The 72,089-nt window shown below is 43.0% G+C and overlaps 1 long non-coding RNA gene across 1 annotated transcript; it reads left to right on the forward strand.

The window, feature by feature from the left end:
* Nucleotides 1-5,783: 5,783 nt before the first annotated feature.
* On the forward strand, nucleotides 5,784-14,072 carry LOC142148272 (uncharacterized). The gene is made up of 6 exons (XR_012690844.1): nucleotides 5,784-5,854; nucleotides 6,039-6,137; nucleotides 6,263-7,060; nucleotides 7,271-7,360; nucleotides 13,385-13,731; nucleotides 13,944-14,072. It is a non-coding gene; the product is annotated as an uncharacterized LOC142148272 (long non-coding RNA).
* The last annotated feature ends 58,017 nt before the right edge of the window (nucleotides 14,073-72,089 follow it).

Here is a 72,089-nt window from a genome sequence, read left to right on the forward strand (position 1 = left end):
GGAGAGTAGGGGGACAGAGGCAGAAGATAAGGTAGGAAGTTAAGTGGGAGACAGAAAGGCTTTAAGAAAAAGGTGGGTTTTTAGGGCCCGTTTGAAGCTGGACAGATTAGGGGAAGTTCTGATGGAGGGAGGGAGCTTGTTCCAGTGGAGGGGGGCAGCGCGGGCGAAGTCTTGGATACACGCGTGGGAGGAGGTTATAAGGGGGGAAGAGAGGCGACGGTCAGAGGCAGAACGGAGAGGGCGGGATGGAGCATGAATAGAGAGGAGGGTGGAGATGTAGGGCGCAGTGGAGTTGGCGAGGGCCTTGTAGGCGAGTGTGAGGAGCTTAAAGAGGATTCTGAAGGGGAATGGGAGCCAGTGAAGGGCTAGGTAGAGGGGGGAGACAAAAGAGGAGCGGCGAGAGAGGAAAATAAGCCTAGCTGCAGCGTTAAGGACGGATCGAAGGGGATCGAGATGAGAGTGGGGGAGGCCAGTGAGGAGGAGGTTGCAGTAGTCCAGGCGGGAGATGATCAGAGAGTGGATAAGGCATTTGGTGGCATCTTGGGAGAGGAAGGGCCGGATGCGAGCGATGTTGCGCAGCTGGAAGCGGCAGGATTTAGCAAGAGAGAGGATGTGGGGGCCAAAGGAGAGAGAGGAGTCGAGGATGACACCAAGGCAGCGAAGTTGGGGGACAGGGGAGATAGAGGTGTTGTCGACAGTGATGGAGAGGTCAGAAGGGGATGGGGTATGAGAGGGAGGAAAAACTATGAGCTCAGTTTTGGCAAGGTTAAGTTTGAGGAATCGAGAGGACATCCAGGAGGAGATGGCAGAGAGGCAAGCAGACACCCTAGAGAGGAGGGAGGGAGAGAGATCAGGAGAGGAGAGGTATAGTTGAGTGTCGTCAGCGTAAAGGTGGTAGCTGAAGCCGAAGGAGCTGATGAGTTCACCCAGGGAGGAGGTGTATAGAGAGAAAAGTAAGGGTCCCAGAACAGAGCCCTGAGGGACCCCGACTGGAAGGGTGGATGGGGGGGAGAGAGACCCAGAGGTGGTGACAGAGAAGGAACGGTGAGTAAGGTAAGAGGTGAACCAGGACAGGACTGGGCCGGAGAGGCCGAAAGACTGGAGGGTGTGAAGGAGGAGGGGGTGGTCAACAGTGTCAAAGGCTGCAGAGAGGTCAAGGAGGATGAGAAGGGAGAAGTGGCCCCTGGCTTTTGCAGAGAGGAGGTCATTGGTGACTTTATCCAGGGCAGTTTCAGTGGAGTGGAGGGGGCGGAAACCAGACTGGAGAGGATCAAGGAGGGAGTATTCAGAAAGGTAGGAGGTGAGACGGCTGCAGACGAGCCTCTCGAGAATTTTGGAGGCAAAAGGGAGAAGAGATATGGGGCGGTAGTTCGAGAGAGAAGTGGGGTCGAGATTAGGTTTCTTAAGAATGGGGGATATGAGAGCATGTTTGAAGGAGGAGGGGAAGATGCCAGTGGAGAGGGAGAGATTAAAGAGGTGAGCGAGGTGGGAGCAGGTGGTGGGGGAAAGGGAGCGAAGAAGGTGGGAGGGGATGGGATCCAGGGGGCAGGTAGTGGGGGGGAGGATAAAATGAGAGAGTGGACTTCCTCGCCGGTGGTGGGACGGAAGGAGTGGAGGGGAAGGTGGTTGGGGGGGAGGACAGAAGAGTGGGAGGGGTGGAAGAGAGAGTGGAGGAGGAGATTTCAAGTCGGATGGCCTCGATTTTAGAGGAGAAGAAGGAGGCGAAATCAGAGGCAGTCAGGGAGGAGGGGGTGGGGGGAGGGGGCCAAGAGAGTGCTGAAGGTGGCAAAGAGGTGGCGGGGGTTAGAGGACTGGGAAGAGATGAGGGATTTAAAGAAAGATTGTTTAGCGAGTGAGAGGGCAGAGCTGTAGGATGAAAGGATGAATTTAAAGTGGAGGAAGTCAGCCAGGGAGCGGGATTTTCTCCAGTGACGTTCGGCGGAACGGGAGCATTTTTGGAGGAAGCGGGTAAATTTGGAGTGCCAGGGTTGGGGTTTGGAGCAGCGGGGGTGGACGGAGTGGGCAGGGGCGACCGCGTCCAGAGCGGAGGTGAGGGTGTGATTGTAGAGGGAGACCGCCTGGTTGGGGCAGGCCTGGGAGGAAAGGGGAGAAAGGAGGGTATCGAGAGAGGAGGACAGAGAGGCAGGGTCAAGAGCATCGAGGTTGCGTATGGACAGAGTAGGTTTGGGCAGGGGGAGGGGAGCAGGAGAAGAGGAGAGAGAGAAGGAGAGGAGATGGTGGTCGGATAGAGGAAAGGGAGAGATGGAGAAGTCGGAGAGATTACATAGGTAGGAGAAGACAAGATCAAGGGAGTGACCAAGGCAGTGGGTAGAGGAGGAGGTCCATTGGGTGAGACCAAGGGAGGAAGAGAGGGTGAGCAGTTTGCTGGAAGCAGGGTAGGTGGGGTTGTCGATGGGGATATTAAAGTCACCGAGAATGATCGAGGGGAGATCGGAGGAGAGGTAGTGAGGAAGCCAGCTAGCAAAGTTGTCAAGGAAGAGGGAGGTGGGGCCAGGGGGGCGGTAGATGACAGTGACGCGGAGATGGATGGGGTAGAAGAGGCGGATGGAGTGAGCTTCAAAAGAGGAGAAGGAGAGGGAGGGTTCAGGGGGAATGACACGAAAAGTACAGGTGGAGGAGAGGAGGAGGCCAACTCCACCGCCAGGGCAGGCACCAGGCCTGGCGGAGTGGGTGAAGGAGAGGCCACCATAGGAGAGGGCAGCGGGGGAAGTAGTACCAGAATCGGAGAGCCAGGTTTCAGTAACGGCAAGAAGGTTAAAGGAGTTGGATAGAAAGAGGTCGTGATTAGCAGTCAGCTTGTTGCGGACGGATCTGGCATTCCAGAGGGCACAGAAGAAAGGGGGAGAGGAGAGGGGGGAAATGGGGATGAGGTTAGCAAGATGAGCAGCGCGCGGGGGATGGCGGGGAGGAACGGGAGAGGTAGGGCGGGGGGAGAGTATGGGTATGGAGTGAGAGCGGGGAGGCCTAGTAGGGAGAGAGAGTAACAGAACAGTGAGATAGTGGGGACAGTGAAAAACAGGTAAGAACAAAGGCAGGAAGACAATGAAAAGGTGGAAGATAATAACGAATTAGGGCGTCGAGGGCATGGAACAACAGTACAGTGAGATAATAAGGACAATATAGACAGGTAAGAATGATAGCAGAACAGTAAGATAATAAGGACAGCGGATAACAGGTAAGAATAAGCAGGGAGACAATAGCAAGATGGAGGACAATAACCAATTAGGGCGTGGAAGGCAAAGAATAATAGAAGGAGAGGTAATAAGGACAATGGAAATAGGCAAGAATAATAACAGGTAAAACTAGTTGCTGGTAAATATAAAATCAGGAAAAACAAGATAAAGGCATATAAATAGTAGAATAATAACAGGTAAAAAGTAGAAACTTGTAAATGTACAATCAGGAAAAACAAAATAATGGCATATAAAATAATGTTTTATATGCAGTTGATGCAGTTAAGCCAGGGATTCAGCAGGAGAAGGGTTAATTGACAAGCCGGGTCGGTACACAGTAGATCAGTTGGTGCAGATAAGCCAGGGATTCAGCAGGAGAAGGGCCAACCGACAAGCCGGGTCGGTACACAGTAGATCAGTTGATGCAGATAAGCCAGGGATTCAGCAGAAGAAGGGTTAACTGACAAGCCGGGTCGGTACAAAGTAGATCAGTTGATGTAGATAAGCCAGGGATTTAGCAGGAGAAGGGTTAATTGATAAGCCGGGTCGGTACACAGTAGATCAGTAGATCAGTTGGTGCAGATAAGCCAGGGATTCAGCAGGAGAAGGGTTAATTGATAAGCCGGGTCGGTACACAGTAGATCAGTAGATCAGTTGGTGCAGATAAGCCAGGGATTCAGCAGAAGAAGGGTTAAGTGACAAGCCGGGTCGGTACACAGAAGATCAGTTGATGCAGATAAGCCAGGGATTCAGCAGGAGAAGGGTTAACTGACAAGTCGGGTCGATACACAGTAGATCAGTTGATGCAGGTAAGCCAGGGATTCAGCAGGAGAAGGGTTAATTGACAAGCCGGGTCGGTACACAGTAGATCAGTTGATGTAGATAAGCCAGGGATTCAGCAGGAGAAGGGTTAACTGACAAGCCGGGTCGGTACACAGTAGATCAGTTGGTGCAGATAAGCCAGGGATTCAGCAGGAGAAGGGTTAATTGACAAGCCGGGTCGGTACACAGTAGATCAGTTGATGCAGATAAGCCAGGGATTCAGCAGGAGAAGGGTTAATTGACAAGCCGGGTCGGTACACAGTAGATCAGTTGGTGCAGATAAGCCAGGGATTCAGCAGGAGAAGGGTTAATTGACAAGCCGGGTCGGTACACAGTAGATCAGTTGATACAGATAAGCCAGGGACTCAGCAGGAGAAGGGTTAATTGACAAGCCGGGTCGGTACACAGTAGATCAGTTGATGTAGATAAGCCAGGGATTCAGCAGGAGAGGGGTTAACTGACAAGCCGGGTCGGTACACAGTAGATCAGTTGGTGCAGATAAGCCAGGGATTCAGCAGGAGAAGGGTTAATTGACAAGCCGGGTCGGTACACAGTAGATCAGTTGATACAGATAAGCCAGGGACTCAGCAGGAGAAGGGTTAACTGACAAGCCGGGTCGGTACACAATAGATCAGTTGGTGCAGATAAGCCAGGGACTCAGCAGGAGAAGGGCCAACTGACAAGCCGGGTCGGTACACAGTAGATCAGTTGATGTAGATAAGCCAGGGATTCAGCAGGAGAAGGATTAATTGACAAGCCGGGTCGGTACACAGTAGATCAGTTGATGTAGATAAGCCAGGGATTCAGCAGGAGAAGGGTTAACTGACAAGCCAGGTCGGTACACAGTAGATCAGTTGATGCAGATAAGCCAGTGATTCAGCAGGAGAAGGGTTAACTGACAAGCCGGGTCGGTACACAGTAGATCAGTTGATGCAGATAAGCCAGGGATTCAGCAGGAGAAGGGTTAATTGACAAGCCGGGTCGGTACACAGTAGATCAGTTGATGCAGATAAGCCAGGGATAGATGGTATGGCCTTGTCTTTGGAGTGATGATGACACTCCTTTGTACCCCCACAATAATTTCCCACTGTCTTCACAAGTTTTTAGATGTTTTATAATTGTGGACAGATAATTGTGTGGGAGGAAAGACACAGAGCTGATCTAACGTGCAGCCTTCTCCAACTGCCGCCCGCATGCCAAAAATATATGCATATATCTCCATCTCTCTCTTTTACTATAACTCTCTCTCTTGTTCTATCATTGTCGCTCTTAGGTCTATCAATGTCTCTCTCTCTTTCACTCTCTCTCTTTCACTCTCTCTCTTTCACTCACTCTCTCTCTCTCACTCTCTCTCTCACTCTCTCTCTCTCTCTTTCACTCTCTCTCTTTCTGGCTCTCTTTCACTATCACTCTCTTTCACTGTCACTCTCCCTCTTTTTCTTTTAATATTGCTTTATCTCTCTCTATCCTTCCCTTTCACTATCACACTCTCTCACTCACTATTCCTGTGTGTCACTCTCTATCTTGATCACTAATCCATCATGCAAAAAAATTAATAATAGCATCTAATAGTATTTTAAAATTAACTTACAGCTCACAAGAGAAGAAGAGTGACCGAGGAAGACGTGTCAAAGCCTGTTGTTGTTTTTTTAATGTGTAATTTTTATTTATATATATATATATATATATATATATATATATATATATATATATATATATATATATATTTATTTAATAATTTATTTTATCTAATTTATTATTATGTACAGAAGCCCGAACCGTTGAAGAGATGCGTGGAGAAGGGGGAACATCAATAACCCTTGCTCATAGTCCAGAAGGTGTGAAGATGTGGAAAATTGTGTGTACATAACTATCTAGCAATATACTCACATTTTTTTTAACCTTTCCATAGGAATATACATATTTTTATTGTACACATGTATCATTTTACATACTTAAATTTCACACATGTAATATTTAATTGACAATATTTTTTTTATTTTTTTTTATTGTATGTTTTAGAATCCATCATCCCAAGGAAACAGGTGGTAACACCAGTATCCACCTTTTATTCGCAAGCTGCCATGGAAGAAATAGCATCTCCTGTCGGCTCAGTAACTGGTGAATAATTTTTTTTTTTTTTTACTTTTTTTAACAGAATACATGCATTTCTCAATTAATTTTAAACAGTGAAAATCATTATGTAATATCTGAATAATTGATGTTAAAATATTTTTGTTTTACAGAGCGATAAGAACATGACAGTGAAGCACTGTCATTTTCTCCAGCTGACAGTTTGGTCCACAAAGATGCTGCAAGAAGATTTGAGATGCTACAGCAAGCCTTCCCCAACCTTCAAGTTCCAACCACCGAAGGGGAAGGTCCATCTCAAGCAAGGGTACCCTCCACAGGTACCAGTTTTCCAACACAACTGGTGCACGGTCTGCCAGAACAAGGCACTCGGTTTCAATCCATCACAGACTTTGCCATAAAGATGGAAGGAAGGCAGAAAACATCTCGCCGAAATATGGAAGACAGAGTTCAGAGAATTGGTGACTCGGTAGACCGTTTGACGTCTGTTGCGGAAGAGGTACGAAGCTCCCGTAATACCACCAATTCGTTACTGGAGCGACTTATCACAGTGCACAGTGAAATTTCAGCATCTATTCAAGTAAATAACAACATTCAAGCGCGAATGGCTGTTGCAATGGAGCAGAATACAGCAGTGCATTACCAGATGAATCAGTCCATGGCACAGATGCATATGCAACAACAACAACAGACAATGCATCTGCAAATGCTGTCAATGCATGCCATGAATATCAGTGAAGAGCTGAGACTCCGGCGAGCACAGGGTAATGTTTCAGTCCCATTACCCGATTGGAATATTTCTGGACTTGTTCCTCCAACACCACAGCAGAGGACGTCATCTGTACTCCACACCCCGTGTTGGAAGTAAGAAGACCGGAGTGAGCAAGGAGAAGATTGTTACATGAAGATCCAGAAGAGGAAATCATCAACCCCGTGTCATCAGAGGAAGAAGGGTAAGAAAGTAATTTTTAACCAAAAGCGTATAAGTTATAATAGGCTACTAACATAAAAACATATATATGTCATATGTACAGTAATGTGTACTTTTCAGGATTGAAAATGCATTTTTGGAGAAATGTGACTTGTTACTCGCATTTTTTTTTTATTTGTTTCTTATATGAATGTAAATGTATCTTAATTTCTATGTTTTACGTTAAATCTAGTTAAGCCAGAAGCGTTGTGGATAAAAATGCATAGGAAGCGAAAGCAAGAGGATAACATCACCCAAAATCATTACGTTACAATGTTATTTGGTATTTATATATTTCTCTCAAAGATGTATGCCTGAAATGTGTGAGTCTCTGTCTCTGTGTGTGTGTGTCTCTGTGTGTGTGTGTCTCTGTGTGTGTGTGTCTCTGTGTGTGTGTGTCTCTGTGTGTGTGTGTCTCTGTGTGTGTGTGTCTCTGTGTGTGTGTGTCTCTGTGTGTGTGTGTCTCTGTGTGTTTGTGTCTCTGTGTGTGTGTGTCTCCGTGTGTGTGTGTCTCTGTGTGTGTGTATGTATATCTGTGTGTATATATATATATATATATATATATATATATATATATATATACACAAACAACAGATACCACAAACAAGGGGGCGCGTAACCCAATTCTGTATATAAAGTCACTACACTGAGGTAATCCAATGTACAGGAGGCAGCCAGTTCCAAAACAGATGGTAAGTCTGGAAAATCTAGAAAGGAATAAAGGAAACACGGCGCCACATAGTGTATTACCACAATAGTTTTAAGTAGCAGTGTGAGAGAAAACAAGGTGTGATAAGATAAATGCACACTCAGGAATTTTATACACAGCTCTCCAGCATAAGAATAAGGCCAGAATGGTGATTAGAAATATGCACACGTGAAAACACACTGAATCCAATGCCACAGAGGAATCACCAATAAAAGTATATCTGCGTACCAGATTGTAGAACTTTAAGGTAGATATATATGAAAAACGGTGTCTCCAACGCTGCAGAAATGCTGCCAGTATCATCACTCATCCAAATGGACTGTCTCATTGAAACTGGAACCTCAGCGTCATAGGAGCAATAAAAAAACTCGGAATAGGGGGGCGTGGCTTGGCGGCCATTCGAGTCGGACGTGTTAGGAGTGAGCTCCTGCTCCAATATACATTTATTCCCTCAACATCCAGTGTTGGGGTGCGCTCACAAACCACATTTGGGCGGCAGTGTACCACCGTGCACCTAAGCTGCATTTTGAGCCCTCAAGCACCCGTGGCTCCGTCCTATGCCCGAGTCTCGGGAGTGCGGCCTAGTACTCCTTGTGGCTTCCATATAACTCCCATCCCATCCACAAGACTGAGCACCACCAGCGGGATTGAGCCTAACAGAGGCTTACCTCTCTGGCTGGCATCCAGCTGCTCCGGTCCATCTGTGGGCGAGGTAGTGTCCTTCCCAGCGGGGCAGCCCCGCTAGTGCAGCCGCCTGGCATCTGCATGCGGACGGAGGGGGTTCTTCACTGCACTGCCCCGAGTTTGGAGGCCTGGAGGTGAGGCTGTGGGTTGTCGCTGCGGCGCCGCCGGGAGTTCCAGCGTCTGTCGGCACTCCAGATTCAGCGGGGCAACTTCAGACCTCTGCCTGCCGGCACTTCATCGCCTACTGCAATATACCCAAGGCTGCTGGCGGTGAACATTCTGCAGCCCAGAAACAGATACCACAGCTGCTGAGACTCCAGCCCCGCTGACAGTATGGGGTCTCAAATAAGGTACAAGTTGTCTGCACCAATCTATATTGCCTTTCCGAGGGAGGTTGGTCCAATACAGATAGCAGAGCTGTAATACAGATCTACAGAAAGAAAGAAAGAATCACCTGCTAAATAACAGGCCTCATTCAGTGGAAACACCTCTGCTTAGATTCAACTTGTAATAGATTTGGATAGAGATCTCCTGGTGTAGCAACACTGACACTTGGTGGCGGTCTTTCGTTACTACAATATTCACCCTAAGTCTACAAGTATATAAATTCCTCAAGTATGTTCTGTGGAAGTTAGCTCTCTGGCCAGACAGGGGCGCACTGTAATATTCCTTTAAACAGACCGCGGACTCCGCACCCCAGCCTCACAGTAAGTTCTGTCGGTAGGCTCTCCTGGAGTCTTAGTAGAGTCACCAAAACATCCAGTGAGAAAACTAACAGCGGGACACTAGGGTAGATACTACCCCTCTACTTAACTTTCCCACAACTTACTATGTCCATTTAGCCCACATGGGTTTGTTCCCCGCCCGTCTGCCTCATACTCAACTTTAGCAAACGGTTTCCCAGAAATTCTGCACTCAGCATGAATAAATCTGCGGGTAGAGGCCGCAGAAGCGCACCAGGAGAGATAACTCAGCACTTCTCCCGTCAGGACAAAGCATATACTTCATCTTCTCCTAACTCACCCTCGGAGATCCAGAGCGACCAAGACCCTCCTACCACTGCTTCTCCCTCAACCAAGGTGGACTTTGCTGAATTACGAAATTTAATCGTGGAGCGCACTAACGCCTTTTCCGTTGATCTTCAGAAGGCCATAGGCGATCTCAAAGCAGAAATGGTTGCAATCTCCAAAAGAACCTCGGTTCTGGAAAACAAGATGGAGTCGTCACTTACATTCCAAAATTAAGCCTCAAAAGATATAGATTTTCTGCTAAAGGACAGCGATTTCATGAGGGACAAGCTGGAGGATGTAGAGAACAGGGAACGTCGCAATAATCTCAGATTACGCAACATCCCTGAATCAGTGGAACTGAGGACTATGTGAGTAGGTTCTTCTCTTCTCTGGACCCTGCCTTATCCAATCACCCAATGCAGATCGAACGGGTTCATAGGGCCTTGAGACCACGCCCGAAAGATACCGAACCCCCTTGTGATGTGATATTGAGATTACTATCCTTTAAGACCAAGGAATTTATTACCAAAGCGGTTCGGAATTCTTCTTATACTCTTTACGAAGGATCCCGTATTCAAGTTTTTCAAGATCTTGCCCCTTCAACGATAGCCAAGAGACGCGACCTCAGGGAGGTTACCAGCATCCTTAGAGAAAACGGATACAAATACCGCTGGGGTTTCCCTTTTCGTTTGATAATTGAAGTTGAGGGCCGTCAAGAGTCGATCCCAACACCGAACGAAGGAAAAGACTTACTCCGCAGGCTCCATCTCTCCCGTCTTGACAGGATCGTGGGTAGCGATGCCCAGAGCTCTTCGCAGCAACCCCCTTGATTTGTAAATCTATGTCTCTGTGAGAGGAGACGTGAAGTAATATTGTGCCTTTATTTGCTCTGCTTGTATTTTCTTTTATTCTTCTAACAAATGTCAATATTTTCATGTTGCTCTCATAACTACCGTAGATATTATTGTTTCTGGTTACAAGTTTAGCTTTGGTTTAACCTTATTATGTTATTTATGTATGGGCGGGGGACGTAGCCCCCTCCTAGCAACGCACTCACATTCCTTGGGATTTTCTTAGCAGTTTATTTGGTAGTCTATATTTTACACGCACTCCCGAACTCTGTGCCTTGGTTCTGATAACTGAATAGGCAAACTTTGCCTTGTTTTTTAAGTTAATATAGCGTTTTAGGCACTGTCCTAGTAGGTCTCTCCTCTGCTATTGAGGCCTGAACCTACACCCTTGCCTTTCTTCTTTTATAACTCCTCTTTCCTTTACTCTTCTTTCCCTTCCCTTTCCACTCCCTGTTCCCCACCTCCCAATCCCTCCCCCCTGGTACTTCAGTTTGAGGGATAACATCTTTATTCTTTGTGTTTCTTCTAAGAATATCGATCATGACCCTTACAACACTCTCCCTTAATGTTAAAGGGTTAAACACACCTCAAAAGCGCTCTGTTATTCCATACGTTACGAAAACTTAATGGTGATATAATTTTTTTACAGAAGACCCATTTCAAGGCAGGTGGCCATCCCTCCCTGTCCTCAAGAAGATACCCTGATGCCTATTATTCCTCTCATTCTACAAAGAGGAATGGTGTTGCCATTCTTCTCCGCAGTTCAGTTCCGTTTGTTGTGTCAGCAGTTAAGGACGACCCTGAGGGCCGGTTTCTCTTCCTGACGGGAAAGATGGGTCATCTAGATATAACCTTTGCCAACGTTTACGCGCCAAATACAGGTCAGACAGCTTTTTTCGCACACTTTTTTTCGGAACTACTTCATTTCCGTAAGGGTTTGCTTTTACTCGGGGGTGACTTTAACACTGTTATGTCTCCCCTCCTAGACAGATCCGCTCCTATGCACTCCTCCCCCCCATCTTCACATACAAAACATCTGCAAAAACAAGTGACTGAGGCCGGCCTATTTGATATCTGGCGAGCGTTATATCCCTCATCGAGGGATTACACATTTTACTCTTTTCCCCACCAAACCTACTCCCGGATTGATATGTTTATGGGCTGCTCAAACATCTTCCAACATATAACTAGGGCTGATATAAGTTCCAATACGTGGTCAGACCACTCTATATTATCGTTAACGGTTGACCTTTTTCAGAACCCCTGGGGTAGAACCTCCTGGAAATTGAACGAGACTCTTCTTAAACTCCCCGGGTTTAAAGATCTCATATCTGATTCTATCACGAAATACTTTAAAAATAAATTCAGACCCAGAGATTCAGATCTCCACTATATGGGGAAGCCCACAAGGCAGTCATAAGGGGGGATATCATTCAGTTTGCCTCCCGCAGAAAAAAAGAACATAATGAAACGCTTGATAAACTTACTCTTCAACTTAAAAATTTGGAAACAACACATAAGGAGTCTAACTCCCACTTAGTTTTGAAGGAAATCCAAAAGACTAGAGGCGAAATTCAGTCAATTCTCGCAGAGAGAACGGAAGGCCAGCTCAGATGGCTTAATCAAACATTTTTTTGATGATACTGGCAGCATTTCTGCAGCGTTGGAGACACCATTTTTCATATATATCTACCTTAAAGTTCTACAATCTGGTACGCAGATATACTATGATTGGTGATTTCTCTGTAGAATTGGATTTAGTGTGTTTTCACGTGTGCATATTTCTAATCACCATTATGGCCTTATTCTTATGCTGGAGAGCTGTGTATAAAATTTTTGTTTTTCACATTAGCATCATGCGTTAATTGTCACTCTTTTTGTTAGATTTTGTTATTGTTTTACTGATTGTATTGTACAAGGTACACATCCATGTCAAGAGATTTATATATGTTTATACTTCTGTAAGATTGTTAATTGTTCCATCGGCTGAACTATATAGGGTATGCATCCATGTTAAGAGATTTATCTCTGTACCTCGATTCTGTGGATATTAGCCTTACTAAGGCTTATTTATTGATATGAGACGTTTGATCTTTAAATTGGCCAATGCACAAGCGCTGGCCTTTGTAATATATTGACGATTGTCATCATGAGCCGGCTTAAGGAATGTATTCACTGTTGATATCACGTGTTGGCTTACGGAACAGGCCCACTCTGCGTCATCACATTTGCGTGGGTAGATGCAACATGTGTTGGAGTCCCAATATGGCGCTTTTATGGTATATAAGCGAGCTCTGTAACTGTTCTATTCTACTGATTTTTCTTCCTGATGAAGTCCATTGCTTTCACGGACGAAACGCGTTGAGTTTCTGAGGACTTTTATTATCTGTTTGGTACATGCGGTATTAACGAGGTGGGAGTGCCGTGGAGACCCTTTTACAACTGACTGAATTCTGTCTAGACGTCTCTGAATGCATCCCAGATGAGTACCATAAAGATACCATTACATGCATTTTATATAAGATTTTATGTAAGTGTAATACTTACCTTTTATTATTAAATTCTAATTCATGCAATATTACACTATTCTGAGTTTTTTACTGCTCCTATGACGCTGAGGTTCCAGTTTCAATGAGACAGTCCATTTGGATGAGTGATGATACTGGCAGCATTTCTGCAGCGTTGGAGACACCGTTTTTCATATATATCTACCTTAAAGTTCTACAATCTGGTACGCAGATGTACTATGATTGGTGATTTCTCTGTGGAATTGGATTTAGTGTGTTTTCACGTGTGCATATTTCTAATCACCATTGTGGCCTTATTCTTATGCTGGAGAGCTGTGTATAAAATTCCTGAGTGTGCATTTATCTTATCACACCTTGTTTTCTCTCACACTGCTACTTAAAACTATTGTGGTAATACACTATGTAGTGCTGTGTTTCCTTTATTTCTTTCTATATATATATATATATATATATATATATATATATTATCCTTTTGAAAAATTACTTAATAAATTAAAATTTTAATCTTTTATCATTACAACACAGAAAAATGTGAAATGTGAAGACCTTTCAACATCAGGAATGATCATCAATGTTAAATATTCGGTGAGTTTGTTTCAGTTTAGTCTTTTTTATATTTGTAATGTAACCTTTTTTTTTTTTCTGTATGGAAGGGATAAGATGTGACCAATGGACAATGAAATATAAATTTTATATTCCAGTCCATACTGATCCTTTCTTGTTTTAAAAGTAATGTTTTTATTTTGTATAAAAATACAGGTTTCACATACACTTTTTTCTTTGTAATTTTTTTAGATTGCACCTAACTATCGGCAGGATACAACTTTCACGAATATGGAATCGACAATTGCAGCCATAACTAGAGATTGCAGGTAATAAAGTATTGAACTATTGACTTCTACATACATTGTTAAGGCAGTCAAAAATTTGAATGTATATGTATAGTTTGTCTCCTTATCAAGATTACAACAATAGGATACGTTGTCTCCTTATCAACATTAGCACTATCAATGTTACAGAAGTTAGATGTAAAATGGAATAATAATTTCACTGGTAACCTTGTAAAAAAAATTTTTGCTTGCAGATGTTCGGATGGAATTGGTGGATGTCATTTTAAAGAAACAGCTTGAAAAGCCAAGGGACTGACTGAACTGTTGAAAAATGTCCAAAAATTTTTAATATGTATTTTGTAAAATAAAAATTAACTTTTCAATTTATTGTTTCATTATTTATTAGATAGATACACCTTCATCTAATCAGTTACATACATAATATTTATTTGGTATAGTATTTACATTTAATTTTTTTTTTGGTGTGGTACACGTGTTAACTGTGTAGTACCCCAAACTTTATTTTTATAAATAAATGCTGCACATGACATTAGAGAGAATAGACATTAAATTGTTGCATGTACCAAAAAATTGTTGATACATGTATGAAGGTTGTAATTGGGCATAATCTGATATATACTCAGTAGAGGTTAAATTTGCAAAAAATAATAATCCTTATTTTACAATAAAAAATATCTTAAGTAATCCTTAGGTCAAAAATATTATTATTAAATTAACTTTCAAGGCAAGAGTTGAATGTTTAACACTGCAGATAGAAGTGTGAGATAATTTTCAATGTGATTAAAATAAGTAGAGGGTTTCCTTTCAAAAGGTATTGATACAACAGGGTGTATTATAGCATCTGGTTGTATAAACACATCACTGTATTGACTTTCATTGTGCCATAGCTCGGGCAGCTACAAAAGTCTTAAAAATAGAATTACAATTTATAAACCCAAAAAATAAAAAAGAGTTTTCACCCTTCTATTTGCTTGTAAACGTATTCCTGCCAGTCTACTGCTGGTTTAGTAAAAATCTAGAAAATGTTTTGCATAGGGTTCCCCCTATTTTAACAGAACCAGCACTAGGCAAACCAGCCTGGGTGATAGTCAATATAGAAGGGAGGGGGAACGCAGTTTGGGTCCCACTGCCATAATGACTAAACACCCACATCACATACATCAACATTCTCTCCAGCCACTCCCACATTTGCATCAACTTGCATTTCATCCAAAGCAGTCTCCTCCATACATGCAGCATACATGTACATCCACACTGTGTCCAGGAATGGCTCCATTGAAAATGAGACAATAATTAAAAGGGGTGAATTTGAAACTAAAGTCTTTAACTATTTAAAAAAAAAAATGTAGGGAAAAGGACTGTTTGTGCAGAGGATTAATGGACGTGTGAGAAGCACTATTTTTTATATGATATTAAATTGGGTGTAAGTGATTAATTTATATGTTAATTTAGCTAATTTTACAGACAGACAACACCAAACACAAATACAATACGTGTCCTTAGGAAATCCTGGATAATCCACCAACGAACTGTACTGGAAAATGCTGAGAAAGATTGGTGTGCACAAAAAAAACAGTCACTTCTCCACAGAGCTGCTCACCACCACTGTACACTCAAGTGTTTGGAATGAAAAAAAAAAAAAAGTTTAAATACAATAGGACTGCACCACTAATGGATTTTTTTAAAGGGGGAACTTTGAAATATTTATTAATTATTTACACTGTTATTTTTTAAAAAAAATAGTGCTTTTCAGTTTTCGTGTTATTTTAATGAACTTATACACCTATTTTTTCAGTTTAATTTCTATTTATCATAACTTAAAAATGTTTTTTTCTTTGAGCAGACCAAGGAGGTGCGAGATGAAACAGCAGCTTTGCCTGTTTCACCCACAGCGTTGAAAAAACAATTGAATAGCTTTTTCCACTGAGGCTTCGCATCCAGCCTATACTTTAAACATTGACAAACGTTTGGAGTGCGAGAAGACCGTTTCGGTAATAAAAAAAAAAGATTTGAATTGCGCGAGAAGTTTCCGCGCTCGAAAATAAAAAAAAAATGACTTAACTCGCTCAAACTTCTAAACTCGCTAACAATTGAATACCCCCCTTAGTGTCAGCAACCTGATTTGTAATATTATTATATATTATTGTTATAATACTAAGGGTGTGCACCGGCCACTTTTGGTGCTTTGGGTTTTGGGTTCTGATTAGCTTGAGGATTTGGGTTCTGATTTGTTTTGCCAAAACACCTGACGAAAGGTTTTGGTTCTGATTTCGGGTTTTGGGTTCTGATTTTTTTTTTTAAAAAAAGCATAAAAAGTGCTAAAATCAATTTATTTTGGGTTTTTTTCACTCCTACACTATTATTAAACTCAATAACATTCATTTCCACTAATTTCCAGTCTATTCTGAACACCTCACACCTCACAATATTGGTTTTAGTCCAAAAGGTTGCACCGAGGTAGCTGGATGTCTAAGCTAAGCGACACAAGTGGGCGGCACAAACACGTGGCCCATCTAGGAGTGGGACTGCAGTGGCAGACAGGATGGCAGTTTGAAAAACTAGGCCCCAAAGAGCACATAATGGCCAAAAAACAGGTGCAAGCTGGAATTGTCCTCGGGCCCTCCCACCCACCCTGATGTTGTTGAAATAGGACATGCGCACTTTAACAAACCAATCATTTCAGCGACAGGGCCTACAAAACTGTGGCTGAAATGATTGGTTTGTTTGGACACCCACAAAACGAGCTGGCAAAGAAAAAAAGAGGTGCAAGATGGAATTGTCCTTGGGCCCTCCCACTCACCCTTATGTTGTTGAAATAGGACATGCACACTTTAAGAAACCAATCATTTCAGCGACAGGGCCTACCAAACTACTGTGGCTGAAATTATTGGTTTGTTTGGGCCCCCACACCAAAAAAGCTGTTCATCTCTCCCTGTACAAACTAAACTGGCTCTACTGAGGCAAGATGTCGTCCTCATCCTCATCCTCTGATTCCTCGCCCCCTTCAGTGTGTACTTCCTCATCCTCACACATTATCAATTCGTCCCCGCTGGACTCCACAACCACAGGTCCCTCTGTAGTCTCTGGAGGGCAGTGCTGTTCTTGATTGAGGAATTGATAATTCATTTTTATGAACATCATTTTTTTCAAGGTTTTGCGGAAGCAACCTCCTTCGCCGCTCACTGACCAGGTTCCCCGCTGCACTAAAAACTCTTTCTGAGTACACACTAGAGGGAGGACAACTCAGGTAAGAATATGGACTGTCTGACATGTCTACTTGGATGGTGTCAGCAAAGTAATCCTCCACCATTTTTTCAATTGTGACAGCATCCAATGCAGCGACAGTAGACATGTCTGCAATGGTTGGCAGGTCCTTCAGTCCGGACCAGATGTTCTCAGCATCCCCGCCAGCGAGTCTTTTAGGAAAACTGAGCTTTTTCCTCGCAGCCACAGGTGTTGAAGTAAATGGAGGAGCTGTTGGCATGTCACAGTCCTCTTCAGAGGACAATCTCCTGACCAGCATGTCTTTGCACCTCTGTAGACTTGTGTCCGCCGGAAACAGAGACACAACATACGCTTTAAACCGAGGATCCAGCACGGTGGGCAGAATGTATTCCTCTGACTTTAAAAGAGTGACCACCCTTGGATCCTGGCAAAGCGTACGAAGGGCTTCATCCACAAGAGCTACATGCTTGGTGGAATCGCAATGCTTTAACAGCTCCTCCCTCACTTTCTCCAGCTGCTTCTGCAACAGCCTGATCAGGGGAATCACCTGACTCAAGCTGGCAGTGTCGGAACTGACTTCTCGTGTGGCAAGTTCAAACGGCTGGAGAATCTTGCACAACATGGAAATCAGTCTCCAATGCGCTTGACTAAGGCGCATCCCCACACCTTTTCCTATGTCATAGGTGGCTGTGTAGGCTTGAATGGCCTTTTGCTGCTCCTCCATCCTCTGCAGCATATAGAGGGTGGAGTTCCAGCGCATCACAACCTCTTGTTTGAGGTGATGGCAGGGCAGGTTCAGCCTTTTTTGATGTTGCTCGAGTCTGCGGTAGGCACTGGCAGAATGCCGAAAGTGTCCAGCAATTTTGCGGGCCACCGCAAGCATCTCCTGCACACCCCTGTCACTCTTCAGGTAATGCTGCACCACCAAATTAACGGTGTGGGCAAAACATGGGAAGTGCTGGAAATTGCCCATATGTAATGCCCGCACAATGTTACTGGCGTCGTGTGACACCACAAATCCCCAGGAGAGTCTAAGTGGGGCAAGCCACTGAGAGATTATTTCCCTCAGTTTTTCTAAGAGGTTGTCAGCGTTGTGCCTCTTATTAAAACCGGTGATACACAACGTTGCCTGCCTTGGAACGAGCAGCCGTTGTGGAGATGCTGCTACTGATGCAGCTGCTGCTATTGCTGCGGAAGGCGATGCATCTACCCAGTGGGCTGTCACAGTCATGTAGTCCTTCTTTTGCCCTGAACAGCTTGTCCACATGTCGGTGGTTAGGTGGACAGTGGGTACAACCGCATTTTTCAGAGCACTGATGACACTTTTTTGTACTTCTCTGTACATCCCGGGTAACGCCTGCCTAGTGAAGTGGAATCTCGACGGGATTTGGTACCAGGGACACAATACCTCCATCAACCGTCTAAATCCCACTCCACTGATGGCGGACACCGGACGCACGTCTAACACCAACATAGCTGTTACAGCCGCAGTTATCCGCTTTGCAATAGGATGACTACTGTCGTACTTTATGGTCATGGCAAACGACTGTTGGGCGGTCAACTGTTTGGTGAAAGACGTAGCGTTCTTGCGACTTCCCCTCTGGGAAGATGACCGACTACCAGCAGCAACAGCAGCAGCGGCAGTAGTAGGCATACCGCTGCAGGATTCCTCAGATGAATCCCGTATTGAAGAGGACTCAGTCTGGCTGGTGACATGGCCTGCAGGACTAAATCGGATGGAGATCGTGGAGGAAGTTGACGAGGAGGGTGTTGGTGGTGTGTATCCAACCGGACCAAGGGATTTAGGTGTCCTTGGACTGCTGACGGCCCTAGCCACAGGTCCTGAACTAAACACTGAATTATGAAGGTTCTTCAGGTGACATATAAGGGAGGATGTCCCTAGGTGGCCAAGATCCTTACTTCTGCTTATTTGAGCTTTACATAAGCTACATATGGCCATACATTTGTTGTCCGGATTGGGATAAAAATAACTCCAGACAGAAGAGGTGGATTTTTTGGTCTTCTAACCAGGCATGACAATGGGCTTTTTCATCCCATGGACAACAACTGTTTCCCCCCCTGGTGGCTCATTTATGATAACCACATCAGCATCCTCCTCGTCAAGTTCCTCCTCAGCGCCAGCTACATCAATATCCTCCTCCCGGTGTACAAGATTCACACCTTCATTAGCCAAATCTGTAACTGGACTGTGGGTGATCCTTCCAGCATATGCAGAGGGCGTGCTGCAAATGGTGGAAGGATCCACCTCTTCCCGTACAGTGATGGGAAGCTCAGGCTTCGCAACCATCAACACCCTTGGTCTCGCCTTGGGGATTTGTGATGCCATCTCTTTAGAAGGCAGAGTTGTTTGCTATGTTGTTGATGACAGCTTAAGTCTCTTAAATTTTTTAGAGGGATGGGGAGGAGGAGGGCTTAGATCCTTGGGTGAAGCTGAACCACTAGTCATGAACACGGGCCAGGGCCTAAGCCGTTCCTTGCCACTCCGTGTTGTAAATGGCATATTGGCAAGTTTACGTTTCTCCTCTGATGATTCGAATTTTCTTTTTTTACTAATTGTTGTGAACTTTGACTTTTTGGATTTTACATGCCCTCTACTAGGAGATTGGACATCGCTCTTGGCAGACGACATTGATGGCATTACATCGTCCATGTCATGACTAGTGGCAGCAGCTTCACCATTAGGAGGAAGTGGGTCTTGATCTTTCCCTACTTTATCCTCCAAATTTTTGTACTCCATTATATGCAGCACAAGAGAGCGTACCCCTAAACCACACACACTCGGCAAAGCCTTTACAAATTATCTGCGGCACAGGAGAGTACCACTGGACTGGAGTTATACAGCAGTACCTATTTTTTGGTACAGCAGCAACAGTGAACGTAGTTTGACTTTTAAATAGCAGTACCTAGTATTTTTTGGTACAGCAGCAACAATGAACGTAGTTTAACTTTTAAATAGCAGTACCTAGTATTTTTTGGTACAGCAGCAACAATGAACGTAGTTTAACTTTTAAATAGCAGTACCTAGTATTTTTTTGGTACAGCAGCAACAATGAACGTAGTTTGACTTTTAAATAGCAGTACCTAGTATTTTTTGGTACAGCAGCAACAGTGAACGTAGTTTAACTTTTAAATAGCAGTACCTAGTATTGTTTGGTACAGCAGCAACAATGAACGTAGTTTAACTTTTAAATAGCAGTACCTATTATTGTTTTGTACAGCAGCAACAATGAACGTAGTTTTACTTTTAAATAGCAGTACCAAGTATTTTTTGGTACAGCAGCAACAATGAACGTATTTTAACTTTTAAATAGCAGTACCTAGTAATTTTTGGTACAGCAGCAACAATGAACGTAGTTTGACTTTTAAATAGCAGTACCTAGTATTGTTTGGTACAGCAGCAACAATGAACGTAGTTTAACTTTTAAATAGCAGTACCTATTATTGTTTTGTACAGCAGCAACAATGAACGTAGTTTGACTTTTAAATAGCAGTACCAAGTATTTTTTGGTAGAGCAGCAACAGTGAACGTAGTTTAACTTTTAAATAGCAGTACCTAGTATTGTTTGGTACAGCAGCAACAGTGAACGTAGTTTAACTTTTAAATAGCAGTACCTATTATTGTTTTGTACAGCAGCAACAATGAACGTAGTTTGACTTTTAAATAGCAGTACCAAGTATTTTTTGGTACAGCAGCAACAGTGAACGTAGTTTAACTTTTAAATAGCAGTACCTAGTATTGTTTGGTACAGCAGCAACAGTGAACGTAGTTTAACTTTTAAATAGCAGTACCTAGTATTGTTTGGTACAGCAGCAACAATGAACGTAGTTTGACTTTTAAATAGCAGTGCCTAGTATTTTTTGGTACAGCAGCAACAGTGAACGTAGTTTAACTGTTAAATAGCAGTACCTAGTATTGTTTGGTACAGCAGCAACAATGAACGTAGTTTGACTTTTAAATAGCAGTACCTATTATTGTTTTGTACAGCAGCAACAATGAACGTAGTTTTACTTTTAAATAGCAGTACCAAGTATTTTTTGGTACAGCAGCAACAATGAACGGATTTTAACTTTTAAATAGCAGTACCTAGTATTTTTTGGTACAGCAGCAACAATGAACGTAGTTTGACTTTTAAATAGCAGTACCTAGTATTGTTTGGTACAGCAGCAACAATGAACGTAGTTTTACTTTTAAATAGCAGTACCTAGTATTTTTTGGTAGAGCAGCAACAATGAACGTAGTTTGACTTTTAAATAGCAGTACCTATTATTGTTTTGTACAGCAGCAACAATGAACATATTTTTACTTTTAAATAGCAGTACCAAGTATTTTTTGGTACAGCAGCAACAATGAACGTATTTTAACTTTTAAATAGCAGTACCTAGTATTTTTTGGTACAGCAGCAACAATGATTGTAGTTTGACTTTTAAATAGCAGTACCTAGTATTGTTTGGTACAGCAGCAACAATGAACGTAGTTTTACTTTTAAATAGCAGTACCTAGTATTTTTTGGTACAGCAGCAACAATGAACGTAGTTTGACTTTTAAATAGCAGTACCTATTATTGTTTTGTACAGCAGCAACAATGAACGTAGTTTTACTTTTAAATAGCAGTACCAAGTATTTTTTGGTACAGCAGCAACAATGAACGTATTTTAACTTTTAAATAGCAGTACCTAGTATTTTTTGGTACAGCAGCAACAATGAACGTAGTTTGACTTTTAAATAGCAGTACCTAGTATTGTTTGGTACAGCAGCAACAATGAACGTAGTTTGACTTTTAAATAGCAGTACCTATTATTGTTTTGTACAGCAGCAACAATGAACGTAGTTTGACTTTTAAATAGCAGTACCTAGTATTGTTTGGTACAGCAGCAACAGTGAACGTAGTTTAACTTTTAAATAGCAGTACCTAGTATTGTTTGGTACAGCAGCAACAATGAACGTAGTTTGACTTTTAAATAGCAGTACCTAGTATTTTTTGGTACAGCAGCAACAGTGAACGTAGTTTAACTTTTAAATAGCAGTACCTAGTATTGTTTGGTACAGCAGCAACAGTGAACGTAGTTTAACTTTTAAATAGCAGTACCTATTATTGTTTTGTACAGCAGCAACAATGAACGTAGTTTGACTTTTAAATAGCAGTACCAAGTATTTTTTGGTACAGCAGCAACAGTGAACGTAGTTTAACTTTTAAATAGCAGTACCTAGTATTGTTTGGTACAGCAGCAACAGTGAACGTAGTTTAACTTTTAAATAGCAGTACCTAGTATTGTTTGGTACAGCAGCAACAATGAACGTAGTTTGACTTTTAAATAGCAGTGCCTAGTATTTTTTGGTACAGCAGCAACAGTGAACGTAGTTTAACTGTTAAATAGCAGTACCTAGTATTGTTTGGTACAGCAGCAACAATGAACGTAGTTTGACTTTTAAATAGCAGTACCTATTATTGTTTTGTACAGCAGCAACAATGAACGTAGTTTTACTTTTAAATAGCAGTACCAAGTATTTTTTGGTACAGCAGCAACAATGAACGGATTTTAACTTTTAAATAGCAGTACCAAGTATTTTTTGGTACAGCAGCAACAATGAACGGATTTTAACTTTTAAATAGCAGTACCTAGTATTGTTTGGTACAGCAGCAACAATGAACGTAGTTTTACTTTTAAATAGCAGTACCTAGTATTTTTTGGTAGAGCAGCAACAATGAACGTAGTTTGACTTTTAAATAGCAGTACCTATTATTGTTTTGTACAGCAGCAACAATGAACATATTTTTACTTTTAAATAGCAGTACCAAGTATTTTTTGGTACAGCAGCAACAATGAACGTATTTTAACTTTTAAATAGCAGTACCTAGTATTTTTTGGTACAGGAGCAACAATGATTGTAGTTTGACTTTTAAATAGCAGTACCTAGTATTGTTTGGTACAGCAGCAACAATGAACGTAGTTTTACTTTTAAATAGCAGTACCTAGTATTTTTTGGTACAGCAGCAACAATGAACGTAGTTTGACTTTTAAATAGCAGTACCTATTATTGTTTTGTACAGCAGCAACAATGAACGTAGTTTTACTTTTAAATAGCAGTACCAAGTATTTTTTGGTACAGCAGCAACAATGAACGTATTTTAACTTTTAAATAGCAGTACCTAGTATTTTTTGGTACAGCAGCAACAATGAACGTAGTTTGACTTTTAAATAGCAGTACCTAGTATTGTTTGGTACAGCAGCAACAATGAACGTAGTTTGACTTTTAAATAGCAGTACCTAGTATTGTTTTGTACAGCAGCAACAATGAACGTAGTTTGACTTTTAAATAGCAGTACCTAGTATTGTTTGGTACAGCAGCAACAGTGAACGTAGTTTAACTTTTAAATAGCAGTACCTAGTATTGTTTGGTACAGCAGCAACAATGAACGTAGTTTGACTTTTAAATAGCAGTACCTAGTATTTTTTGGTACAGCAGCAACAGTGAACGTAGTTTAACTTTTAAATAGCAGTACCTAGTATTGTTTGGTACAGCAGCAACAATGAACGTAGTTTGACTTTTAAATAGCAGTACCTAGTATTGTTTGGTACAGCAGCAACAATGAACGTAGTTTTACTTTTAAATAGCAGTACCTAGTATTTTTTGGTACAGCAGCAACAATGAACGTAGTTTGACTTTTAAATAGCAGTACCTATTATTGTTTTGTACAGCAGCAACAATGAACGTATTTTTACTTTTAAATAGCAGTACCAAGTATTTTTTGGTACAGCAGCAACAATGAACGTATTTTAACTTTTAAATAGCAGTACCTAGTATTTTTTGGTACAGCAGCAACAATGAACGTAGTTTGACTTTTAAATAGCAGTACCTAGTATTGTTTGGTACAGCAGCAACAATGAACGTAGTTTAACTTTTAAATAGCAGTACCTATTATTGTTTTGTACAGCAGCAACAATGAACGTAGTTTGACTTTTAAATAGCAGTACCAAGTATTTTTTGGTACAGCAGCAACAGTGAACGTAGTTTAACTTTTAAATAGCAGTACCTAGTATTGTTTGGTACAGCAGCAACAGTGAACGTAGTTTAACTTTTAAATAGCAGTACCTAGTATTGTTTGGTACAGCAGCAACAATGAACGTAGTTTGACTTTTAAATAGCAGTACCTAGTATTTTTTGGTACAGCAGCAACAGTAACCGTAGTTTGACTTTTAAATAGCAGTACCTAGTATTTTTTGGTACAGCAGCAACAATGAATGTAGTTTGACTTTTAAATAGCAGTACCTAGTATTGTTTGGTACAGCAGCAACAATGAATGTAGTTTGACTTTTAATAGCAGTACCTAGTAATGTTTGGTACAGCAGCAACAATGAACGTAGTTTGACTTTTAAATAGCAGTACCTAGTATTTTTTTAACTAATTTCTTTATGTTTTTTTTCTATTATTTTTGGATAATTTTTTTATATCTCTTTTTATATTTTTTTTGAATTATTTTTTTATAGGTTTTTTTATAATTTTTTTTTTTTTTTAACTTTTGGATAATTTGGAAATAACAATGCCCTTAGCAGAACAGAGCACAGGACACAGGCAGCACCACTGGACTCAGCAGGACAGAGCACAGGACAAAGCACCACTGGACTCGGCAGGACAGAGCACTGGACAAAGCACCACTGGACTCAGCAGAACAGAGCACTGGACAAAGCAACACTAAACTGAAAAAAGCAGGACAGGAGCTCCCTAACTACAACCTCCCTCACGAGTGATCGCAGCCAGAATGAAGATGGAATTTATGACATCCGAGTCTCGCGAGAGCCGACGCGAGACTTGGATGTCATAGCCTCGGTTTGGCTTCATTTCCCGCCCGGAAGTTCCCGAACAGTGCTCGGATCTCGTCGGATCCGCACTGTTCGGGTGGGCTCGGATTACCGAATTTCGAGCCCGCTCATCTCTATATAATACATATTATTATATTGAGGAATTGCTGCTATTATACCGTGAAAAAGCTAGGAACTATATCTGGTGCAAATATCTCTTCTGAGAAAGTAGATCCGTGATTCATTGTAAGCCATTGACATCTGTGATGACATCATTTTGTAAAAACACCCACCATTGTAAAAGTTTTTAAATTGACCTGCAGTCAATTGAGTGCAGGCACTCTGCTAAGAATCCTGGTCTGCAGGCTGGTAACTATGTAACTTAAGATCTAAAAATGAAGTAAAATCTCTTTTTATTGCAAAATCTACAATTGATCTGGACAATATTTACCATATTTCCCCAAGTATAAGACGCACCCATGTATAAGACGCACCTTAATTTTGGGGCCCAAAATGAAAAAAAAGATGTATTACATAAAGACTGACAGCTCTGAGACTGTGGGAGGCGCCTGAAGGACCTTAAGGTCCTTTTGCCAATCAGCGGGGACACGCTGTTCAACACAGCCAGCGGGGACACGCTGTTCAACACAGCCAGCGGGGACACTCTGTTCAACACAGCCAGCGGGACACGCTGTTCAACACAGCCAGTGGGGACACGCTGTTCCCATTAGCGGGGACTCCTCTCTCACACCAGGTGCCGACTTCTTCATTGAGGTAAGTAGCGCTTGCAGTGTATAAGACGCACCTTTTTTTTAGGCCCAAAATTTGGAGGGAAAAGGTGTGTCTTATACATGGTGAAATACGGTAATTATTCTGAAAATTAACTTAACAAGATGGAAGCTTCTAAAGGATTTTTCAATCTTTCTGCTATGGACAAACTTAGCATATCAACAAGAGAGTGGAATAAGGAAAATGGTAAGAAATTGTCTTATTTGTTGAAGAGCTGAAGGCTTGTCCATTAGTTGAAAGTTGCTAAAATGAATTCGCCTCCTGGTCTCCTCGAAGTCCCGGCCGTCACCTTGACGACCGGGACATCACTTTCGGCCGTGGCCGCTTCCTCTGCAGCGCCGCGTCCCGGCAATGAATGAAAGCCGGGCGCATGCGCAAATTGGCCCTACCAGCCTGCGGGCTATTTAATGAAATAAATTAATTTTATGCAGGGGGCTGTGTAACTTCAGAGCCAGGCTCTGATTGGCTGCTTGTGCTATTTAAGGCAGGGAGGGCTTAGCCTCCCTGCCGGTTATAGCTTCCTGTTACCAGTTTGCTGACCTGCTCTGCCCTTTTGTCCCTGTACTGTGGATACTCTGCTGGATTGCCTGTGTATGACCCTTTGCCTGGATTTGGACCCTGCCTGTTGTTTCCTGTGACACTGACCCTTTTGGCTTGTACTTTTGACCCTGCTACCTGTCACGGTTCTTACGATGAGACTCGGCAGATGTAGCGACCCCAAGGGATTCGAACAGTTTAGCACTACTCCAACAGGGCGCGGAGTCTAACGAGGAGACGGTGTTCACCAGGAACTGCCGCAAAGCGGTATGGGCTTAGCTGCGTCTACCTCGCAGGTCGCGGTCCCTACTAGAGCACTGTACGGAAGTCCCTGAGAGACTACAGGCAGTAGTACCGTAGTAAGAGTGGTAAATATAATAAGTAATGGCAATGAAGATGATACAGTTCGTTGTAACTCTGCAGACCACTATGTGGTGTTTAGGTTCAGGAGAATGAGCGTCAGCTCTGAAGACAAATGTAGAGAAGTTGTCCGGAGATGAGTATCAGCTCTGCAGGCCACTATGTGGCGGAGAGTCCAGTAGAATGAGCGTTAGCTCTGTAGACCCCTATGTGGTGGAGAGTCCAGTAGAATGAGCGTTAGCTCTGTAGACCCCTATGTGGTGGAGAGTCCAGTAGAATGAGCGTTAGCTCTGTAGACCACTATGTGGTATAAAGTTCAGTAGAATGAGCGTCAGCTCTGAAGACCACTATGTGGTATAAAGTTCAGTAGAATGAGCGTCAGCTCTGTAGACCACTATGTGGTGTAATGTTCAGTAGAATGAGCGTCAGCTCTGCAGACAAATGTAGAGACGATGTCCAGAGATGAGCGTCAGCTCTGCAGACTAGGATGGAAGAAAATAGCTGGAAGATAACAGGAAGCCACTTCTATCACCAGGAGGTGACTCAAAGAACAGGCACTGTAGGTAAGGAGGAAGTGCCTTTTAGTAAATAAAAATAGAAAAAGTTGTTTTTTTGTAACTTAGAAAGAGAATTATGTTGCCTGTGGAGGGTCAGTACAATGTAAATTGGCAGTTAAAACTTGTATTGTTCATTTAAAATTTTGAACTGGCAGTTGGGATTACCTGGAATCTTAAATGAGTAATCTGCATATCTTTGTTCTTAGTATTCAATAGCATTGTTCTTCATAAAAGGATATGGTTACTGTATAAACAGATACTGCAGACCATTGAATAGGGCAAGACTATTCCCAGCCACTTTTTGTTTTTTCCTGAGGGTTTTTTTTTCAGAAACTCACAATGGATTGTTTATGAATGAACAGATAGCTTGAAAACTTTTGATTAGAAATACTCTTGTATAACTTTTGTTGTTGCAGAGGCCAAGGATTCCAGCTGTGAATTAGTTTATTAAATACACTTTAAGTAATTACAATATATCTTCATAGATTTTTGTTGTAAGTTGTATAACTATGATTTTGCAAGCATACTAGTGACGATAAATATAAATATGTTTAGAAAAATACTAAAATATTAATGAACAATTATATAAAGTTTTGGTAGATTATATCCAAGGAATGAACAAATAGTCACATATATGCAAGTGTGAAATAATAGATATAGACATACAGTAAGAAAATAATATTATGAAGTTATGATTTGTTTAGTCTTAAATTAACAAGCTTTTACTAACATATCTGATAAAGCATTTTCCAAGATTTTAAATTGTTTTACTTAAAACTTATTTTATTATTAAGATTTTAGTCTACTGTCTATTTCAATGTTAATTAAGTGCATTTTCTCATGGTAAAACTTCCTTCCACACCTAAGTATTTAACATGTTTGTGGATGCTTACAAAAGGCTGTGCATATAGATTAAGTTACAAGGTATCTTTTGTTTTTCTTTGCTAACTTAATGAACATTAACCTATTCATTCTTTGTTCCCCAGAGAGCCAAACAGGGTGGGATTCAATGCCAAATGTTAATTTTTTTTACAGGCCACAAGCTCTAAAGTTATTTGTTTGTTTTTTTAAACAAGTAATGTAATCTAGTTTGAAACATATAGTTCAAATTGTTATAAAATACTGATTATATTTTATTAATGTTTTTTCTCAATTCATTTAGGATACACCAACAGGATTTAAGGACTATTATTGCTTTGCTTGGATATTACTAGGAAATTAATTGATAAAAGTATACTGTATACTGAATTTGGAAATCTTTCTGTATCAATAGAATTTATATTTATATTTTAGTCAAATTTAAATAACCACTGATATAAGTACATTTGCTTGAAATTGGGAATTATGAATTAAAATTAATCGTGTTGTAATAGCCTTCTGTGGTAATAGGGGCACTCTAACAGCTCAACTTGGGTTTGATATATGGTTGAGTGAAATTTATTTTTAACCTCCCCTACTTTGGGGACCTGGGGAATTTGATTTATCCACAGAGAGTGGATGAGGTAAGAAAATATCGTTCTATACTGTTATTAAATCTTGTGTTGATAAACTGAATTCCTGCTTTGAGAGTCTATCAGAGGTGCTGGTGCTAAAGGGACAGCGGTAATATTGGTATAAATAGTCCAAATGCGATTGTTATATACAGCATTGGTTTGTTTGCTTAGCAAACGCATATTGTGTTCCTGTATTGCCACGTGTTCAAACAATCGTTTTGATAGCTATTATACATGCACAGTATAATCACTTGTGAAAGCCCTCTGAAACGTTATTACTATTGTTGAGAACTTTGCTTTTCTGCGCAGAAAATGTGTATATTGTGTGATTTTGTGACGTAGATACACTGTTTTATTGTTGATTGTGCTCAGTTGCTGTCTGACGAGGCAGGTTGCCCAACTGAAGGATGGTATACAGGGCAGGTATACCGAGTGTGAAAACAAAGGGGGTTTTAGCAAAGAGCCACCAATAGATCGCAAGGTTTACTGATAATTAGTATTCGTAAGCGGTGCGATCTAACCGCACGGTAAGGACAACCGTGAGTGCGAATTGGGAGAGCAGCTTGGAGGAATTATTTTGGAAAGGCTGGTTGATTGAATCGACTTTGTGCTACCAGTTATAATAAACTCAACAGATTTTGTGGTAGAGCCAGGGTATCGAGGTGCTGATAGCCCTGGGGCACACAGTAATATTTCTTTGTTAGGGGTTTTCGTTTGGTACAAGAAGGAGCGAGTGGACGCGGCTAGGGGAAATATGTCCACGGCCATTAGAGATCTCTAGCGGTAGATTGTTTGTAGCAAAGGGTTGAAAGTGTTTGTGGAAGTGTGGTCCGCATAGATTGGTACTGTTCAACATGGGTGCTAAGCATACGCTAGAGATGGCCAGTGTACTGCCTAAGGAAAGGCCTATTGGTTCAGCGAGATTTCTTATGTGTAAGAAATATGATGCATACGCAATGGCGTATTGCGACACATGGGTCAAGATGACCAAGGATTGTGTTAGGCCCTTCCCAACAATAAGGAATTTTAATTCACAGGTACTGAAAATTGTGAGAACTAAAAATGATGACTGTTTAAATCTGTGGCAACTTCAAAGGGGCATGTAGCAGGATAGCGTGCAAAGCGAAAGGTAGCGCAGCGAAATGAAGTGAGCGCAAGCTGGAAACTTTAAACAAAATAAAAATAACTTATATAGATCAAATTTGTATTTTAAGTTCACAAAAAAATAAAATTGTGACTTAAACATAATTGTGTGTTTAAATTTTTGTGCTCCACAGCCAAAGTGGCTGACCAGAGCAGAGGGGAGGAGCAGTTCACGGCTAAGCCTCAAAACTATGGTTGACCATCAGGAAGTTGGGACATCTGGGTTAAGTACACAAAGCATGGCTACAAGTAAAGAGGTGATAACAGTAATTACAATAGTGAATATTACAAAAATTGTAAATGCTAATATGTAGAATCAACTCATGCGAGTTGTAACCTAGAGAAAAAAATTAATGTTTAGAAATATGGCAACATGATGAAATTTAAAACAAAATATAGTTGCGCCAGCGTTTAGTGCGTAAGGAATATTTATGAGTTATTGGAAAATGCTTAATGTTAAACTGTTTATAAAACAGATTGTAGGGGAACGGTCATTATCAAATGTTCTAAATGAAAAATCCATATATATAGTATGCATGTCCTTGGAAAATGATATTAGTGTAATGTGTAATGGAATAATGTGGATTATGAATTCTCATATTTTCTCTAATATGTATAAATTTGTTTTCACAGGTCAGCAGCAGAAATCCTTGTTTGGTTGTTTGTTTTTCTCCTCCCCAATAGATATTAGGAGAAAAAAGGGGGGGTTGAAAAGTTGTGATAAGAAGATGCTAAAATCTGCGATTTTTGGACGAATGACAAGACTCCATCTTACCTTGCCAAAGATTGACATCATGATGTCACAACAATGAAAGAAAATATTCTCTTAGACGTTTTTGACAGGGATAAGTTATAGCCTAATTAGGAGTTGTTCAAATCTGTGTTTCACTATCCAGAAGTTAGCCTGGTGTCAGAAGCAAAATAAGAAAGATGTTTTTGTTTGATCTCTGCATAGTGGAATGAGTTGGAAGACATTTTGTCTCTTCTCCTATAGTCAAAGATTACCGTGAATTGTAAAAATGTATCTGTATTACCACAACTAATTTCAAAATTGGATTATATGTATATCTTTGAGTCAACAATAGTCAACAAAATGCACACGGACACATACTAGACAATCCATATTTGCATTAGAAATTATTGAGTAGATATCTGATTGCACCTTTGTCACTTGGGATATTGCACGCACAGATTACTGTCTTTTAGAATGTCTCGTCATTTATGTAGGGTGTGGGATTTGTGAAAACGTATGTGTATAGTACACTAGATTTTTATAGTCTAGTGGTTTATATATAAAGAAAAGGATTATGTAGACCTGATCAGGGAAATGTTTTGCTGTATAATAGATTTAGAAAATGTTATGTAGGTTGTCATATCTTGATGTTCTATTGCAATTTAGTTCAGAAGGTTATCATTATGTCTTTACATTATGTGATTACATCCGGATTTATACTGGTCATCATATAACATAGTATTGGATATATATTGTGAACAGTGTAATTTAGGTGAGGGATAGAAGTAAGATTGTTTAGAAGGGTTAAAGTTAGTTTATTGTTTTATTACCTTAAGAAAAATGTATTGATTTCAATGTTTTAAGAAAGATAGCATGCACCTTACTTTAATGAAGGACAAAGGAATTGTGATCAATTATTGAATATATATATTAGGTACTGCCGTTAGAATTGAACAAAGTAATGACTGAGCCAAGCTGGTATGGCCAGAGGGTCATCTTTTGGTTTTGCACAGCTTCATAATCACTTTCAGACTTCTATCTAACTTTTCATTTTTTTAAACATTTTTTGTTTGGGGAAACAGCCACATGTCATGACATATTGAACTGTAACAATGAAGTGACTGTCAAATATTTGATTACCATAAGTCAAACAACTGAAAAAAAAAAAGAAAAGGGAGTTTGAAGATCCTCTCCCCAGACTTCTGAAACACTGACTGTTACAAGTAGAAATTGACTGTGTTCTGGTTGTGTAATAAAGCAATGGGAAGGATATTACCAGGTGTTGAAGACTGCTACCACATTACTGAAGGTTGTGAAAAGTGAAACTTGGATCCACTCTACCATATGTAATAGGAACACCAAGACATCAAAAGACCAAGCAGAAAAGGGAGAAATACTTCCACAGCTTGAGAATATGTTCCAGGAAATGAAAGATTGATTGGTGCAAGAAAAACAAATCAGCGAAGATGAATGAGCCGTACATGGTGGCCATCATGCATTTGTTTTTCTCATTGACTTCTATATGTTCCAGCATCATCTATTTTCAACTACAGAATGAGGGTTTTGAGAGTGATTATGAAAATGCTGTTAAGGTTTTAAAAAGGTAAAAAGTGAAGTCCAGTTCATTTCTTTGTTCAATCCACAAATTTAAAAGAAATTCATTAGTTTAGAGATTAGATTTGGGATGATATATTGAGCATATTTTACTGGTTGAACAGATGAACAAAATAAGAAATTGATCAAAGAGAAAATATGTCTACATTGGGGAAACTTTTATTAGTGATTCTAATCTGATCTGTTCGTGAAATATGTAGTAATATATATATAAACAAAAAATGGAAATTGATAAAATAAACAATGGTTTAATACATACTAGTAGAAACATCTGGTACAGGGAAAGGGTCATACTTAGGTTAGGACAAATTGAGTTAAGCACTACATGGTCAAATCAAAGGAAGAATTTTTGGTTATTATTATTAATACACTTTTTAAAATTATTGTAGTTTTGGGTACTACAAGAGAGTGGACTGTTGAAGTTGTATATATTATAATAATAATAATAATAATAATAATAACATTTAGTGTCAGCAACCTGATTTGCAATATTATTATATATTATTGTTATAATACATATTATTATATTGAGGAATTGCTGGTATAATACTGTGAAAAGGCTAGGAACTATATCTTGTGCAAATATCTCTTCTGAGAAAGTAGATCCGTGATTCATTGTAAGCCATTGACCTCTGTGATGACATCATTTTGTAAACACACCCACCATTGTAAAAGTGTTTAAATTAACCTGCAGTCAATTGAGTGCAGGCACTCTGCTAAGAATCCTGGTCTGCAGGCTGATAACTAGGTAACTTAAGATCTAAAAATGAAGTAAAATCTCTTTTTATTGCAAAATCTACAATTGGACTGGACAATATTTAATTATTCTGAAAATTAACTTAACAGTTCTCTGTACAGCGCTGCAGAATAAGTGGCGCTATATAAATAAATGATGATGATGAATCTCCACTCTGAGACACATTCGCTCCTATTGTTTCAATGGTGCCCTTTACCAATTAGAATGTAATTTCTCTCATGTGTAATGCCCTCCCTAATCTTTGGTTTCATGTTTATATGTTTCATATATGTCCTATTTCCCCACTGTCCAGTGCTGCTTAGAACTGCATGCCATACAAATTTACAGTAGAAATAATAATGTATTTCCAAATTATTTGACACAGGACTATCATGCTCTGCAGTAACTCCTATTAGGAGAGGTTTTTTTTAAAAAAAAAATTTAATGGAGTGCAACATATGGAAAAAGCACAGAAAAGGTTCATTAATGAAATTACAATTCACTCCATGAAACTGGAAACATGTTAGATCTTTGAAAATAGAAAATGCTGTGTTCTTACATTTTAAATGCAATGTTCCGAATGCTATGATGTGAATTACAGAAAATCCCAAAAAAAGAAAGAAAAATCTCCTTAGAAAAACAACCCACACTGGAACCCACAAAAGTGAAATGACAACAGCCAGAAATAACTGGAATTTCCCTTCACTGCCCAGTGTCACTGGCACTAGGAGTCTTTGCCCAGGATATCACCAGATGATGGACTTACCAGAGTAATATAGTTGGTACTATGGTTCTCTGGTAGCAGGGTGACAACGGAACAGGAGAAACAGCAGATGGTGAGAGAATGCTCGAGGAAAGTCTATGACTAGCAGCAACTGGTAATGAGTAGATGAATGTACACGAGGAACCAGATGGACAAGGGAACGTGAGGAAAGTCAGTGGTCTGCGTATAGCAAGTTGTACCACTGCTATAGTGAGGAGGAATGTCCAGGAGTAGCGAGGAGGTAGTGAGTCGGCGGTCTGCGTATAGCAAGTTGTACCGCTGTCTATAGTGAAGGAATGGAATCCAGGTGAAAGTAGGTAACGGGGAAGTCAGTGGTCTGCGTATAGCAAGTTGTACCACTGCTTATGTGAGAGGGTACTTGAAACTGGTGTCACAGGGAACGAGTCAGTGGTCTGCGTCAGCAAGTTGTACCACTGCTATATATATGTGAGGAGGGGCACGAGGAGATGAATGTAAAGCAGAGTATACACGGGGCACACAGAACTGGATCCCACGATGATATCCACAATACAACGATAACTGACAAGCACTGCTTGAAGTATACAAAGTCACAATAGCTATCCAGGCAATAGGAAACAAAGTCAATGGTAACAATAGCTTCAGTGGATAGGAGGCTCCGTAGGAGAACACAACTCTGTCCAGATGGATATGCAATACACAAGCAAAGTCAATGGAAAGTATGCATGCCGCGGTTCAGGAGAGCAGGCTGTCAGAGAGACGTGCAGGGATACCTGAACGGCTGAAGGCCGGCAGGAGGAGAGACCACTGAAGGGTGGAAGCGGTAATCAGGTTGGTGCAGCGCACGGCAGGTAATCCAGAATCAACGAAGCAATACTCAGGAAGCAGTAGTAAGTGGAACTGGAAACGTGAAGAACACGGGAGAGTTGAGGCTGTCTGGTATCCAGTGGTAGAGGTGGAGGCAGCGGAGAGCTGACACGATAAAGCCAGGAGAGTTGAGACGATCAGGAACTCTAGTAGTAACGGAGGCAGCGTATAGGAATCAGCTGAGTGCAGGCACGATGAACACAGGAGAGTTGAAGTGAACAGGAACTCTGTAGTAGTAACGGAGGCAGCGGATAGAAATCAGCTGAGTGCAGGCACGAGGAACACAGGAGAGTTGAAGTGGTCTGGAAACCACAATAGCAGTAAACAGGAATCAGCAGGAGCTGAATACACGAGGAACACAGGAACACCTTCAGATGCTCATGGGGAATGAGACTCCAAGATCAGGCACCCAGGTAATGATCACAGGTGGTTTAAATAGGGAGGGTTGCCTGATCATCCAATCAATTAAAAGCAACAGGTACTGAAGGCTTGATAAGGGCTGCACATGCGCAGACCCTCAGGATGTCGGACGGCCACGGTTCCTGAACACACGGGAAATGGCACTCACAGTCCGGTGAGTGACACCCAGCCAATCACAAACGTTTTCTCACTTGTGATTGATTTCTAGTAAAAGGGTTGTACTGTGTGAGTTGGTAATTTTATGCTAGGAATTTTTACGGTTTCTGTTTTGTTTTTCCCCCCATTTGGACTCTGACACTTAAGTGGCAAGCAAGGGTTTTGGGATAGTAGTGCCTATACCTCTTTTGGTAAGGGCAAGGGTTTTACAGATTGCATGAATGGAACCTTTAGGATGGCAGAGTTGTCATTCCAGGGGTATCAATCTTGTTAATTACGACAGCCCCTAAACCCAAGGAGGTCAGGAGTTGTCACAGGACTGATCACCTTGGGTGGGGTCGCTCAAGCTTGTAACTAGACACTACGGGGTCCAATAGCAAGATTATGAAGGTGGTCCAACTGTTTTAGCTATTTCAGTACTGTACCAATATACCTCTTTTGCTTCACGGCTGTCCCAAAGCTGTTTGTAGAATTGCACTGGCCTGACTTCTCCGTGCTGTCAAACAGGAGCCAGCGCTTCATTTCAGACCAGTGTTGGATGCTCTTGAGTTTGCAAGAGGAGAGGTCTGTCCTTATGACTAACTAGGGAAGAACGGAACTGCACGTAAGCATCAAATGCTTCATTGGCCTAGTCAAATCTAGATTACCCCGTCCTCCAGGTTAGCCACCCTGATCACATTACTATATTCTGTATGTGTGTATCATCACTACCTCTCAGTGATGTGTAACAGCTCTTTTAAGAACCACTATTGACCAATAAACGCTGAAAGATCCTGCTCTATTCCTGGAAGTAACATATATATATCTGCTGAAATTTGTGACTACAGATAAGAGCTACCACTCTAATCCACCCCTGTCTTGTGTTGAACCCAATGCCCTTAGTCAATGCTCTGCCTGCTCCCCTGCAGTCCTAATTGAGATTAAGCAGTCATTTGGAACCAATCACAGTCACCGGCAAGGAGGTGCTGTGGCAGGAACATACAACATCCATGAAGTTCCAGGTGCTGGTGGTGGTAGTGACCTGCAACAACTAATGAGCAGCTGACAGATGGTGAGTACTTGGGGGTCAAGAACCACCACTAGAAATGGTCAGCAACAATAGGTTACTGATTGTAAGAGCCCCCAACACAAATCAGTAAAACCACTTTCCCACAGACAGGGTGGCAGAGAAAGCCTATCCTGTCGCAATTACACACATAATGAACCAAACAAACAATCTAAAGCACCCATAGCATTGGCTGTGGTAATATTTTGACAGCATATGTCATTGCTTCTGCATGTGCATGTAGGCCTGACACCAGCAGCAGCACGCAAGTTGTAGCAAAAGACAGCCTATTTTCAGAAAAAGAAGTAGGAGGACTTATGCAAAATGTACTTGAGATGTAGCAGCGACAAATCTCACAAAGGATGACTAGCTTCTAAGACAAAAATGTGGGTGAAAATTAAACATAGGATACATACCATTGCTCCAGCTGTAAGAAGCATTGAGAAAACTAAGACGACATGGTAAGATTACAAAAGGATTTGGATGTCACGGCTAACAGTTATTGTCATAATCTTGTAGAACAGGAAGTAGAGGTCTTCGCCTTTAGCAGTCACCTTTCCCGTAGAGCTTGATGTGCTCACAGGTACTCAGATGCCCCCAGGTTTTATGCTCTGCGTAGTACAAGCTAAACCTTAGCAGGGCAAGGGGATGACAGCAGGAGATAACAAAGTCAAGGACAGGCCGAGAATAAGGCAGATCCACAATAAAATCCATTGACAAATGCGTCCAAGGTTTCGTAGGAGTAGACAAAGGCATAAGCGGACCTGAGGAACAGCTTCTGGAAGTTGTTTTTTTGCGCAATCTTCATAGGAAAGAACAACATTTTCGACATCCGAAGACAAGGAAGACCACCACACAGAGCACAAAAGAATCTCAACAGTTTTGGAAATTCCCGGATGCCCGGCAGACTTGTTCTTGTGGACCTCAGAAAGCACTGCTCATCGTAGATGAACTGAAACAAATAGGCGCCCTGCAGGAGTTTCAGAAGGAGCTAATTTCTGGAATTGACAAATGGTATTACTTAGGTCTTGAGTTAAACCAGCGTGAATAAAGGAAGAAAGAATAATGGAATCCGGTTCTCCAGTAGGTAGTTGGTGAGGAATGAAGCTCCTAGACAAAGCATCTGCCTTGATATTCTTGGATCTATAGGTTATAACAAACTTAAAACGAGTGAAAAATAACTCCCAACTAGCTTGTCTGGAGTTTAACCGTTTAGCAGTTTCAATATACAAAAGATTTTTGTGATCGGTGAAGACTCAAATCGTATGAACAGCTCCCTCCAACCAGTGACGCCACTCTTCAAAGGCCCACTTAATTGCCAGAAGTTCTCGGTTGCCTACAACGTAGTTGACCTCAGCAACAGAAAATTTGCGTGAAAACAAAGCACATGGATGCAATCTATGATCACAGGGGTCCCTTCGGGACAGAAGAGCGCCAGCAGCTACACGAGAGGCGTCTACCTCCAGTATGAATGGTAACTCCGGATTGGGATGCTTAAGGACTGGAGCAGTGGCGAATGCCCTTTTTAGGGCTTAAAATGAAACTATGGCCTCCAATGGGCAATTACTGGGATCCTCACCTTTGCAAGTGAGGGCTGTAATGGGCGCCACCAAATCAGAAAAGACTCGGATGAATCTCCGGTAATAATTTGCAAAGCCGGGAAATCTCTTTATAGCTTTTAGATTAGTGGGATGTACCTATTCCAGAATGGCTTGAACCTCGCTAGGATCCATAAAGAATCCGTCGGGAAAGGTTACATATGCAAGGAAAGAGACCTTCTGAGCTTCAAACTCACATATTTTGAGTTTGGCAAAGAGGTGATGCTCTCTAAGTTTTAGGAGGACCTGTTTGACATGGAGTCGATGCTGTGGCAGAGACTGACAATAAATCAGGATATTATCCATGACTTTTGCACCCCATTCTTTACATTAATTAATTCCAAATTGTGTCAGTTAATTCCCAGGTCTCCCATGGCTGCTAATGCTTGGGAAACACTTGCCTTTAAAAGCTGTGTGCAGGTAAGCCTTAAGCCCAGATAAAATAGCATAGAATTTGATCATGTTAGGACTGACCAGAATGGGAAGACTTTGGCGTGAGTTGGTCAGCTTAACATATATTGCAATATGTGGAACTAACATTCCCTGTTTTTTAATATAGAGCAGTACTTGGTACAGCATTAATTATGTGTTTGGATAGTGCAGAGTATCCTTGTTTTCTTGTCTATACAATGTGGGCAACCTCCTCTTGCACCCCAGTCTGTACATGGTGAGTGCAGAGGATCTATGTCTATTATCCAGATACACTACAATGAACTGTCCAAAGAAATCACGGAGAACTTCATTGATAAGATCTTGGAAGGCAGCATGCGCATTACACAGGCCGAAAGGCATAACCAAGTACTCATAATGGCCAGATTATTTATTGAATGCCGTCTTCCACTCATCTCCTTTCCTGATGAATATGAGGCTGTAAGCACCACGTAGATCAACCTTGGTGTAGACAGTAGCATTTCTAAGTTGGTCGAACAGGACTAAGAAGAGTGGGGGCAGATAAGTGTTTTTGATGGTGATCTTGTTTAAGCCATGAAAATCAATACACGGACGTAGACTACCATCCTTTTTAGATACGAAAAAACACCCGGCTCCCACTGGAGATTTAGAAGGTCTACTAAATCCTTTCTGTAAATTTTCCTCCACATATTCATATGCATTGCCTTAGTCTCAGGACCAGAGAGGGAGTATAACCTTCCTTTGGGAAATTTAGATCCTGGAATTAAATAAATGGCTCAATCAAAGTCACGATGTGGAGGCAAAGAGTCAGCCGCCTTTTTGGAGAACACATCCTGAAACTCACGATTTGGGAGAGGAAGTTGCTCAAGAGACAGGATCAAACAATTTTGAGAACAATGGGAACTCCAGCGAACAATCTCTCCTAGACTCCAATCAATAACTGGGTTATGGAGATGGAGCCAGGGATGACCCAGAATTAGAGGAACAGAAGGGCAATTAATGAGATAGATGGACAGGGTTTCGGAATGAAGAGATCCCACCGTAGTAATGGCGGAGTCCTGTAGGAAATCCTGCCCTCAGGTAAGGAGTGTTATTGAAGTAGGTGCTTCCTTCTCAACTCTTCTTTCTTTGAAGCGTCTATCAATCTTAATAATGAGTTGCATAAGTCCCTTCAGAGAGGTAGGTGAAGGATATTGAAACAGAGTCCTTAATTTTGTCTAAACAAAACTGACTGCGTAATGCTGGGTCGTTCCATTTGCTGTCAGTGGACCAGTGCCGGAACTCGGCAGAGTACTCTTCAGCGGAGCGTCTGCCTTGCTTTAATGATCTGAGGTGAGACTTGGTAGAAGCCACCCAATGGCTCATCATACAGGAGACCTAAGGCGTTGAAGAATCTTAATGAGGCACTGTCAGCATGCAAGCTGAAAGCCCAGGACTGAGGGTCACCCTGAAGGAGCGATATCACGATACCCACTCTCTGTTGCTCAGAACCGGAGGAACGAGGCCGTAGACGAATCTAAAGTTTTCAGCTGTCCTTAAAATTACGGAACAAGCTTCTGTCGCCAGCAAAATTGGTCTGGTAAATTAAACTTGGGCTCCACAGTATGTGCTGGAGTGACCTGTGAGGTTCTGGCGGCTTCCTCTTGTGCATATAAGCGGAGCGACAGACTCTGGAACTTCTGGGATAAATTTTGAATCTGGCCAGTCAGCACCTGAGCTGGAGATGGATTTGTCTCGGTTTCATCAATGGAAGTGAGTTCTTCCAGAATCTTCACTGTCCGGTTATAATGTCACGGCTAACGGTTATTGTCATAAGCTCGTAGAACAGGCGGTAGAGGTCTTCGCCTTTAGCAGCCGCCTTTCCCGTAGAGCTTGATGAGCTCACAGGTACTCAGATGCCTGGGTAACAGAGTGCCAGGTTGCAACGCTAATAGAATTAATTAACTCAGGCACCCTGCTGTGTTTTGTTTGCCGGTACTCGTACAGGGGCTGTAGGAGCGTCCCGACCATTGCCCTGCAATGGCCGGGTAGAGACGTAAGTGAGGGGCAGAGAGAACAAGCGAGCCGCGACGGCTCGTAATAAAGCCGCGGCTCGTGACAGTCGATAGAGACTTGTTACTGTTATTGGTGGCATATGTCAACAAAATATTGTAGCTTACACAACTTGATACTGTTAATTAGTAAGGTCTAAAGTCCCTGTAGCTTAATCAAGTGAAGACAATACTGAGACTATGGTAGCTCTCAACACAGCACAAGATGGAGCTGGGGCTTCTGAATTGTTAGAAGACAATTGCGGCTCCAGAGAGGAGGACTCATTGTAAAGCTTTTCTGAAACTGATGAAATGATCTTTTACCTTGGTTGGTTCTTATGCTGACAAAATAAGGGCCATCCTCTCCAGAAAGATGAGTCTTAAAAATGGTTTATTAATAATAACACAGATTCATAAACTTCTAAAAAAATTTGGTAGGGTGTTAGCTTGCAAAGTTGCATGGCTGATGTTTATGCTGTTATTCTATATATTAACAAAGGTCAATGCAATTATAAGTTTCATTTCCAAGCAACTGTTGTACTGTTCAAAAAGGAATTTGTTGAAAGGCGTTTTTGTCACTAATTTACCTTCTCCTCGTTCCACCGCCGCTCCGTCTGTCCTGGAAGCCGCACTTCCGTGTTCGGCGGTCACATGACTGCAACTCGGGGTGGGGGTTTTGAAATCCTTGCAGGTATTTAAACTTCACTCTGAGACAGAGAAACTTAACTGCTTCCTGGCTCCTGTTCTCCTTGGGGATCCTTGTGCTTTCTTCCTCTGTGAGTGTACCTGTGTACCAGTTCCGGCCAGTTTCACCTTTCTGGATCTCCTGCCCTTGTGTACCGACCCGGCTTGCTGACCGTTCCTGATTGCCTGTGACCCTTACCTGGATTGTCTGACGATTCTACGTTCTTGCCTAGTATCTCTGCCGTTCCTGTGTACCGACCCGGCTTGCTGACCATTCCTGTCTGCCTGTGACCCTGACCCGGATTGTACCTCTGCCACCAGTCTGTGTACCGAACCCGGATTCCTTCACGCTAAGCCTGCCTGTCGATTCTATAGTATAGACTATAGTTCCTCCGTGCACCATTACCGGCTGTCTGACTACATCTTCTCTACTCACTGCTCCACCTGCTATACTACATCTTGAGGCGAGCCTGAGGATCGCGACCTGCGGCTCGCAGCAGCTAAGTCCATCCCGCCGTGCGGCAGTTCTTGGTGAACACCGGGGAGTTCGTTAGATTCCGCACCTCAGGTAAGCCAGCGCTAATCAAGATTAGTACCGAATCCAGCTAATCGTTACAATTTTACATAGATAATAGCTAAAGATAATGGTCAAAGTCAAGCACCTCCTACGAACATCCCAGGTAGTAGATGTATGGCGTATCCTGAAACCAGACATGCCAAATTACACTTTTTAGTTAGCATTTCAGAACTCATATAGTTGAATAGACTACTTGTTCCTCTTACACCAAGCTAATCACTGCATAATATTGGCTACAATTCAGCAGATGCTTTGGTCTGACCATGCTCCCATACATCTAGTCCTAACTTTAGGGGATAATACTCTAAAGATATGGACTCAGCGATACAACAAAAATCTTCAGTTATTAACATGAACTGCAAAATGACACAGTGGTTAGCATTGTTACTGCACATCGCAGAATTAACTCCAACAAGGGCTCTATCTGCGTGGACTTTGTATATTCTTCCCTAGTTTGCGTGGGTTTCTTTATCGTGCTCTGGATTCCTATCACACTACAAAGACATATTGATAGGTTAATTGACTACTGACAAAATTAACTCTAGTGTGTGTGTGTTACTTGTATTCCAATACTTGTGGGGGCATTGACCTATTTAAACACCAATAATATGGAGACCTCTGCTGTAGTGGGGACACAAAGTGAAGGCCCCACATAACTGACTATGCTAGTCAATGCAGGAGACTACTAATATACCCAGCATCAAAATTGACATTTCCCAATGAGTCACTTTTGTCAGACAAAAAGTGTATGTATGTTTATGATGTGGCACTCTACCACCGACTGTCATTGAAAATGCAAGCTCATACTCACGTACGATAACATGTCCTTTGTCATGTCATAGAACCACCAAGGTCCTCAGTGCGCTGGAAGAAAAGGGGATTTCAGCTTTACCTCCTTCTTACACATAATGGAATTAAAGAGAAAGAGAGACTATCACAGCCTTCTCATGCCAAAGGAAAGGTATAACACTGCCCATTGGTGGTGGCTAGAATTATAGCATTTAGAGTAGTGGAGACGAGTAAGTCCTTGACCCTTCAGAGGAGAGTGGTTCAGACACCAGCAACAGTGGGGTAGGGGAACAGAAGAAAAAAGAAGACAGATACTTGACTATCTGATGACAGTGGTATTTTAAATGTGTTGTCTGTCCAAACACTTTCTAAAAAAGTGATGGATCCAGAGCCTATAACAAAAGCAGTATTTTACATTCAGCCAACGACCGCCTCATCACCTCTAATCTAGTTACCATGTCTCACTGCCGCATTTAAGATTTCTCATGTGCTGCCCCCCTTCTATGGAACGATCATCCTATCAAACTTTCCCCTAGCTTGCAAACCTTCAAATGATCCCTCAAAACACACCTGTTCAGGATCGTCTACCCTTTCTCCATCTAACCTCTCCCCTTCCCTCCTCTACCCCCTTTCTTTATCCTTCCTCAATTATCATTTTATACCTCACCCTCTTCCTTTCTCGCTTTCCATTTCACTGCTGTTTTTCTATTATCCCTTCAGATTTCCCGATTTCCAGTCCCCTCACTACTCTAGTCCCCTTTCTACTCTTGATTCAGATTTCTAGTCCCATCATCCTGACTCCTCCTGGTGTTTCCTGATAGTCTTCCTGCTGCCCTAGAGTGTAAGCTCCAACAAACAGGGCTCTCTATTCCTTTTGTTCTCCTGTCACCTTCCTGTTGCTTTCAGCAGCCCAACTTCATTCCTCATCCTCGACTCCGGGCGCTTGCCTCGGTCTCCTGCTATCTCTTCCCCTGGTATTGCTAATTGCGCCCACACTTCTGAGTCAAGGTCCATCCTACTTTAGTCCACTCCCCACCTCTCTTCCTTCCCCTTTCTGGCTCCCAAGCGTTCTTTGCTCACTCATACCTCTCTGCCCAGTCTGCCTGTCCTCAGCTGGGTTGTCACTTCAATTGCACCTTGTTTTGTTTTTGTACTGTATTCTGTGTTCTATTTTCTCCTATGCACTAAGTACCGCGCTGTGGACCCTTTGTGGTGTTATATAAATAAAAGATAATAATACTGTGAGAAACCTGTGTCAAAAATAACCTGGCATAGGCAGCATGTTCACCGCAATGAGAGTGAAGTTACCTGAGCAATTTCTCTTCAGAATAGAGACAACTTTGCACAAAACTTCAAGGTAATAAGGACAGGACACAGTTTCTGGTTTCATGCAATTAACCAGAAAAAGTCATGGTTACCAAAGGTTCATTCACTGTGGTAGTGGTAGTCATTATCACGAAGCTGACGATGCTTATATGGAATAGCCTGACATGATTACACCGAAAGTGATATGGTAATAGTGACAGCTTGAAAAGGAGACTTCAAACAGTTTCGATGAATAAACATCCCGGCAGCCTTCAATGATGTTAGTTTCAAGCTCCCCACTATCATTCGTGCTGTTAAGCTGCTAATTTAAGGAGGTGCCAGCTGTAAAATGTTCTTTAGAAAGCCTAGAACATTGTACAGTGTGAAGAATGTGATGTGACTGATGGAAATGTCTACATGTTTGCAAGACCAGTTGCTTTGTCACATTTCAGAAATTCTGATTACATATGCTCAGCAATGAGGAGCTAAAAATCTTCCAGGAAGCATGAAAAGCATATTGCTATTCTTTCAAAAGTTCTCAACCTAAATGACAAAAAATTGGGTCAATTGGCAGACTTCCTTGAGCAAGACATCATGGTGCACTGGTAGTATCTTCCCAGAAAGTACCCTCCCAACTTGCAAAGATCAGCAAACTATTAATGGCTCTCAAGTAGACTGGCTGAATTCAGAAACAAGAATTTGGAACAGATGAACATTGATCCAGATAGTTGGTTTAAAATCTCATATCCGATATATAGATTACATTTTTACCTTCTAAATAGGTCATATATCTGTTCTTCTTTAGAACTGGTCCAGCTACAGATTATTGAAAAAGGCCATCCTTTCAGAAGGAAACAATGTAATGATCTAGCAACATAGAACCAAAGCACAGCCAAGGTTGGTAAAGCATACTGTTTTTCTTACGCAAAGGATATTGTTTTCTCTGTTGTTCAGAGATTCATCTGTAATGAACAATTTTGACTCCTTTCAGGTTATAAAGAAGTGTGGAAAAAACCTGGGTCAGTGAGATTATAGCTGTTGAGAAGCACATGGTGAATTTTATTCAGATCTGCGGGTTGCCTGGAAAGCATGGTTGCATTGCATGCATCATGGCTGAGCCACCCACACTGCGAGATTGAAACTGGTTAGGTGTAAAATTCTACATAAAGAATCAGAACTAATGACTGATGATGATGCTAATGTAGACCCATTAACTTAGAAGCCACATTGATAATCTCCCAAAATATGTTTTGCATGTGGCGTCTCATTGTTATAATCTTAGCTAGTAAACTACACTGTGTAAATCTATGACACTACAGTACAATAATTCTCACACTTTACGTTCTCATTTATTTTATGTATTGGGCAGTGAATCACAGTCTCCCATTGTTGTGTCATTTCTACGGTTTTAAAAATGACAGATATAAGTTTGTGGATATGTGATAGCAGTTGTTCTCCATTCTTTATCATTTCTGTTGTAATACTATCTGTGGTGAAAAGAGGTATTAATATCACGCTAACCAGCCTGTCCCTCGTTTCTCACAAAATGAGGATTATAGCATATACTTTTTATAGCCCTTTCTTTTATTCCCCAGCTCAACAGAGTACACCTGCAGTGTCTAATTACATGTGGATTAGGAGACATTGTAGCTCATTGTAAATATGTATATTGTTTATTGTATATTGTTGATGTGGCAGTGAGGTTGTTATTTATTGTCCTTAAAGTGAACCAGGAGGGTTATGGATAGGATACTGGTGAAAGGGAAGGCTAATTAGTATCCATTGTTTTCACAAGACTACTCCAGACATTTGGTCTACAATCTGGCAGGGGAGTTTCTCCCCTCTCCAACCCCCCTATTCCAACACTCCCTGGGGAGTCTTTTCCCCTCCCCAGGGAGGGGAAAAGACTGTGGAGATTTGACCCTAAATATAAGGAACCACTCAAGGGGGGAGGTGATATTCATTCTGCGATTTGATTCATGGAAGGTGCAGTGTAGCTGGTTTTGGGTTTTCGTTCTCTACCAATGAACTACAGCTACAGCTAAGAGAAGAACTCCATGGGTCTTTAAGTCAGGACATACAGGTGACTGTAGCTCCTTAAGCTAGTGGGGTAAGGGACAGATGATGTGGTAAACTGGCCTAGCATGTATTTACTGCGTGTACATAATAATCTAGTGATTGTTTTTATTACAATAAATGTATTGCTTTACTTTCTTGAACCTTAGAACGTACTGGGTAGGCTTCCCTGGTCTAGGAAGGCACCCATGGGTGACCAGCCAAAGTGAAGTGGGTAGAATTGGGCCAGAAAACCCGGTATCTTCACACTCCCCTTCTCCAGGGGCTTTATTATTTTGTAGTTCCCTAAGCAATTTTAACTTCCTCTAGTGTAGGGGCTCATCATTCCTTTCTTCCAAGTTTGTCCCTTCCATATTCATTACTTCCTCCACATCATCTATTTTATGAAGAAAGCTGAAAATATGGATGCAACTGTTCATGCCTGTTATTCAGAGTGCTACAATAATAACCTCACAACTACTATTGGCAGATGCTTACCTTCTACAATCTTTTGACTTCAGCTTGTACCTCACTACCATTATTCTCAGCACTAAGCAGCCTGGTTGAATGTGGTATGTCTCTGATAGCTACCCCAGCCAAGTCCAATTTCAAAATTGATTTCACCTAATCCGAGGCATTGCATATTTACCTCCCACAGTATACAGTAGACAACATATTATCAGCTTATAATCATCCTTTCAAGTGGCTAGAAAACCATATAAGCTATTTGGGAACTAAAATATGTTATAAATGGAAAAATGAAACCCAGTTAGGGCTAAAATAAGATAAACCCCCAGGTTGATGCTTTACAACAGCACTCCAACTCTCACAGGGGTTAATAATATTAGCTCAACCCAGCTCCTTCCTGTTACTATTTTAACCTCCCACATTCATATAACCCCTGCTACTTCCTTCATCTCCCTCTTCTATTTTGGATTCCTGGTTGTTTGAACTTTTCTGGCTTGCCAGCCAATTTTATTACCTGTGTAGCATTGGCATCTGTGACAGACAGAGCTTGTGAAACAGAACACAGGGAGACTGCTTGGAAACTACATCCCCTCTACCTAGGGTGGGACAGAGTTCAGAGAGACAAGCAGAGGCAGGCATGGGCAGGAAAACTGTATGTGAAGCCTAGAAAGCAGAGGAAGGAGGAGGTAGAGAACTGAGAGGAGGTTGTGTGAGAGAAGCTGCGAGCTATAAACCAGAGACATTGAGAGATGGAGAATTGGAGAAAGCAATACATGTTTTGTGGAACCAATACATTTTGTTATATGGGTTTTAAATTGGAAGTCTGGTACTATTTTGATAGATGCCTCACTATGAACTGCTCCATCTCGTGTATTTTTTGAGAAATGCAGTTCTTTCTTCATTAGTGTGTTGAGGTTGGGATGGGTCACAGAGGTTTGGCTTACTATCTTGATGAATTTCTCCTGATAGGCCTGGCTTATTCTCTAATTTGCTGCAATATTCTTTTTTGGGTTCAGGCTTTGTTCATGCTACGAGGCATGCTCCTTGCCCATGATGACAATTTTATACTGATGTGGGCCCGAAGACAAGTTTAAGTAGCTGGAGGATTTCATCATTGAGGTTTCTGGTGCATGTAAGGTTCCCCTGAAGCGGTTTCAGTCCCTGTTGGGATTGTTGAATTTTGCAAGTAGGATTATCCCATTAGGGAAGGTCGTCTACAGGAAACTGAAACTAGCTACTGTGGTGGTCAAAAAAACTCAATAACTGGTGAGACTTTTTAAGAAATTAAGAAGGATTTAGCAAACTGGTTGGTCTTCCTTCATGATTTTAATGGGCACTGCTGTCCAGCAGTAACCTACATCTTTGCAAAGACATAGTGGTTTCCACAGGTTTTTGAGTATGCCTGGAGGAAGATGGTTTGCAGAGGCATGGTTCCCCGGGAGATTCATCTCAGTCCTTAACCGTAACCTGATATTATTAGTCACTTTATCCTATTATTCTCGCTGTAAGTCTCTGGGCTGCATAATTAATCGATAATATTTTGGTGTAACAACCTGGGGGATGTGAAGGCTATCAACAACCAATGTGTTTCATTCCTGTGGTGATTCATTTACTGTGACATCTTGTGCAGCAATGTCGAAGTTTAATATTATTTTTCTGGGCAAGTTCGCCCCGGGAGTGGAGAATTCAATAGCTAACTCCCTTTATAGGCTTCACTGGGGTAGATTTAGGGAGTTGTTACCCAATGCCAAACTTACATACTTATGTTTGGCAGGTTATCTGTCTGGCATTGAAGGGCTGATCGAAAGATTTTTGGCCTCTAGGAGAGCGCATGTCGCCGTTTGAAAGGACTGGTTGGTTTTCAAGGACACAGAGGTCTTTAGAGGTAAAGAGCAACAGCTGTCAATATAGCAGTGTCACGTTATTGATTCTGGATTCACTACCGACTGATATTGGCACTACTAAACAGGGAGGCGCGAAGTCTAATGCACCTACCGTGTTCACCAGGGAACCCCTCATGAGGTGTGTGGGTCACGATTCAGAGGATGGTCAGAGGGAAGCCAAAGGTCAAAACCAGAATGGACAAAGTAGTACCAGGAATAAATGAGAGAGAGGTCCAAATATCTAGCCAAGGTCAGGTGCCAAAACATAGATGCAGCATACAGGTAACAGGGACGCTGGAACTGGTGTAAACCAATACTCTGGCAGCAGAAGACTGACAGGATGTGCTTAAAATAAAGGGAAGGAACCCCTGACTGCAGCTGATTACTTGCAGAAGCGAGGGGAAAGCATCCCATTGCCTAGCAATGGGATGTGAATGGCAAGAGAGGGAATGCGTCCATCCCAAGCACCTAAGGGAAGTGCGGGGACGATGCCTGACAGTACCCTCCCTCTCTCTCACAGAATGGGTGGCCTGGTTTTCAAAAAATTTGGCCAAGAGGCAACGAGCGTGAAGATCCACTTTATTGACCCAGGATCTTTTTTCAGGGCCGTAGCCTCTCCAGTGAACCAGAAATTGAGATTTGCCCCAGAGGGTTCATTGCTTTAGGATCCATTCCACCTCAAATACCTTGTCTTGAGCAGTCTTGACAAGAGGAGGAGGAGAAGGAGGAGGAGAATTACTAAAAAAATTCATAGAATTCAAAGGATTATGTGCCTGAAGGGATGATGGTACTCAAACTTTGTAAGTGACAGCATTAATAACATGAGTAATGAAAAAAGGACCGAGGTGCAAATTTTATGAACAGCACTTGAGTTTGAAATTACAGGTAGAGAGCCAGATCTTGTCGCCTATACGGAGCACTGGATGATTTCTCCAATGACAGTCCGCTGTCACTCACCGGACTGTGAGTGCCTTTTCTCCTGTGTTCAGGAACCGTGGCCGTCCGCCATCCTGAGGGTCTGCGCATGTGCAGCCCTTATGAAACCTTCAGTACCTGTTGCTTTTAATTGATTGGATGATCAGGCAACCCTCCCTATTTAAACCACCTGTGATCATTACCTAGTTGCCTGATCTTGGAGTCTCATTTCCCATGAGCCTCTGAAGGTGTTCCTGTGTTTCCTCGTGTATTCAGCTCCAGCTGATTCCTGTCTACTACGATTGTGGTTTCCAGACCACTTCAACTCTCCTGTGTTCATCGTGACTGCACTCAGCTGATTCCTATCTGCTACTGCTGCCGGATTCCAGTCCGCCTCAACTCTCCTGTGTTCAGCGTGTCTCCCCTCCGCTGCCTTCGCTACTACTGCCGGATTCCAGACAGCCTCAACTCTCCCGTGTTAATCATGTTTCCAGTTTTATTTACTACTGCTTCCTGAGTATTGCTCCGTTGATTACCGGTTACCTTCCGTGCGCTGCACCAACCTGATTACCCCTTCCATCCTCCAGTGGTCTCTCCTCCTGCCGGCGTTCAGCCGTTCAGGTATCCCTGCACGTCTCCTTGACAGCCTGCTCTCCTGAACCGCGGTATGCATACTTTCCATTGACTTTGCTATTGTATTGCATATCCGTCTGGACTGTGTTGTGTTCATCTCCGGAGTCTTCCATCTACTGAAGCTATTGTTACTATTGACTGTGTTTCCTATTACCTGGATCTCTATAGTGACTTTGTATACTTCAAGCAGCGCTTGTCAGTTATTATTGTATTGTGGTTTTCATTGTGGGATCAAGTTCCGTGTGTCCTGTGTATCTTCTGCATTCCATTCATCTCCTCGTGCCCCTCCTCACATATATATAGCAGTGGTACAACTTGCTGAATGCAGACCACTGACTCCTGTTTCCCATTGGCACCAGTTTCAAGTATCCTCTCACATAAGCAGTGGTACAAATTGCTGTACGCAGACCACTGACTTCCCCGTTACCTACTTGCACCTGGAATCCATTCCTTCACTATAGACAGTGGTACAACTTGCTATACGCAGACCACTGACTTTCACTACCTCCTCTCTACTCCTGGACATTCCTCCTCACTATAGCAGTGGTACAACTTGCTGTACGCAGACCACTGACTCTCCTCACGTTTACTTGTCCATCTGGTTCCTCGTGTACATACATCTAAGTCATTACCAGTTGCTGCTAGTCATAGACTTTCCTTGATCATTCTCTCACCATCTGCTGATTCTCCTGTTCCGTTGTCACCCTGCTACCAGAGGACCATAGTACCAGCTATATTACTCTGGTAAGAACATCATCTGGTGATATCCTGGGCAAAGACTCCTAGTGCCCGTGACAGTAAGATCAGGCCATGACAGACCCAGGAGCAGAACCTACAGCTAAAGAGATGCTGCAGTATCTGGTTACCCGTATTGAACAACAAGATGTTCGCCAACAACAATTGCTGCAATGTTGCCAGGCGTTAGCCTCCCAAAGAACGTCTGCGCAAAATATCACAGCTACTGTTGATGCTCCTGTGCCTTCCTCCGTTTCCCCAGTGCCATCCCAGGTGTCTACTGCTTCCACGCTACACCTGCCTACTCCTTCAAAATATGATGGAGACCCCAAAACATGCAGGGGTTTTCTAAATCAATGCTCTGTTCATTTTGAGCTTCAACCTCACAATTTCTCTACTCATCGTTCCAGAGTGGCCTATCTCATTTCCTTGTTTTCCGGACAAGCTCTCGCATGGGCTTCCCCTCTGTGGGAAAGAAAGGATCCATTATTACAAGATAGTGCCAAATTTATTTCCACGTTTCAAAGTGTATTTGATGAACCTGGTCGTGTTATTTCCGCTGCATCCAGCATCCTCCGTCTACGTCAGGGTTCTCGTACTGTAGCCCAGTACGTCATTCAATTTCGGATATTAGCCTCTGAACTTCAGTGGAACACTGAAGCGTTAATTGCCGCCTTCTGGCAGGGGCTTTCTGATAAAATTAAAGATGCACTGACTACTCAAGAATTACCTACTTCTCTAGAAGATTTGATTTCTCTTTGCCATCGTGTAGACATGAGATTTCGTGAAAGAGAGTCTGAAAAAACAACTTCATTTAAAGCACCTCTTCGCTCAAGTCCTCAAGTTCGCCAAGTTTCATCTCCGGTGATACCTATGGAGATAGGTCGCTCCAAATTAACTTCAGAGGAGAGGGACCGAAGAGTAAAAAATAGACTGTGTATCTATTGTGCTGATTCTACTCATATGCTCAATTCATGCCCTAAAAAATCGGGAAATGCCAGGCCCTAACCAGTTCTGGAGAGGTGAAGTTAGGGTCCCTGGAGTCCTCTCCATGTTCTACGAAATTAAAAGTTTGTGCTTTTGATGTTACGGTTTCCTTTGCTACCAAATCTTTCATGTCCCAAGCACTTATTGACTGTGGAGCTGCTGGAAATTTTATTTCTAAATCCCTCGTGAATCAATGGTCCCTACCAGATATTACTTTGAAAATACCTATTACTGTGACTGCTATCGATGGATCACGCATTATTAATGGTCTCATCACCCAGAGTACATCTCCAGTAACCCTTCAAATTGGGGTATTACACCAGGAAGAAATTTCATTTTTAATTCTTCCTGTTACTACCAGTCCTATTGTATTAGGCCTTCCATGGCTTCAAGGTCACTCTCCTCAGATTGACTGGCACACTCCTCAAGTTACATCTTGGGGGCCAGAATGTCATCATCGTTGCCTCTCTCAAGTCGTTCCTCTCAAGATACAGCAATCCTCCATTTCACCTTGTTCACCGGGACTTCCTCCTCAGTATGCTTCTTTTGCCGATGTATTTGATAAAATTCAGTCTAACCGTCTTCCTCCTCGTCGTTCGTGGGACTGTCCGATTGATCTTCAACCTGGCAAGACTCCTCCCAGGGGTCGTGTGTATCCACTTTCGTTACCTGAAACTCAAGCCACATCTGAGTACATCAAAGAGAATCTCCAGCGAGGATTTATTCGACCTTCTACCTCTCCCGCTGGAGCAGGGTTTTTCTTCGTAAAAAAGAAGGATGGGTCATTACGTCCTTGCATAGATTTCCGTGGACTTAACACCATAACTATCAAAAATCAGTATCCCATTCCATTGATTACCGAGTTATTTGATCGTATCAAGGGAGCCCGGATCTTTACCAAGTTGGATCTTCGTGGTGCCTATAATTTAATTCGAATCAGGTCCGGTGACGAATGGAAGACAGCTTTCAACACCAGAGACGGGCATTATGAATATTTAGTAATGCCCTTCGGGTTATGTAACGCCCCCGCTGTTTTCCAGGGTTTCATTAATGAGATCTTCCGGGACTTGTTATATGTTTGTGTCGTCGTCTATCTGGACGACATATTAATCTTTTCTCAGGACCTGCCTTCTCATCATCAACATGTGGCAGAGGTCCTTTCCAGACTCTGGAAAAATTAATTATTCTGCAAGTTAGAAAAATGTTCATTCGAGTTGCCCCACATTTCAATTTCTGGGATATATTGTCTCCGGAGTTGGTCTTCAAATGGATCCAGAAAAGGTGAATGCTGTATTACATTGGCCTCAGCCAACTTCTGTTCGTGCAATTCAGCGTTTTTTAGGTTTTGCCAATTACTATAGACGCTTCATTCAAGATTTTTCCTCGATTGCATCTCCTATTGTGGCCCTAACTCGTAAAGGGGCCAATACTAAACAATGGACCTCTGAGGCCCTTCAAGCCTTCCCGGTTCTCAAAGAGTCCTTCTCCGCTCCTGTTCTTCGACAGCCTGATGTGATGCTTCCCTTCTTCCTAGAGGTAGATGCCTCTAATGTTGGCTTAGGAGCCATTCTCTCCCAAAGATCGGAGCAACAAAAATTCCATCCTTGTGCCTTTTACTCTCGGGGTCTTCTGCCTGCGGAGAAGAATTATACCATCGGGGACAAGGAGTTGCTGGCTATAAAAGTAGCATTAGAGGAATGGAGATATTTGTTGGAAGGAGCTCGTCATCCTGTGACAATTTTTACTGATCATAAAAATTTGTCATATTTACAGTCTGCTCAATGTTTGAATCCTCGTCAAGCAAGATGGTCTCTTTTCTTTTCTCGTTTTGAACTAATCATAACCTTCAAACCAGCTGCGAAAAATAAAAAAGCAGACGCTCTATCTCGAGCTTTTGTGACGTCCTCAGACGTTGAAGATGGTCCTAACCACTCTATATTAGACCCCAAATGTGTTTCTCTGGCTGCTTCTTCCACTAAGGTGCTACCATTTGGGAGAACCCTCGTGCCTCCTGCTCTTAGGAAGAAAATCCTTTCGTGGTTTCACTCTTCTCGTTTTTCTGGACATTCTGGTGAACGCAAGACTTTTGAAATTCTTTCTCGAAGTTACTGGTGGCCTTCTATGAGGAGAGATGTCAAAGATTTTGTGGCTGCTTGTGAATTATGTTCCCAGTTTAAGACTCCCCGCAGAACTCCAGCGGGTTTGCTTCAACCACTACCCATTCCTTCCAAGCCGTGGACCCATATTAGTATGGACTTTGTTACTGATCTTCCTCCTAGTAAAAAGTGCAATACTATTTGGGTAGCGGTGGATAGATTTTCGAAGATGGCACATTTTGTTCCTTTGACCGGTTTACCTTCTTCATCTACTCTGGCTGATTATTTCATCAAAGAAATCTTCCGTATTCATGGATGTCCTTCCGAGATTGTTTCAGATAGAGGAGTGCAATTCGTTTCCAGATTCTGGCGGGCCCTCTGTAAGACCTTGGGTATCCGATTATCACTCTCATCCTCCTACCATCCTCAATCAAACGGACAAACCAAAAGGGTCAATCAAGATCTTGAGACTTTTATAAGGATGTTCTCTTCAGCCAACCAAGACAACTGGGTAGATTTGCTTCCATGAGCTGAATTCGCTCATAACAACATGTATCATGAATCATCTTCTAAAACTCCATTCTTTGTGGTTTACGGTCACCATCCGTCTTTTCCGGAATTTCCTGCACTCCCTCCCACCCAAGTTCCTGCTGTAGAGACTGTTTGTCAGACCTTCAAAAATATTTGGTCTCAGGTCAGAACCTGTTTAAAGAAGACATCTGCCAGATATAAGTCTTTTGCAGATAAAAAGAGACGGGCTATTCCACCACTTAAAATCGGAGATCGTGTATGGTTATCAACCAAAAATATTCATTTGAAGGTCCCATCTATGAAGTTCGCTCTTCATTTTATTGGTCCATATAGGATCATTCAAGTGATAAATCCAGTTTGTTTCAAACTTCTACTACCTAAGAACCTTCGTATTTCCAATGCCTTCCATGTGTCTTTGCTCAAACCTCTGATCATCAACCGTTTCTCGGTCCCTCCTTCAGCACCTCGGCCAGTTCAAGCTCATCAAGAGAAGGACTTTGAGATTACTCACATATTGGATGCAAAAATTTCGCGAGGAGTGCTTCGTTTCCTTGTTCATTGGAAGGGCTTTGGTCCTGTAGAGCGTTCATGGATTAAAGCAGAAGATCTCAACGCTCCAGCTCTTCTTAAGAAGTTTTATTCCAAGTTTCTGGACAAACCCGTTTCCATGTGTTCTGTGCCCACCTTTAAAAGGGGGGGTACTGTCACTCACCGGACTGTGAGTGCCATTTCTCCTGTGTTCAGGAACCGTGGCCGTCCGCCATCCTGTAGGTCTGCGCATGTACAGCCCTTATGAAACCTTCAGTACCTGTTGCTTTTAATTGATTGGATGATCAGGCAACCCTCCCTATTTAAACCACCTGTGATCATTACCTAGTTGCCTGATCTTGGAGTCTCATTCCCCATGAGCCTCTGAAGGTGTTCCTGTGTTTCCTTGTGTATTCAGCTCCAGCTGATTCCTGTCTACTACGATTGTGGTTTCCAGACCACTTCAACTCTCCTGTGTTCATAGTGTCTGCTCTCCGCTGCCTCCGTTACTGCTGCCGGATTCCAGACCGTCTCAACTCTCCTGTGTTCATCGTGTCAGCTCTCCACTGATTCCTATCTGCTACTGCTGCCGGATTCCAGACCGTCTCTACTCTTCTGTGTTCAGCGTGTCTCCCCTCCGCTGCCTTCGCTACTTCTGCCGGATTCCAGACCACCTCTACTCTCCTGTGTTCAGCGTGCCTTCCCTCCGCTGCCTCCGCTACTACTGCCGGATACCAGACAGCCTCAACTCTCCCGTGTTCATCATGTTTCCAGTTTTATTTACTACTGCTTCTTGAGTATTGCTCCGTTGATTACCGGTTACCTTCCGTGCGCTGCACCAACCTGATTACCGCTTCCATCCTCCAGTGGTTTCTCCTTCTGCCGGCGTTCAGCCGTTCAGGTATCCCTGCACGTCTCCTTGACAGCCTGCTCTCCTGAACCGCGGTATGCATACTTTCCATTGACTTTGCTATTGTATTGCATATCCGTCTGGACTGTGTTGTGTTCATCTCCGGAGTCTTCCATCTACTGAAGCTATTGTTACTATTGACTGTGTTTCCTATTACCTGGATCTCTATAGTGACTTTGTATACTTCAAGCAGCGCTTGTCAGTTATTATTGTATTGTGGTTATCATCGTGGGATCAAGTTCCGTGTGTCCCGTGTATCCTCTGCATTCCATTCATCTCCTCGTGCCCCTCCTCACATACATATAGCAGTGGTACAACTTGCTGAACGCAGACCACTGACTCCTGTTTCCCATTGGCACCAGTTTCAAGTATCCTCTCACATAAGCAGTGGTACAACTTGCTGTACGCAGACCACTGACTTCCTCATTACCTACTTGCACCTGGAATCCATTCCTTCACTATAGACAGTGGTACAACTTGCTATACGCAGACCACTGACTTTCACTACCTCCTCTCTACTCCTGGACATTCCTCCTCACTATAGCAGTGGTACAACTTGCTGTACGCAGACCACTGACTCTCCTCACGTTTACTTGTCCATCTGGTTCCTCGTGTACATACATCTAAGTCATTACCAGTTGCTGCTAGTCATAGACTTTCCTTGATCATTCTCTCACCATCTGCTGATTCTCCTGTTCCGTTGTCACCCTGCTACCAGAGGACCATAGTACCAGCTATATTACTCTGGTAAGAACATCATCTGGTGATATCCTGGGCAAAGACTCCTAGTGCCCGTGACAGTAAGAACAGGCAATGACAGACCCAGGAGCGGAACCTACAGCTAAAGAGATGCTGCAGTATCTGGTTACCCGTATTGAACAACAGGATGTTCGCCAACAACAATTGCTGCAATGTTGCCAGGCGTTAGCCTCCCAAAGAACGTCTGCGCAAAATATCACAGCTACTGTTAATGCTCCTGTGCCTTCCTCCGTTTCCCCAGTGCCATCCCAGGTGTCTACTGCTTCCACGCTACACCTGCCTACTCCTTCAAAATATGATGGAGACCCCAAAACATGCAGGGGTTTTCTAAATCAATGCTCTGTTCATTTTGAGCTTCAACCTCACAATTTCTCTACTCATCGTTCCAAAGTGGCCTATCTCATTTCCTTGTTTTCCGGACAAGCTCTCGTATGGGCTTCCCCTCTGTGGGAAAGAAAGGATCCATTATTACAAGATAGTGCCAAATTTATTTCCACGTTTCAAAGTGTATTTGATGAACCTGGTCGTGTTATTTCCGCTGCATCCAGCATCCTCCGTCTACGTCAGGGTTCTCGTACTGTAGCCCAGTACGTCATTCAATTTCGGATATTAGCCTCTGAACTTCAGTGGAACACTGAAGCGTTAATTGCCGCCTTCTGGCAGGGGCTTTCTGATAAAATTAAAGATGCACTGACTACTCAAGAATTACCTACTTCTCTAGAAGATTTGATTTCTCTTTGCCATCGTGTAGACATGAGATTTCGTGAAAGAGAGTCTGAAAAAACAACTTCATTTAAAGCACCTCTTCGCTCAAGTCCTCAAGTTCGCCAAGTTTCATCTCCGGTGATACCTATGGAGATAGGTCGCTCCAAATTAACTTCAGAGGAGAGGGACCGAAGAGTAAAAAATAGACTGTGTATCTATTGTGCTGATTCTACTCATATGCTCAATTCATGCCCTAAAAAATCGGGAAATGCCAGGCCCTAACCAGTTCTGGAGAGGTGAAGTTAGGGTCCCTGGAGTCCTCTCCATGTTCTACGAAATTAAAAGTTTGTGCTTTTGATGTTACGGTTTCCTTTGCTACCAAATCTTTCATGTCCCAAGCACTTATTGACTGTGGAGCTGCTGGAAATTTTATTTCTAAATCCCTCGTGAATCAATGGTCCCTACCAGATATTACTTTGAAAATACCTATTACTGTGACTGCTATCGATGGATCACGCATTATTAATGGTCTCATCACCCAGAGTACATCTCCAGTAACCCTTCAAATTGGGGTATTACACCAGGAAGAAATTTCATTTTTAATTCTTCCTGTTACTACCAGTCCTATTGTATTAGGCCTTCCATGGCTTCAAGGTCACTCTCCTCAGATTGACTGGCACACTCCTCAAGTTACATCTTGGGGGCCAGAATGTCATCATCGTTGCCTCTCTCAAGTCGTTCCTCTCAAGATACAGCAATCCTCCATTTCACCTTGTTCACCGGGACTTCCTCCTCAGTATGCTTCTTTTGCCGATGTATTTGATAAAATTCAGTCTAACCGTCTTCCTCCTCGTCGTTCGTGGGACTGTCCGATTGATCTTCAACCTGGCAAGACTCCTCCCAGGGGTCGTGTGTATCCACTTTCGTTACCTGAAACTCAAGCCACATCTGAGTACATCAAAGAGAATCTCCAGCGAGGATTTATTCGACCTTCTACCTCTCCCGCTGGAGCAGGGTTTTTCTTCGTAAAAAAGAAGGATGGGTCATTACGTCCTTGCATAGATTTCCGTGGACTTAACACCATAACTATCAAAAATCAGTATCCCATTCCATTGATTACCGAGTTATTTGATCGTATCAAGGGAGCCCGGATCTTTACCAAGTTGGATCTTCGTGGTGCCTATAATTTAATTCGAATCAGGTCCGGTGACGAATGGAAGACAGCTTTCAACACCAGAGACGGGCATTATGAATATTTAGTAATGCCCTTCGGGTTATGTAACGCCCCCGCTGTTTTCCAGGGTTTCATTAATGAGATCTTCCGGGACTTGTTATATGTTTGTGTCGTCGTCTATCTGGACGACATATTAATCTTTTCTCAGGACCTGCCTTCTCATCATCAACATGTGGCAGAGGTCCTTTCCAGACTCTGGAAAAATTAATTATTCTGCAAGTTAGAAAAATGTTCATTCGAGTTGCCCCACATTTCAATTTCTGGGATATATTGTCTCCGGAGTTGGTCTTCAAATGGATCCAGAAAAGGTGAATGCTGTATTACATTGGCCTCAGCCAACTTCTGTTCGTGCAATTCAGCGTTTTTTAGGTTTTGCCAATTACTATAGACGCTTCATTCAAGATTTTTCCTCGATTGCATCTCCTATTGTGGCCCTAACTCGTAAAGGGGCCAATACTAAACAATGGACCTCTGAGGCCCTTCAAGCCTTCCCGGTTCTCAAAGAGTCCTTCTCCGCTCCTGTTCTTCGACAGCCTGATGTGATGCTTCCCTTCTTCCTAGAGGTAGATGCCTCTAATGTTGGCTTAGGAGCCATTCTCTCCCAAAGATCGGAGCAACAAAAATTCCATCCTTGTGCCTTTTACTCTCGGGGTCTTCTGCCTGCGGAGAAGAATTATACCATCGGGGACAAGGAGTTGCTGGCTATAAAAGTAGCATTAGAGGAATGGAGATATTTGTTGGAAGGAGCTCGTCATCCTGTGACAATTTTTACTGATCATAAAAATTTGTCATATTTACAGTCTGCTCAATGTTTGAATCCTCGTCAAGCAAGATGGTCTCTTTTCTTTTCTCGTTTTGAACTAATCATAACCTTCAAACCAGCTGCGAAAAATAAAAAAGCAGACGCTCTATCTCGAGCTTTTGTGACGTCCTCAGACGTTGAAGATGGTCCTAACCACTCTATATAAGACCCCAAATGTGTTTCTCTGGCTGCTTCTTCCACTAAGGTGCTACCATTTGGGAGAACCCTCGTGCCTCCTGCTCTTAGGAAGAAAATCCTTTCGTGGTTTCACTCTTCTCGTTTTTCTGGACATTCTGGTGAACGCAAGACTTTTGAAATTCTTTCTCGAAGTTACTGGTGGCCTTCTATGAGGAGAGATGTCAAAGATTTTGTGGCTGCTTGTGAATTATGTTCCCAGTTTAAGACTCCCCGCAGAACTCCAGCGGGTTTGCTTCAACCACTACCCATTCCTTCCAAGCCGTGGACCCATATTAGTATGGACTTTGTTACTGATCTTCCTCCTAGTAAAAAGTGCAATACTATTTGGGTAGCGGTGGATAGATTTTCGAAGATGGCACATTTTGTTCCTTTGACCGGTTTACCTTCTTCATCTACTCTGGCTGATTATTTCATCAAAGAAATCTTCCGTATTCATGGATGTCCTTCCGAGATTGTTTCAGATAGAGGAGTGCAATTCGTTTCCAGATTCTGGCGGGCCCTCTGTAAGACCTTGGGTATCCGATTATCACTCTCATCCTCCTACCATCCTCAATCAAACGGACAAACCAAAAGGGTCAATCAAGATCTTGAGACTTTTATAAGGATGTTCTCTTCAGCCAACCAAGACAACTGGGTAGATTTGCTTCCATGAGCTGAATTCGCTCATAACAACATGTATCATGAATCATCTTCTAAAACTCCATTCTTTGTGGTTTACGGTCACCATCCGTCTTTTCCGGAATTTCCTGCACTCCCTCCCACCCAAGTTCCTGCTGTAGAGACTGTTTGTCAGACCTTCAAAAATATTTGGTCTCAGGTCAGAACCTGTTTAAAGAAGACATCTGCCAGATATAAGTCTTTTGCAGATAAAAAGAGACGGGCTATTCCACCACTTAAAATCGGAGATCGTGTATGGTTATCAACCAAAAATATTCATTTGAAGGTCCCATCTATGAAGTTCGCTCTTCATTTTATTGGTCCATATAGGATCATTCAAGTGATAAATCCAGTTTGTTTCAAACTTCTACTACCTAAGAACCTTCGTATTTCCAATGCCTTCCATGTGTCTTTGCTCAAACCTCTGATCATCAACCGTTTCTCGGTCCCTCCTTCAGCACCTCGGCCAGTTCAAGCTCATCAAGAGAAGGACTTTGAGATTACTCACATATTGGATGCAAAAATTTCGCGAGGAGTGCTTCGTTTCCTTGTTCATTGGAAGGGCTTTGGTCCTGTAGAGCGTTCATGGATTAAAGCAGAAGATCTCAACGCTCCAGCTCTTCTTAAGAAGTTTTATTCCAAGTTTCTGGACAAACCCGTTTCCATGTGTTCTGTGCCCACCTTTAAAAGGGGGGGTACTGTCACTCACCGGACTGTGAGTGCCATTTCTCCTGTGTTCAGGAACCGTGGCCGTCCGCCATCCTGTAGGTCTGCGCATGTACAGCCCTTATGAAACCTTCAGTACCTGTTGCTTTTAATTGATTGGATGATCAGGCAACCCTCCCTATTTAAACCACCTGTGATCATTACCTAGTTGCCTGATCTTGGAGTCTCATTCCCCATGAGCCTCTGAAGGTGTTCCTGTGTTTCCTTGTGTATTCAGCTCCAGCTGATTCCTGTCTACTACGATTGTGGTTTCCAGACCACTTCAACTCTCCTGTGTTCATAGTGTCTGCTCTCCGCTGCCTCCGTTACTGCTGCCGGATTCCAGACCGTCTCAACTCTCCTGTGTTCATCGTGTCAGCTCTCCACTGATTCCTATCTGCTACTGCTGCCGGATTCCAGACCGTCTCTACTCTTCTGTGTTCAGCGTGTCTCCCCTCCGCTGCCTTCGCTACTTCTGCCGGATTCCAGACCACCTCTACTCTCCTGTGTTCAGCGTGCCTTCCCTCCGCTGCCTCCGCTACTACTGCCGGATACCAGACAGCCTCAACTCTCCCGTGTTCATCATGTTTCCAGTTTTATTTACTACTGCTTCTTGAGTATTGCTCCGTTGATTACCGGTTACCTTCCGTGCGCTGCACCAACCTGATTACCGCTTCCATCCTCCAGTGGTTTCTCCTTCTGCCGGCGTTCAGCCGTTCAGGTATCCCTGCACGTCTCCTTGACAGCCTGCTCTCCTGAACCGCGGTATGCATACTTTCCATTGACTTTGCTATTGTATTGCATATCCGTCTGGACTGTGTTGTGTTCATCTCCGGAGTCTTCCATCTACTGAAGCTATTGTTACTATTGACTGTGTTTCCTATTACCTGGATCTCTATAGTGACTTTGTATACTTCAAGCAGCGCTTGTCAGTTATTATTGTATTGTGGTTATCATCGTGGGATCAAGTTCCGTGTGTCCCGTGTATCCTCTGCATTCCATTCATCTCCTCGTGCCCCTCCTCACATACATATAGCAGTGGTACAACTTGCTGAACGCAGACCACTGACTCCTGTTTCCCATTGGCACCAGTTTCAAGTATCCTCTCACATAAGCAGTGGTACAACTTGCTGTACGCAGACCACTGACTTCCTCATTACCTACTTGCACCTGGAATCCATTCCTTCACTATAGACAGTGGTACAACTTGCTATACGCAGACCACTGACTTTCACTACCTCCTCTCTACTCCTGGACATTCCTCCTCACTATAGCAGTGGTACAACTTGCTGTACGCAGACCACTGACTCTCCTCACGTTTACTTGTCCATCTGGTTCCTCGTGTACATACATCTAAGTCATTACCAGTTGCTGCTAGTCATAGACTTTCCTTGATCATTCTCTCACCATCTGCTGATTCTCCTGTTCCGTTGTCACCCTGCTACCAGAGGACCATAGTACCAGCTATATTACTCTGGTAAGAACATCATCTGGTGATATCCTGGGCAAAGACTCCTAGTGCCCGTGACAGTAAGAACAGGCAATGACAGACCCAGGAGCGGAACCTACAGCTAAAGAGATGCTGCAGTATCTGGTTACCCGTATTGAACAACAGGATGTTCGCCAACAACAATTGCTGCAATGTTGCCAGGCGTTAGCCTCCCAAAGAACGTCTGCGCAAAATATCACAGCTACTGTTAATGCTCCTGTGCCTTCCTCCGTTTCCCCAGTGCCATCCCAGGTGTCTACTGCTTCCACGCTACACCTGCCTACTCCTTCAAAATATGATGGAGACCCCAAAACATGCAGGGGTTTTCTAAATCAATGCTCTGTTCATTTTGAGCTTCAACCTCACAATTTCTCTACTCATCGTTCCAAAGTGGCCTATCTCATTTCCTTGTTTTCCGGACAAGCTCTCGTATGGGCTTCCCCTCTGTGGGAAAGAAAGGATCCATTATTACAAGATAGTGCCAAATTTATTTCCACGTTTCAAAGTGTATTTGATGAACCTGGTCGTGTTATTTCCGCTGCATCCAGCATCCTCCGTCTACGTCAGGGTTCTCGTACTGTAGCCCAGTACGTCATTCAATTTCGGATATTAGCCTCTGAACTTCAGTGGAACACTGAAGCGTTAATTGCCGCCTTCTGGCAGGGGCTTTCTGATAAAATTAAAGATGCACTGACTACTCAAGAATTACCTACTTCTCTAGAAGATTTGATTTCTCTTTGCCATCGTGTAGACATGAGATTTCGTGAAAGAGAGTCTGAAAAAACAACTTCATTTAAAGCACCTCTTCGCTCAAGTCCTCAAGTTCGCCAAGTTTCATCTCCGGTGATACCTATGGAGATAGGTCGCTCCAAATTAACTTCAGAGGAGAGGGACCGAAGAGTAAAAAATAGACTGTGTATCTATTGTGCTGATTCTACTCATATGCTCAATTCATGCCCTAAAAATTTGGGAAATGCCAGGCCCTAACCAGTTCTGGAGAGGTGAAGTTAGGGTCCCTGGAGTCCTCTCCATGTTCTACGAAATTAAAAGTTTGTGCTTTTGATGTTACGGTTTCCTTTGCTACCAAATCTTTCATGTCCCAAGCACTTATTGACTGTGGAGCTGCTGGAAATTTTATTTCTAAATCCCTCGTGAATCAATGGTCCCTACCAGATATTACTTTGAAAATACCTATTACTGTGACTGCTATCGATGGATCACGCATTATTAATGGTCTCATCACCCAGAGTACATCTCCAGTAACCCTTCAAATTGGGGTATTACACCAGGAAGAAATTTCATTTTTAATTCTTCCTGTTACTACCAGTCCTATTGTATTAGGCCTTCCATGGCTTCAAGGTCACTCTCCTCAGATTGACTGGCACACTCCTCAAGTTACATCTTGGGGGCCAGAATGTCATCATCGTTGCCTCTCTCAAGTCGTTCCTCTCAAGATACAGCAATCCTCCATTTCACCTTGTTCACCGGGACTTCCTCCTCAGTATGCTTCTTTTGCCGATGTATTTGATAAAATTCAGTCTAACCGTCTTCCTCCTCGTCGTTCGTGGGACTGTCCGATTGATCTTCAACCTGGCAAGACTCCTCCCAGGGGTCGTGTGTATCCACTTTCGTTACCTGAAACTCAAGCCACATCTGAGTACATCAAAGAGAATCTCCAGCGAGGATTTATTCGACCTTCTACCTCTCCCGCTGGAGCAGGGTTTTTCTTCGTAAAAAAGAAGGATGGGTCATTACGTCCTTGCATAGATTTCCGTGGACTTAACGCCATAACTATCAAAAATCAGTATCCCATTCCATTGATTACCGAGTTATTTGATCGTATCAAGGGAGCCCGGATCTTTACCAAGTTGGATCTTCGTGGTGCCTATAATTTAATTCGAATCAGGTCCGGTGACGAATGGAAGACAGCTTTCAACACCAGAGACGGGCATTATGAATATTTAGTAATGCCCTTCGGGTTATGTAACGCCCCCGCTGTTTTCCAGGGTTTCATTAATGAGATCTTCCGGGACTTGTTATATGTTTGTGTCGTCGTCTATCTGGACGACATATTAATCTTTTCTCAGGACCTGCCTTCTCATCATCAACATGTGGCAGAGGTCCTTTCCAGACTCTGGAAAAATTAATTATTCTGCAAGTTAGAAAAATGTTCATTCGAGTTGCCCCACATTTCAATTTCTGGGATATATTGTCTCCGGAGTTGGTCTTCAAATGGATCCAGAAAAGGTGAATGCTGTATTACATTGGCCTCAGCCAACTTCTGTTCGTGCAATTCAGCGTTTTTTAGGTTTTGCCAATTACTATAGACGCTTCATTCAAGATTTTTCCTCGATTGCATCTCCTATTGTGGCCCTAACTCGTAAAGGGGCCAATACTAAACAATGGACCTCTGAGGCCCTTCAAGCCTTCCCGGTTCTCAAAGAGTCCTTCTCCGCTCCTGTTCTTCGACAGCCTGATGTGATGCTTCCCTTCTTCCTAGAGGTAGATGCCTCTAATGTTGGCTTAGGAGCCATTCTCTCCCAAAGATCGGAGCAACAAAAATTCCATCCTTGTGCCTTTTACTCTCGGGGTCTTCTGCCTGCGGAGAAGAATTATACCATCGGGGACAAGGAGTTGCTGGCTATAAAAGTAGCATTAGAGGAATGGAGATATTTGTTGGAAGGAGCTCGTCATCCTGTGACAATTTTTACTGATCATAAAAATTTGTCATATTTACAGTCTGCTCAATGTTTGAATCCTCGTCAAGCAAGATGGTCTCTTTTCTTTTCTCGTTTTGAACTAATCATAACCTTCAAACCAGCTGCGAAAAATAAAAAAGCAGACGCTCTATCTCGAGCTTTTGTGACGTCCTCAGACGTTGAAGATGGTCCTAACCACTCTATATTAGACCCCAAATGTGTTTCTCTGGCTGCTTCTTCCACTAAGGTGCTACCATTTGGGAGAACCCTCGTGCCTCCTGCTCTTAGGAAGAAAATCCTTTCGTGGTTTCACTCTTCTCGTTTTTCTGGACATTCTGGTGAACGCAAGACTTTTGAAATTCTTTCTCGAAGTTACTGGTGGCCTTCTATGAGGAGAGATGTCAAAGATTTTGTGGCTGCTTGTGAATTATGTTCCCAGTTTAAGACTCCCCGCAGAACTCCAGCGGGTTTGCTTCAACCACTACCCATTCCTTCCAAGCCGTGGACCCATATTAGTATGGACTTTGTTACTGATCTTCCTCCTAGTAAAAAGTGCAATACTATTTGGGTAGCGGTGGATAGATTTTCGAAGATGGCACATTTTGTTCCTTTGACCGGTTTACCTTCTTCATCTACTCTGGCTGATTATTTCATCAAAGAAATCTTCCGTATTCATGGATGTCCTTCCGAGATTGTTTCAGATAGAGGAGTGCAATTCGTTTCCAGATTCTGGCGGGCCCTCTGTAAGACCTTGGGTATCCGATTATCACTCTCATCCTCCTACCATCCTCAATCAAACGGACAAACCAAAAGGGTCAATCAAGATCTTGAGACTTTTATAAGGATGTTCTCTTCAGCCAACCAAGACAACTAGGTAGATTTGCTTCCATGAGCTGAATTCGCTCATAACAACATGTATCATGAATCATCTTCTAAAACTCCATTCTTTGTGGTTTACGGTCACCATCCGTCTTTTCCGGAATTTCCTGCACTCCCTCCCACCCAAGTTCCTGCTGTAGAGACTGTTTGTCAGACCTTCAAAAATATTTGGTCTCAGGTCAGAACCTGTTTAAAGAAGACATCTGCCAGATATAAGTCTTTTGCAGATAAAAAGAGACGGGCTATTCCACCACTTAAAATCGGAGATCGTGTATGGTTATCAACCAAAAATATTCATTTGAAGGTCCCATCTATGAAGTTCGCTCTTCATTTTATTGGTCCATATAGGATCATTCAAGTGATAAATCCAGTTTGTTTCAAACTTCTACTACCTAAGAACCTTCGTATTTCCAATGCCTTCCATGTGTCTTTGCTCAAACCTCTGATCATCAACCGTTTCTCGGTCCCTCCTTCAGCACCTCGGCCAGTTCAAGCTCATCAAGAGAAGGACTTTGAGATTACTCACATATTGGATGCAAAAATTTCGCGAGGAGTGCTTCGTTTCCTTGTTCATTGGAAGGGCTTTGGTCCTGTAGAGCGTTCATGGATTAAAGCAGAAGATCTCAACGCTCCAGCTCTTCTTAAGAAGTTTTATTCCAAGTTTCTGGACAAACCCGTTTCCATGTGTTCTGTGCCCACCTTTAAAAGGGGGGGTACTGTCACTCACCGGACTGTGAGTGCCATTTCTCCTGTGTTCAGGAACCGTGGCCGTCCGCCATCCTGTAGGTCTGCGCATGTACAGCCCTTATGAAACCTTCAGTACCTGTTGCTTTTAATTGATTGGATGATCAGGCAACCCTCCCTATTTAAACCACCTGTGATCATTACCTAGTTGCCTGATCTTGGAGTCTCATTCCCCATGAGCCTCTGAAGGTGTTCCTGTGTTTCCTTGTGTATTCAGCTCCAGCTGATTCCTGTCTACTACGATTGTGGTTTCCAGACCACTTCAACTCTCCTGTGTTCATAGTGTCTGCTCTCCGCTGCCTCCGTTACTGCTGCCGGATTCCAGACCGTCTCAACTCTCCTGTGTTCATCGTGTCAGCTCTCCACTGATTCCTATCTGCTACTGCTGCCGGATTCCAGACCGTCTCTACTCTTCTGTGTTCAGCGTGTCTCCCCTCCGCTGCCTTCGCTACTTCTGCCGGATTCCAGACCACCTCTACTCTCCTGTGTTCAGCGTGCCTTCCCTCCGCTGCCTCCGCTACTACTGCCGGATACCAGACAGCCTCAACTCTCCCGTGTTCATCATGTTTCCAGTTTTATTTACTACTGCTTCTTGAGTATTGCTCCGTTGATTACCGGTTACCTTCCGTGCGCTGCACCAACCTGATTACCGCTTCCATCCTCCAGTGGTTTCTCCTTCTGCCGGCGTTCAGCCGTTCAGGTATCCCTGCACGTCTCCTTGACAGCCTGCTCTCCTGAACCGCGGTATGCATACTTTCCATTGACTTTGCTATTGTATTGCATATCCGTCTGGACTGTGTTGTGTTCATCTCCGGAGTCTTCCATCTACTGAAGCTATTGTTACTATTGACTGTGTTTCCTATTACCTGGATCTCTATAGTGACTTTGTATACTTCAAGCAGCGCTTGTCAGTTATTATTGTATTGTGGTTATCATCGTGGGATCAAGTTCCGTGTGTCCCGTGTATCCTCTGCATTCCATTCATCTCCTCGTGCCCCTCCTCACATACATATAGCAGTGGTACAACTTGCTGAACGCAGACCACTGACTCCTGTTTCCCATTGGCACCAGTTTCAAGTATCCTCTCACATAAGCAGTGGTACAACTTGCTGTACGCAGACCACTGACTTCCCCATTACCTACTTGCACCTGGAATCCATTCCTTCACTATAGACAGTGGTACAACTTGCTATACGCAGACCACTGACTTTCACTGCCTCCTCTCTACTCCTGGACATTCCTCCTCACTATAGCAGTGGTACAACTTGCTGTACGCAGACCACTGACTCTCCTCACGTTTACTTGTCCATCTGGTTCCTCGTGTACATACATCTAAGTCATTACCAGTTGCTGCTAGTCATAGACTTTCCTTGATCATTCTCTCACCATCTGCTGATTCTCCTGTTCCGTTGTCACCCTGCTACCAGAGGACCATAGTACCAGCTATAATACTCTGGTAAGAACATCATCTGGTGATATCCTGGGCAAAGACTCCTAGTGCCCGTGACAGTAAGAACAGGCAATGACAGACCCAGGAGCGGAACCTACAGCTAAAGAGATGCTGCAGTATCTGGTTACCCGTATTGAACAACAGGATGTTCGCCAACAACAATTGCTGCAATGTTGCCAGGCGTTAGCCTCCCAAAGAACGTCTGCGCAAAATATCACAGCTACTGTTAATGCTCCTGTGCCTTCCTCCGTTTCCCCAGTGCCATCCCAGGTGTCTACTGCTTCCACGCTACACCTGCCTACTCCTTCAAAATATGATGGAGACCCCAAAACATGCAGGGGTTTTCTAAATCAATGCTCTGTTCATTTTGAGCTTCAACCTCACAATTTCTCTACTCATCGTTCCAAAGTGGCCTATCTCATTTCCTTGTTTTCCGGACAAGCTCTCGTATGGGCTTCCCCTCTGTGGGAAAGAAAGGATCCATTATTACAAGATAGTGCCAAATTTATTTCCACGTTTCAAAGTGTATTTGATGAACCTGGTCGTGTTATTTCCGCTGCATCCAGCATCCTCCGTCTACGTCAGGGTTCTCGTACTGTAGCCCAGTACGTCATTCAATTTCGGATATTAGCCTCTGAACTTCAGTGGAACACTGAAGCGTTAATTGCCGCCTTCTGGCAGGGGCTTTCTGATAAAATTAAAGATGCACTGACTACTCAAGAATTACCTACTTCTCTAGAAGATTTGATTTCTCTTTGCCATCGTGTAGACATGAGATTTCGTGAAAGAGAGTCTGAAAAAACAACTTCATTTAAAGCACCTCTTCGCTCAAGTCCTCAAGTTCGCCAAGTTTCATCTCCGGTGATACCTATGGAGATAGGTCGCTCCAAATTAACTTCAGAGGAGAGGGACCGAAGAGTAAAAAATAGACTGTGTATCTATTGTGCTGATTCTACTCATATGCTCAATTCATGCCCTAAAAAATTGGGAAATGCCAGGCCCTAACCAGTTCTGGAGAGGTGAAGTTAGGGTCCCTGGAGTCCTCTCCATGTTCTACGAAATTAAAAGTTTGTGCTTTTGATGTTACGGTTTCCTTTGCTACCAAATCTTTCATGTCCCAAGCACTTATTGACTGTGGAGCTGCAGGAAATTTTATTTCTAAATCCCTCGTGAATCAATGGTCCCTACCAGTGATTACTTTGAAAATACCTATTACTGTGACTGCTATCGATGGATCACGCATTATTAATTGTCTCATCACCCAGAGTACGTCTCCAGTAACCTTTCAAATTGGTGTATTACACCAGGAAGAACTTTCATTTTTAATTCTTCCTGTTACTACCAGTCCTATTGTATTAGGCCTTCCATGGCTTCAACGTCATTCTCCCCAGATTGACTGGCACACTCCTCAAATTACGTCTTGGGGGCCTGAATGTACGCAGACCACTGACTTCCCCGTTACCTACTTGCACCTGGAATCCATTCCTTCACTATAGACAGTGGTACAACTTGCTATACACAGACCACTGACTTTCACTACCTCCTCTCTACTCCTGGACATTCCTCCTCACTATAGCAGTGGTACAACTTGCTGTACGCAGACCACTGACTCTCCTCACGTTTACTTGTCCATCTGGTTCCTCGTGTACATACATCTAAGTCATTACCAGTTGCTGCTAGTCATAGACTTTCCTTGAGCATTCTCTCACCATCTGCTGATTCTCCTGTTCCGTTGTCACCCTGCTACCAGAGGACCATAGTACCAGCTATATTACTCTGGTAAGAACATCATCTGGTGATATCCTGGGCAAAGACTCCTAGTGCCCGTGACATCCGCAAAGTGTTTACAGTGGTTCAAAGACTACTGTAACTTTGTTTGAACTTGAGCACAGATCTGAGAGATATCTTGGATTTAATTCTGAGCTGCAGGTACAGGAGAGTCAGGTAAGTCAGTGAAAGTGGGTAATGCAAGGTGCCTTCCAAAGATGATAAAGAGAAGGGCGAAGTACTAGTGGATTCATGTTGATGATTGTTGTGGGAGAATTATGCCCAAGGGAGAAAGTTGCTCCAGGACGTCTGTTGTTCAGAACAGAAACATTGAGTATAAGATTCTAAATCCTGGTTGATCCGCTCAGTCTAGCCATTCGTCTGTCGGTGGTGCCCAGAAGAAAACTTCAGATCGATCCCAAGATGGCCCTCCAGAGCCTAGAAACAAATTGTACTCTGCGGTTGGAGATAATTTCTCGAGGGCAGCCGTTATAATACATAAGGATGCCAAGTCAGATGCAGACAGTAGACCCCTGAGAGCAAGAAAATTAGCGAATTTAGAAAATCGGTCAACTACCAACCAAATGCAACTGTATCCATGACTGTTAGGAAGCTCCGTGATAAATTCCACACAAATACTGGACCATGGAGACTCTGGAATAGGAAGAGGAATGAGAAGACCGGTAGGAGAACATCTGAGAGATTTATGTCGGGTACAGATCGCACAGGCCTGAACGTATTTCCGATCGTCAGAGACCATCTTGATGCCCGCATGCCCAGCAAATTTAGAGCTATGATCCAACTTTAACACTGTGTTGTGTAGGTGAACCTCCACAAAAGATCAGCCAGTGGGCGGAGTCCTGGTGGTGGATCTTGTCAAAGTCAGATTCTTGGCAGGGCTAATAATGGGTTTGGGTGGCAGGGAAAACTGGAATTGGAGGGGTTCAAGGACCTGGAGAGGGTGTCCGCCCGAAAATTCTTGGTACCAGAACAGAAGGTTAGGACTAATTGAAATCTGCTGGAAATAAATGACCAGCGGGCCTGCTGGAGATTCAAGCATTTGACAGTTTGACAATAGGTGAGAGTCTTATGATCTGTAAATACTGTAAGTGGAAAGCAGGCACCCTATAACTTATAGCGCCACTCTTCAAGGGCAACCTTAGTAGCCAAGAGCTCCTTGTCAATACTGGAGGGTAGGAATATGGTGCTCAGACACGAGAGTTGCAGATAAGAAGTTCCCCACCGATCCCGAGTCCACGAAAGCTAGTAATTGCTGAGGTCCAACAGGAGAGAGTAGAGTAACAAACATGAGAAACTTGGATTCATTCTGGGTATAAGGAGTAGAGGACTGGGATCTTAAATTGACCTCCCTATAATCACCTAGAAGGGAGCGTTTCCCATCTTTTTGGGGCAGGAAGATGCCCGGTGCCCCAGCAGTAAAGGCACGAATGGTCTTCATACACCTATCACGTTCCTCTGGAGACAGATGTGAGTGGCCAATCTGCATCGGGTCCTCTGCATCGGGTCCGGAGGCTTTAAATGAGGTGCCAAATGAGGGAAATAAAGGCGAGTTCGATCGCATTCCTGGGTACACTCCCTGTGGCGAATGTCCACCTTGATGCTAAGAGATATTAAGTCATCAAAACTGGAAGGCAGGTCCTGGGAAGCCAAGTCATCTTTAATACGATCGTTCAGACCTTGCAAGAAGGTAGCAACCAGAGCGTTATTGTTCCAGCGGAGTTCAGAAGCAAGAGTCCTGAATTGCACAGCATATAGGCCTGCAGAGAGAGAACCTTGGTGAAGGCTTAAGAGACCTTTAGCAGCAGAGGATACCCGACCAGGCTCGTCAAAGACTTTCAAAAATTTTCAATGAAAACAGAAACATTCTGAAGCTTGGAGTAGTTACATTCCCACAATGACAAGAGCTTGACCAGATAGAAGAGAAATTATGTATGCCACCTTTGTTTTCTCAGAAGCAAAATTATCTGGTGCCAGTTCAAACTGGATAGTGCATTGATTAAGGAAACCACAGCACTTCTTGGGATCACTATCATACTTTTCCGGAGATGGGATGTCTAACCCCATAGCACTAGTGGCAGGGGTAGTAGGGGCAGAAGTGGTAACAGTCACAATTCGTACAGTTTGAGGGTCCGGTAAAGCATTCTGCAGAGAATCTAGACGGGACACAACACCCTGCAAGCATTGTAGGAGCTGAGTCTGGTTAGACTCCTGCTGATCCACTCATGGTCAGAGTATTCAGTCACATTATAGATGCTGGATTCACCGCAGACTGGTATTGGCACTGCTAAACGCGGAGTCTAATGGACCCCCAGTGTTCACCAGGTACCCCCTCAAAGAGGTATGAACTTGACTACATGAGGTGTGCAGGTCGCGGTTGTTCGAGTTAGTGACCAGTGCAGTAGCGTGGTGAACAGGAATGGTTGAACGGTCAAGGCCAACTAATAGCGAAGTACAGTAGGATGATCCAGAGGATGGTCAGAGAGAGGCCAAACCAGAATGGGCAAAACCAGAATGGGCAAAGCAGTACCAGGGATAAACAAGAGAGAGAGGTCCAAAAATCAAGCCAAGGTGCCAAAACACAGATGCAGGATACAGGTAACAGGAGCGCTGGAGCTAGTGTGAACCAATACCCTGGCACCAGAACACTGACAGGAGGTGCCTAAAATAAAGGGAAGTTACCCTTGATTGGAGGGGAGAGGAAAGCAAGGGGAAAGCTTCCCATTACCTAGCAACAGGACGCGAGCAGTGCTGCGCATGTGCGCACAGCTTGGCCGACCAGAACCAGGAAGAGCGTCCCGTTGCCTAGCAATGAGATGTGAGCGGCAAGAGAGGGCAGGCATCCCTCCCCAGCGCCCATCCCTAGGGAAAGTGCGGGGACAGCACCTGACAGGTAGGTC

Source organism: Mixophyes fleayi, chromosome 1, assembly GCF_038048845.1.
Source record: "Mixophyes fleayi isolate aMixFle1 chromosome 1, aMixFle1.hap1, whole genome shotgun sequence".
Classification (NCBI taxonomy): Eukaryota; Metazoa; Chordata; class Amphibia; order Anura; family Limnodynastidae; genus Mixophyes; species Mixophyes fleayi.